Consider the following 72,089-nt stretch of genomic DNA (forward strand, 5'->3'; position numbering starts at 1 on the left):
CTTTTGGCAGTCTAGTTTCCAAACTTATTTTATTTGGCTACCAGTTTTGGCGATTTACTACGCCATCTTTAGGCCCCTGTCCAACGTGTAGCAAGATTCCACCTCGGTTCTGGTCAATATAGGAGCCAGCATTCAAATACTGGTATTAGTAGATTTCTGCTTGCTATAGTAGATCACTTCAACCATTATCTACCAACTGTTGTTGATTTATCTAACAGTCGGCAGATGAAGGTCAAAGCGATCGCTATAGCAAGCAGAAATTTACTAATACCAGTAGTTGAATGCTGGCCCCCATTTGACCAGAACTGAGGTGGAATCTTCCTGCGAGTCAGTCAGGTGCCTGAAGATGGCATTGTAAATCGCCGGAACTAGTAGCCAAATAAAACAAGTTAGGAAACTAGACGGTTGAAAGATGGTGTGCTGCCTCTGTAGCCGAGACATCAGTGTAGATGGCTGCCATGTGGAGGGCCTGGATTTGATTTCGATTTAACCAAGGATTTTTCCCCAGGATAGGATTGGATGCATTCAGCTTTTTGATATTTATTGAGGTGCTGCTCAACAGTTGAAAGATGTGTGCTGCCTCTGTAGCCGAGACATCAGTGTAGATGGCTGCCATGTGGAGGGCCTGGGTTTGATTTCGATTTAACCAAGGATTTTTCCTCAGGATAGGATTGGGATGCATTCAGCTTTTTGATATTTATTGAGGTGCTGCTCAACGGCTGAAAGATGTGTGCTGCCTCTGTAGCCGAGACATCAGTGTAGATGGCTGCCATGTGGAGGGCCTGGATTTGATTTCGATTTAACCAAGGATTTTTCCTCAGGATAGGATTGGGATGCATTCAGCTTTTTGATATTTATTGAGGTGCTGCTCAACAGAGATCAGTTACTCCGAGATCTACACGTTGACAATGGCAGGGAGAGTGGTGTGCTGATCTTGTGCCCCTCCATAGCACATCCGCATCGCGTCATATGGTACAGGATGATGCAGTGTCCGGTTGACAGCACGAGTGCTTCAGGGCCTGATTGCAGAGTTTCTTTGACAGTGACACAGACTCTTGTTTCACTGGCAGTGTTTACATATGACTGCAATTTCTCTGGGTTTTGTGAGAGTCTTTCATTAAGATTCCACTGTGAAGGCTTTGCACATTGCCCTTTTGTCTATTCACAGTGCTGTGTTATGTAATAGACTAGTGAAGCACTTGATACATCCTACTAGTTTGGTGGTCGAGCCCATGTCGTGAGTATTGCAAGGTACCTTAACTATAGTTTTGAGTTGAGCAAAGCCTTATTAAATGTTGTGCAATTTCATTATTAATTACAATAATAATATTTTGGTTTTTACAATACAGCTATTTTCATGTAAAATTAATGTCTTATAAATTCTTGTAAAACAACATAGTCCGGAAGTATATTTCATAACCAACTTGACTAAAATAATCAACTTCTGCAAAAGATCATGTGAAAATGTTAGTAATTGAAAATATGTAATTAGTAACAAATTTAATGTTATTTTGAACAACTTGTTTATATTTTGCATTTTTCAAAATTTTATATACAACACTAATTGTCTCTAAAATCTATTTATGCCAAACATTCCTGTTTACTGTAATATTTCAAGTTGTACTCAAACATTTGTGAACACACAACTTTCAATTATAAGTTTACTGAGACACGTGTTTATAAATAATGGACTTAATCATTTCGCATTTTTGTGACTTTATTTATAGTACGGCAGCTGCATCTGCTGAGTTAGCTCAGTTTGAGTACAATTACAGATGTGGAAAGGCCTAGGTTGTGTTTTTACTTAAAAACAAACAGTATTTTGTTTTTCAGTGATGTCCTAGCAAGTTTTGTCATGGACTGGAGTGTAAAAAGGAGGTCCTGTGTGGTTCGGTGTATAAATTAGTGCTGCTGCGAACAATAAGCAGAACAAATGCAAATAGTTGCTAGGTTTGCATCTTCATGTTTTCGTGACATAAAGACTGTTCCATAAAATGTTGGGCATGCAGCTGTATAAATTCAGCTTCTTCTTCTAATATTTCAGCTGAATACTGTCCAGCCATCTTCAGAGTGAGTCGAGGTGACTAATGCTCAGCATTTGCTCCATCCCTTTAAACCCGAGGACCGAACTGCTGCATGGTCAGAGCAAGTGCTGGAGTGTTTGTCACCTCAGCTCACTCTGAAGATGGCTGGAAAGTATTCAGCTGAAATATTAGAAGAAGCTGAATTATATGGCTGCATGCCCGAAATTTTATAGAACAGTTGCTACATTATTAATTAATGTACACAAACCCAAGAGCTAATTGTTCAATATCCTGAGTAAAGTAACTTTAAAAAAAAATATTTTTTTTAGGTACTGTACGTAAAATTCAGTCTCTTCGTGATTCTCATTGGCTTGTTGTTCCAACCAGTTCATTTGCTAATCCAGATATATTTTCTGCTAAGGAAAATAATGGTTTTTATTATGTATAACTATCAGATGATGACATTAGAACTGTAAATTTCAGTAGGAAACAGCCACCATTGTCTTCTGTAATACTGACATTGTTAAATTCATTGATTTAATGAATGTATAATATACTCATTGGATACAGTGGTTAGTGGTTTATAATATTTAGCAATTTATTTCTCCATAAAACGATACAAGACTGGAACAACACTGCTATGTAAACATTCAGTTTTTTTCTTTGGTGTTTCACATTAAATCAATCAGTCAAAGAAATGGTGGAGCATTTTAAATAAATATAATTTATTGTAAATAATGCTTCATTTCCAAGTAAATGTTGTTTGTATATAAAATCCCAAGAAATAAAAATGTATAAAGGTTAATATATTTTCAAGACAGGATACATCAAATGCAGCAGAGCACACCTGAACTAAAAATTAACAACATTGTGCATATTAACTGTGGTGATTAAACATTTTATTATTTACTACATTATACAATATCTGACAGTTTCACTAAGTCACATTGTAATTTCAGCTTCAATCTTTCATACAATGGAACATATTCATCTTCATTATCATTGTTGGCTAATTCTTCTTGTTTCAAATCCACTGTGTTATCTGGACTACATTTTCTGCCTACAATATCTTCAATTATTGATGTGAGATCCATATCTTCATCACCAGAAACCTTACACATGTCACATTCATCTGACAGAATGGAACAGTTGCAAAGCAGTGAACTGCTTTCACTTTCTTCACTACTTTTATATTTCTGTGTACATTCTGATTTGACAAGAGATTGAATGCCCTTTTTTAATACTTTCATTCTAAGATCAGTTTTGTTACTTGCCCGTTTGGGAGTACTCTGATAGGTTGGGGTTAATGCTCTTTTGTATTGTTCAGCAGACACTCCAGAATTAATATCTGTTTCTAAGTTGTCAACAGTACTGATTGACAACCGGCTGAAGAACTTCTCAATATTATGGTATCCTTCTACAACAGTTTTCTTCGTAGCATTTTTCCGTTGGCAAGCTTTATCATTAACATGCTGACAACCTCCATTCTCCTTAGATTCACAGAGACAAGGCACAGACACTGTTTTCACGGAAGGCTTTTGTTTTCTTTTGGTCTTCTCTTTTCCTGATAATAATGAATAACATATTAGCAAAATCTTATTTATGATGCACTTCTCATTTAATTACAATTTTGTTTTGTTTGAAACTGTGTCTAATAACAAACTACATTTAAAATTCAGCACATTACTTAAAAAATAATAAAAATAAATAAATAAATAAAAAATAGTCTGTGATTTTGTGTGTCTATATGAATGGCCATAAAACCATATATGTAACAATACTTATCAAATGAAAAACAGTGGAAGTATTAGTTTAAATAATAGAGAAATCATCACATTTTAAGTAATTACTCCTTTTGTGGGATTTTCATCCACAACTTCATACATGGAGGTCTCTGAGGAAGTGATTGTTGCTAATCTTGCAGAAAACCAAGATCAATGAATTTGAGACATTATTATTTTTAAAGGAAAGAACCGACCCTAAGCAAATCATAGCTTCTTATCATAGTTTTTCATTTTTCATTGCCAATACAGCAAGGAGAGCACAAAACTTATCAAACTGTAATAGATGGAAACAAATACTGTAAATTTCCCACTGCACACAAAGTTAAGAAATCAAATACGTCAGATTCTATACAAAAACACAATGTAACTTTTTGAAAATGTTCTTGGTACCTTTTTTAGATTTTTCTTTTTCAGCCAAGAATTCTTGTACTACTTCAGGGTATGCTGTCTGAACTAGGTGTTGTGGTTCCACAGTCGTTAACAATTTGTCAATAGTAATGCCATCATCCATTTCAATGGTATTCATAAAACCTTCCTCATCATTCCAAAGTATCTCATAACTACAAATACCTTTAACAATCCTTTTCTTTGTTATTATTTTTGGAGAGATTTTCAAAAACCCTTTTGTAGCCTCTATTTTCTTAATTTTACCTTCACTCAAATGCACAAGATGCCATCGTGTTACCAGTGGCATGAATTTTTCAATAGCATAGCATTCTGACCATTTCAGCAACTTTCCTGTGTACTTCTGGAAAAGAAATAAGCAAAAGTATGTCAATTGCTCCAGCCAGAAAGGGCTTCAGTCAAAACATTTGCAAAATGAGATTTTGATGGATATCTTATCTTTATGGATACTTCCGTCATTCTGAGCAAAAAATTATTCAGTCCAGTGCTTAGAAATATACAAACTGAAACTTCTTGTTTAGATTTCTATGCAGGAAGGAATTCAATCCAGGACTAAAGTTCTTCTTGCTAAGAAACTGCATTTAAGAAGGGAAGTAGGACACTTCACAGGGAAATGCTGTTAACTTCAATGTGCAAAATATACTGGGGGGGGGGGGGGGGGGGGGGAATAAAAAGCACCAGGGAACAAGTAATGTAATTTTCTGAATACATTTGTCCAGGTAACATATTTAAGTGATTAACATTGCAAGATCACAGATTAATATAAGCACGAGATAAGCCATTGCAAATTCAAAATGCTGGTACATTAATAACCAGTGTAAGTGCCAAAATGTTGAATGCAAGCATGCAATTGTGCATGCATTGTGTTGTACAGCTGCTGGATGTCACTTCGTAGGATGGAGTTCCATGCCTGTTGCACTTGGTCAGTCAGCACAGGGAAGTTAATGCTCATTGTAAATGATGGTGCAGTTGTCATCCGATGATGACATGTAGAAATGGAGGCAGTTCTGGTGATTGAGCAGGCCAAGGCTACATGATGACACACTGTAGAGCATATTCAGTTAACAACAGTGGCATGTGGATGAGCATTATCCTGTTTGAATATAATCCTGGAATGCTGTTCATGAATGGCAGCACAACAGGTCGAATCACCAGACTCGTGTATTAATTTTCAGTCAGAGTGCATGTGATAACCACAAGAGTGCTCCTGCTCTCATACAAAATCACACTCCAGGCCATAGCACCAGATGCAGATCCAGTGTGTCTAGGCTGCAGAAAGGATGGTTGCCAGATGCTCACCTGGCCTCCTCCTAACCAGCACACAGCTATTAATGGCAACAAAGCAGAACTAGTTTTCATCAGAAAACACAACAGACCTCGACTCCAACCTCCAATGAGCTCTTGCTTGACACCACTGAAGCCACAAACTGTGCTGGTTTGGGGCCAGTGGAATGCCCGCTACAGGTGTCTGGCTCAGAGATGTCCTTGAAGTAATTGATTTGCACAGTTCATGGCGTCAATGGGGTTCCAACTACTGCTCAAATTCTGCTCCAGAAGCAGTACGATGTGCCACAGCCATATGCCGAACACGGCAATCTTCCCTCTCTGTAGTGCCATGTGACCATCCAGAGCCTGGTCTTCTTGTTACTGTACCTTCCCATGACCACTGCCGCCAGAAATCATGTTCAGTGGCTACATCCCTGCCAAGTCTTTCTACAGTATTGTGGAAGGAAAATCCAGCTTCTCATAGCTCTACTAAGCGACCTTGTTCAAACTCAGTGAGCTGTTGATAATGGCATTCTCACTGTCTTAAAAATATTCTTCAGTAACACCAACTCACTACATCCAGTCTCAAAGGTAACAAATGCTCAAGACTGTTAAAGTGCTTATTTAAAGCCAAACTGATTTGCGTCCTTGTAGTGTGCCACTCTCATCCAACATGGGCCAAAGTTCAACGCTGTCATCTTTTGGATGTAGAAACATGCCTACCACCTTAAGTTTTCCTTGCCCAACTCCTCCTTTGTTGCAATTTTTTTCCATTAGTGTATATAGGCTAACTTGTACAATTTGTTTATTGGAAAGAAACAGCTGGTATTGTAGGCCTAAACATTTCTTTGGTAGATAATATTTCCACTTTATCAGGACAAGAAGAAAGTAGATTAGAGAAGAAAAGAGAAAGTAAACCTTTAACATGGGAGAGGAATATTTCAAAAACAGCAAAGCTAAAATGCCAAGTACATGTTCACTATAAAGGACAATACATACCAGCTAAAATTATAGGATATGACTGCAGGAAATTTTTAACTATAATGTATGTAACTAACAGTTTCTTGAACACTATTACTAGTGTCTGTAATAAACAATACACTTTATTATGATAGTGTTAACTGCTTGGATATGTTTCTACAGGGGATTCTTTTATGTTTACAGGTGCAAGAGGTTCCAGTGTTTGATGTGAGATCCATATCTTCAGTGCTTTAGTGCTGATGATAAGGAGCTATTTCAGTACACCTTCAAAACCTCCCCTTTTTGTATAAACAAGATATTTATATCCAGTCACTTACAAACATACATGACATCCTAGAAAAGAGGATTCAGCTTGGCAAGTTGATAAAGTTTTTACTTACCATGCAGTTGTGAGCAACAACAAAAGGAAGGCATGTTACAAAGCAATTCTGCCTCTTCTAGTTACAACTGACAAGAGAGTGAAACAACTGAGAAAGTTGTCTATATTAGATCAGAGTCCAATCAAGCAATGGAAACTTCAGGTCGAAATATCAGCATTGTAGGAACAGACAAACTGCTGCTTACTGTAATGACTGCCAACTCCAGCATCTCAGGCCAAAATACAACTATCATGTAGGATGCAAGCGGCAATTTGGAGGCGCGGGGAAGGGGAAGGGATAGTAATGTATGGGTGGGGTGAGAGATGAACACTGCCTAGTGGAGTGTACAGGGTCTAGACTGCCAACAGGTGCAACATCAGGAGATTGTGGGGCAGAGAAGTAGGGAAAAAAAGGGGAGGAGCGGGGAACAATGGGCGGGTGCATTGGCAGGGGGCTGCAGACAGAGTGGGAGATGAGAATGGGGAGGAGGCGATAGGACAGAGGGGGTTGAAAATGTTGGGTGGAGGATGTGGGGACAGTATATTATTGTATGTTGAGGCCAGGATAGTTACAGGAACTGAGAATGTGTTGTAAGGATAACTCCCATCTGTGCAATTCAGAAAATCTGGTGGTGGAGAGGAGGATTCAGAAAGCTCGGGTAGTGAAGCAGCCACTGAAATCAAGTGTGCATTGTGTTCAGCTGCATGTTGTGCTACAGGGTGGTCACAGTTTGGCGGTGGCCGTTCATTCTCGTGGACAACTGGCTGGTAGTCGTACCAATACAAAAGGCTGTGCAATGATTGCAGCATAGCTGGTAAATGACATGGCTGCTTTCACGTGTGGACCGACCTCTGATGGGGTAGGATAAACCTGTGACATGACTGGAATAGGAAGTGCTGGATGGGTGGATTGGGCAGGTGCTAAAAAGGCACTACTATCCCTTCTCCTTCCCTGCCCCTTCCAGATAGCTGCTTGCATACCACGTGATGCTGGAGCTGGTGGTCATGTATGTGTGAAGTGTACTTGCTTGTGTGTCTCTCTTTTAGTGAAGAAGGCTGTGGCCAAAAGCTTTACATAAGTGTCTTTTAATCATGCACGTCTGCAACTTGATGTGTGCTGTTTAAGGTAAGTAGCTATCTGATTTTTCCTACATTATAAGATCAGAGCCCCAATGATGAAATAGGGAAAACTCCCAGTGTAAACACTTTGTCACCCATAATCAGAAAACTTGTCAGAGAACAATTAAATAGCTACCCAGTAAAAGAAAGCCATTTCTCTGGGAGGACAATTAAGTATTTACATACAAGACTCAATAGAAAGTTGATTCATAAAATGTTCAAGGAAAAGCATATTAACGTCAAATGTAGCTATCAGATTTTTGCTTTGTTTTTGAATGAGAACTACTACTTGTCACTTGGGTGACTTCAGGTGATGCATGCTGCTTGTGCGATGAATTAAAAGTTAATATTTGAAATCTCCATATTAATGATGTGGCAAAAAAGCTGTGTAGTGACTGTGGTGACAGTGCCTAAGAGCAAGGCTAAAAATTCTGTGAGAAATGAAGTTGAAACTCTAATGAAAGATCAACCCCATGTATAATCTCTGGCAATAGATTTTATACAGAACATTCAGTTACCAGTTATCCCAGTCTAGAAAACATTTTGCTTGCCCTAGCTGACTACTAATGAGTTTTGTATTCATGATATTGGGGAAAATAAAGTTAGAATATTGTTTATCACAAGGGATTTGCCACGAAAGGATGTAATGAGGTGTATTCTTTCTTGCATAATTACCTGCATATCATTCCAGCTGAAATTAAATGGCTACATTTGTTTTCAGAAAACTGTGCAGAGCAGAATAAGAATTTTTAACAGACATTGACTGATCTTTAAAAAATGAGCAATTCTTTCGTATCAGAGGACGTTCTTTTCTGCCCTGTGACAGGGCAATCAAATACAACCAATTACACTCTGCGCATGAAATAACCGAACTGATCATAGAAAGAAACACATCTGCAAAATCTGAAATATGTGAAATGAAAACAGAAGATGATTTGGATTTCAAGAACTGGTGGCTACTGATTTATAAAAGACATTGCATATCAGAAGAATCTGTACTGAAGTCTGTATCATGAGACCAAAAAAGTACATTTTGGCATCAACACAATGATGCAGTTTCCATACAGTAGTAAACTCTGTGGATGTCTAAGAACATCCCATTTTTTGATGGTATCATGAAACAGACATTCTGTCTTTCTCATCCTGGGCCTGTTTCAAATTCTACTTTTCCACCAAACTGGGCATATTCCATGGGGAAAGTTCCAGCAAAAGCAACAAAAATAAAGAACATTACTAGAGTACTCACTTCTATACCTAATAAACATCAAGAACTCTACCACAAAACTACATGTTGGCCCACAAGTGAAGTTGTTAACCCACAAGAGCAAGACGAGTCTAAAGAAACTCGAAATGGTGTATAGAATTTTTTTTCTTCTCAGTTATTTTCGTAATAAATATTGGTCGAAAACCAATTGTTTTACTTTATTAATACTCACAATCCTTTTGCATTCCTAAACTATAAGCATATCTTCAAAGTAATAAATGAATCATTTCCTTTTCCCCAAGAAAATGTAAAAGTGAAATGTAAAAATATTTTGGTCCATGCCAAAAGGATTTTAGTCCAACACAAAAAAACTTCCTTTTGTAATTTAAAACACTTCAAATTCATTGAAATTCTCTAAGGACTTTTGCACTCAATCAATAAACAACAGTGATTTTTTTCCTTTAGCTTTGAACTCATACAATAGTGTCCAGAATGTTTTTTTTTTGTTTGTTTTTGCTTTTGTTTTATTAAAACTGGGAATAATGGACTGAAGCCCTTTCAGCATGGAGTGATTCATTTAACATCATTAAGACAACAATGCAGCTTTGTATGTGTCTGTGGGACACCGTTACAAATAGCATCGCCCAACATCGTTCCCAGGCGGAGGCGTGGGACATCTATGACTGAGACATGCAGTGTGCTGTACAGTGCATTACTGATATGTTCCCTTGTCCTGCTTACATTGGGGGCTTCTGTGAACACTGGGATAACTATGAAATTTCATCTTGAGGCACCTTATTGCTTATTAACAACATAGCCACTGAACATAAAACCTGGCTCGTTCGCACTTCCACATGGCTGTACTGCTCTGATTTCATCAGGGCCTGCCACTGCTCAGTGTTTGCATTGTATTCAACAACAAAGTGCATAAAACCAAATTAATGTACTTACACTCTAAACCTACACAGATAAGTTTCGGTGACACAGCATATTCAGTATTCAGGGAGACGCATATCACGCCAGCCTTATCTTCCGCATCTACCACGCTGCGATCGCTGTCATTCTACACAATCACTTTGCATGTACAACTGCTGTGCAATGTCAACATCATGTTCAGGGCTACAACCCTATTGTGGATGTCAGTGGTGGCACTTGTCATACCTTATTATACGGCTTTCCCAGTGCGTCTGTTATCAGACCCACACACACACACACACACAAATGGGAAACTGAAAAATGCCTGGACTAAGGAGATGCAAACGTTATTCAGACACTCTAAGGAGTGTGTCATGAAGGCTGTTTCCCTAGCACCTAGCACACCCTATACCAGATGAACAGGTTACCATCACTACGGATGCAAGTGATTCAGTCATCAAGGTAGTCCTTCAGCAAGAGATGGCAGGTGACATTCAACCCCTCCATTTCTTTTCCAAGAAATTCACAGCCTCACAAATGAAATGGTCCGTATTTGACCATGACTTGGTCACAATATACAAGACTATGTGCCATTTCTGGGAGGATACTGAGGGTTATCAAGGTATCATAAATAATGAATACAGCCAACTGGCAGATGCCATGTCACCCATCAATGACTGTCAGTCCACTACAATTCCACCATCTCTGTCTCTTTCCCCCATATTCCACCAACCTCTTATCATCTGCACAGCATGGAAAACACTGTTGCCAATTATCTCTCACACATGCACATGACTTCCCTCACTCTCAATTGCAGCAAACTGGCTGAGGAGTGGAACATCTATGACACACTATAGTTCGTTCTAAGACAGACCATGTACTGTTCACTTTGTGTGTGTGTGTGTGTTTTGGGATCTTATGGGCGCCCAACGGCGAAGTTATCAGCGTCCTAACATTTATTAAAACAATGTGGATAAGAATGAAAACTGTCATACACGCATGCACTCGAAATGACCACACTGCATGTGGATCCCAAATGGCATCGTGGCTTGTGGACAGTTGGAAAAAGAGGCACTCCAGACGTGGATGAACAACAGTATAGTGTGCGGGTGAAGTTGGAGCTGTGAGGAACTTACATGCTTTGCTCACCATGAGAAGCTGGCACTGGATCGTAAGTGGCAGTTCCCCCGCCTCAGCACTGAGGCTGGGTATGGGACTGGTCCGATAAGTGCCCATGGCCAGCCAAATCCCTTCATGGTGGCCAGCATCAATGATCCGCAAATAAGAGGGCCTCGCTGACCCATACACTGTGCATCCGTAGTCCAGCCATGAACACAGAGAAGTCTGATAAAACTGGAGGAGATGCACCCTGTCTGCTCTCTAAGATCTGTGACTAAGACACTTGAGGAGTTCAGTTCCTTCAGGGTTCGGGCTTCCAAGTCCCGCAGGTGTGACAACCATGACAATCTGGGGTCAAAAATCAGGCCCAGAAACCACACTGTGTCTCTAAAATGTAGGATGGTGTCCCCCATCTTCAAGGCAGTCAAATTAAAAAGACAACAAGAACTATCAAAATAAACACACACACACACACACACACACACACACACACACACACACACACACATTGATCCACAGAAAACTGCAAACCCGTCTTTGTAGCCCACTCCTCTAACCACCGCACTCTAAGTTGCAACTGGCGGCTCTTGCAACACTGGGGGAGGAGCAGAAAACAGCGAAATCGACCACAAATAAGGAGCACTGTACAGGACTCCTTACCAAAGGCATGACACTGCTGATGGCTGTTGCAAAGAGGGTAACAATTAAAACACTGCCCTGACGAACAGTGTTCTCCTGCTCAAATTGATCAGAGAGCGTGGCAACAACTCGGGTCCGAAGAAACCGCTGAGACAGGAAAGACCAAATGAAAACAGGGAGGTGGCCACGAAAGCCCCACTGATGCACTTGTGTAAGTATACAGTGTCTCCAAGTAGTATCGTGTGCCTTACTTATATTGAAGAAAATGCCAATACAGTGATGCTAATGGAGGAAAGCCTGCTGAATAGCTGCCTCTACGAGGGTCAGGTTGTCGACAGTGGATCGATATCGGCGGAATCCACACTGAGAATGGCTAAGGAGTTGCCTGGTCTCTAAAAGCCAGACCAGACCATGGTTAACCGTTCACTCCATGTTCTTTCCTGTACAGCTAGTGAGGGCAATGCTCCAATAACTACTTGGATATGTGCGGTCCTTTCCTGGTTTGAGGAGAGGGATCAGAATTGCCTCCCTCAAAGAGTTGGGGAAGTTGCCTGTCTGCCATATTAGATTAAAACATTTGAGGAAGATTTCCTGGGATGCCGCTGACAAATGTCGAAGCTTGCAGTACCGGATGTGGTCATGACCGGGTGCAGTGTCAGAAGTCTCAGCCAGTGCCGATTCGAGCTCCCACATGGAGAAAGGGCAGTTGTAGGCCTCAGAACCATTTGACCTAAGTCCAACTTTTCCCTCTCTACAGTTGCACGGTAGTGATGAAACACTGGATCCAGGCTTGCAGTGGCAGTAGTTTGTGCAAAATGCTCAGTCAGTGTCTGAGCCATGTGTCTGGGAGTCGTTTGGAGGCAACCCTGTTTCAGCACTGCAGCTATTGGTAAATGGATGTGTATACCAGAAATCCTCCAGATGGCTTCCCATACTTTTGTGGAATGGTTGATCAAATCCAGGAACTCCTGCCATGACCGTTTCTTGCTCTCGTTAATGACACAGCAAGCCTTGGCTCTAGCGATTCGAAAGGCAGTGAGGATTGTCCACTCTGGGGTGGCACTTAAACCGTCGAAGAGCTGCATGCCTGTCCCGGATGACTGAGTGGCACTCTTCTGTCGACCAAGGTAGAGGTCGCTCCTTAAGAGGGCTGAAAGACATTGGTATGGACAGGTCAGCAGCATGATGGATCACACGTATGATGTGATCCACCCATTCCTGGACGCTGTTATGGTGTTCAAAGACAGCCAACTGACTGAACAGCAGCCAGTTAGCCCTGTCAAATCATCCATGTTAGCGGCTTCTGTTCCAGCAACACACCATTCAGGACGTGAATGCGGATGGGGCAGCGATCGCTGGAATGAAGGTCATGAATAGAGATGGTGAGGGCTGGAGAGCAGAGAGGTAGGTCGATGGCTGAGGATGACCCAGTAGCAGCACAGAAATGAGTCGCAGTACCAGTGTTGAGGATGCACAACACTTGAGATGTCAGGAGGCTCTCCAAAACTCGACCCCGAGGGCAAGTAGAGGTTGAGACCCATGGGACATGATGGGCATTTAAGTCTCCCAGGAGGAGGTATGTTGGTTACTGATTTTTAAAAGTACTACAGTGATCAAGTTAAAAATCTGGTAACCATGTCATAAATTTTTTATGTCCAGAAAACACAAAATAAAATAAATATAATACTTACAATAAATTTAATTAAGTCTGGCTGTCTCCATGAAGTGTCTATCGGCAAAGATGATTTTGCTTGATTTTCTTGTAGATATTCATCAAGGACTGCTTCCGAAGGAAAATATGGGTCTGCTACTGCCTTTTTTCGTAACAATAGTTCAGATACAAATATTCTGAAAATAAGATACCTTATTATGTCTCTGGTAAAAGTAATTAGTGACAAGAAAGTAAAACACATGACAAGCAACACAGTAATACATGATCTGAAAGCAATGTGTGATATATCCTGTAGTGGTAATGTTACGTGATACAGTCCTTACTTATACCTTTTGAAAAGAAATCATCAGTGCTTGCAGCAAAAGTATTCTTAACAAAGAGATATTTCAGCTGAGGAATTTTTTTATTCTTACAAGGGAACCTCCCCATCACACCCCCCTCAGATTTAGTTATAAGTTGGCACAGTCGATAGGCCTTGAAAAACTGAACACAGATCAATCGAGAAAACAGGAAGAAGTTGTGTGGAACTATGAAAAAAATAAGCAAAATATACAAACTGAGAAGAACATGCGCAAGATAGGCAACATCAAGGAGATTGTGAGCTCAGGAGTGCCGTGGTCCCGTGGTTAGCGTGAATGGCTGCGAAACGAGAGGTCCTTGGTTCAAGTCTTCCCTCAACTGAAAATTTTACAGTCTTTATTTTCGCAAAGTTATGATCCGTCCGTTCGTTCATTGATGTCTCTGTTCACTGTAATAAGTTTAGTGTCTGTGTTTTGCGACCGCACCGCAAAACCGTGCGATTAGTAGACGAAAGGACGCGCCTCTCCAATGGGAACCGAAAACATTTGATCGCAAGGTCATAGGTCAACCGATTCCTCCACAGGAAAACACGTCTGATATATTCTATACGACACTGGTGACGGCATGTGCGTCACATGACAGGAATATGTTGTCGACCCACCTAACTTGTACACTTAGCGAATGGGTAAAAAGATTCTTCTACCTTGCCCGATTTAGGTTTTCTTGTGGATGTGATAATCACTCCCAAAAAAGTGATGAAAACATAAGAGTTTGTCACATAAGCTGAAAATAAAAAAATAAACATTTCACTCGAGGGAAGACATGAACCTAGGACCTCTCGTTCTGTAGCTGCTCTCGCAAACCACGTGACCACGGCGCTCCTTAACTATCACTGTCCTTGATGTTGTCTATCTTTGCATGGACTACTCAGTTTGTATATTTTACTTATTTTTTTCATAGTTCCACACAACTTCTTCCTGTTTTCTCAATTGATCTGTGTTCAGTTTTTCAAGGCCTATCCACTGTGCCAACTTATAACTAAATCTAAGGGGGGTGCGATGGGGATGTTTCCTTGTTAGCTGTTTAGATGGCTCTGCATATCTTTGCATTCCTATGCAATAACATGCAGAAAGCAGACAGCAATACAGTCACATAGTACTGACAGTATTGGCCAGGTTTATGGAAGATATACAAGACAACACCTCTCAAGGTTTCTCTTGGTATCCAGCTGCACTCTACAAGAAGTCTAAGGGTGTTACTTGTATTGGTATACAATCTTTCAAGGACATTAAAATAATAAGAAATACTGAACAGTGGAAAGTCCAGATTTGAATATCAATGATATCATGAAAAGGATAGGTTGCTATTCACAATAAAGATGGCATGCTGAGTTGTAGACAGGCATGACAAAAGACTGTTACATGTAAGCTTTTGGCCAAAGCTTTAAAAAAAAAGGGGGGGGGGTACACACCCACACATTCTCACAAGCATGCACATCTTGCACACATAAATGCTACCTCCAGCTGTAGTGCCAGAATGCATTGAATGGGAACATTACGGATTTGGATGGGAAGGGGGATGGGATAGCAGGGGAAGAGAAATCAGCACTGCCTGACAGAGTATGCAGGGACTAGATGTGACAGTACAGGGCTTCTAGGTGCAGCATTAAGAGGCTGTGGGGGTGGGAGAGGGGGGGAAAACAGGGAGAGGAAAGGGAAAGACTGGTGAGTGTGCCAGCAAACAGCAGTGCATAGTGAGGGTGAGGGGAGGCAAATTGTGAATATGTGACAGGGCAGACAGGGTAGGGCAAGGGCACAGTAGATTGAGGAGCAAAGAATGTGTTGTATGAATAATTCCCATCTGCACAGTTCAGCACAGCTTGTGGTGGACGGGAGGATCCAGATGGCCTGGGTTGTGAAATAGCAATTGAAATCAAGCATGTTATGTTCAGCTGCATGTTGTGCCATGGGGTTGACGACTTTGTTCTTAACAACAGTTTGGTGGTAGCTATTCATCCTAGTTGTTGGTAGCCACATCAATATAAAAAGATGAGCAATGATTGCAGCACAGTTGATATGACATAGCTGCTTTCACAGGTGGGCTGGCCTCTGATGGGGTAGGATAAGCCTGTGACAGGACTGGAATAGGAAGTGCTCGTGGGTGGATTGGGCAGGTCTTGCACCTGGGTCTTACGGAGGGATATGATTGGTGTTTGAATTGGGAGTGGCATAGGGATGAACCAGCATGTTGTGGAGGTTGGATGGGTGGTGAAACCCCACTTTAGGAGGGGTAGGAAGGACCTTGGGTAGGATATTCCTAATTTCAGGATATGATTATAGATAATCAAAGCCTTGACACAGAATGTGGTTCAATTTTTCCACTCTGGGGTGGTAGTGGGTGACAAAAGGGGCAATCCTTTACATCTTGTTCTTGAGGGTAGTGGGAGGATTGGGGGTGTGTGGGGATGTAGCATGGGAAATCTGTTTGCAGACTAGGTCAGGGGGTAGTGCCTGTCTGTGAAGACCTTTGTGAGATCTTCAGCATACTTTGCAAAGGAGATCCTTCCAATAGATACAACGTACCCAGGCTGTATGGGAGGAATTGTTTGATATGGGAGAGATTTTTTGGTGTGGGAAGGATGACAGCTATTGAAATGCAGGTACTGTTGGTGGCTGGAGTGTTTATTTGGAAGGAGATGTGGATGGAGCCACCAGAGAGGAGAGGCAGTCAACGTCAAGGAAGCTGGCACACTGAGCTGATGAGGACCAAGTGAAGTGGATGGGAAAGAAGGTGTTTAGGTTGTGAAGGAATGAGGATAGGGTGTCCTGGCCGTACGTGCAGATCATGAAGATACCATCACTGAATCTGAACCAGACCAGGGGTTTGGGAGGCTAGAAATGTTTCCTCTACCAGTTCATAAACAAGGTGGCATAGGAAGGTGCTATGCGGGTGCCCATGACTGTGCCACAGATTTGTTTGTATATCTTTCCTTCAAAGGAGAAGTAGTTTTGTGTTAGGATACAGTTAGTAAGGTATATGAGGATTGAGGCTGTGAGTCTGAAAAGATACTGGGAGAGGTAGTATTCAATAGCACCAAGAATATGAGCATGAGGGTCATTCACGTATAGGAAGGTGGCAACAGTGAAGAGTAGGGAGGCAGGTGGTAAAGCGGTGGGGATAGTGGAGAGTCAGTGACTGAAGTGGTTGCTAGATTTCGGGCAGCGGCGGGGGTGGAAGTGTTGGTCAATGAGGCCAAATTCTTTGAATGGAAGCACAATAACCAACTAAAATGGGATTGTTGGGTTTGTGAATTTTGGGGAGCATGCAGGTGGCAGCTGTGCAGGGTGTCATAGGAATGAGGAAGGAAATGGATTCAGGGGAGAGGTTCTGAGAAGGGGCTGAGCAGGATTGGAGTTTATGTTAAACTTCTGGATGGGATCATTCTGGCAGAGTTTATAGGAAGAGGAGTCAAACAACAGGTGTACGCTTTCTGCGAGGTAGTCACTGTGATTCATAATGACAGTGGTGGAACCTTTGTCTCCAGGTAGGCTGATTATGTGAGAATCTGCAATTCAATGTGTTATGTTTGTAGTGTTGGCAGAAGAGCCAACACCGTGTTGCTAGAGGAGGCCGAAATGCACGCATTTAATTACACGCAGACTGGCGTGAGGTCTGTAACAGGTCAGAGAAATAAGACTAGCAAAACAGGAGGTACTGGTAGAATACTTAACTTTAATCCACAATCGGTGTACATCTCTCTTGACTGTACATAATTTCCATTTCAATACACACTGGTAATGGCGCCTTGCTAGATCGTAGCAAATGACGTAGCTGAAGGCTATGCTATCGTCTCGGCAAATGAGAGCGTATTTGTCAGTGATCCATCTCTGGCAAACTCTGCTGTACAACTGGGGCGAGTGCTAGTAAGTCTCTCTAGACCTGCTGTGTGGTGGCGCTCGGTCTGCAATCACTGACAGTGGCGACACGCGGGTCCGACGTATACTAACGGACCGCGGCCGATTTAAAGGCTACCACCTAGCAAGTGTGGTGTCTGGCGGTGACACCACAATGTTCATGGTGATTATCAATCTACCCTTTTTATAATATTGTTGATATAACAAATGCTGAATAATTTATAATAACTTTCAATTTACATCCAAGTCTGACTGCTCTATAGAACTGTCACCGGTAACATGAGAGTATTTTTCCGGTATCTTACTTGACACAACCACTGCTTTAGAAAAAAATTAAAGAAACAAGAATTTGAAGCATTCAACTTTTCATTCCTTATAACACCTTTTTACCTGTCAGTAAGTGGAAGACGGTCAGGATCCTGAACACAGCCAATACTTGGAGCCCCAGGACATTTAGGGCAACCAGATTTTTCATGTCTTTGTTGCCGTCCGCTATGTCCACATCGGGCACATTCAGCACCACTTGTTACAGCCTCATGTGCTGCATCAAATCGTGCCAAGCAAGGATCTGCTCGCCAACCTTGTATCCTGGTGTTTTACAAAAGAAAATGATTATACTTTATAAAATCAAAGCTTCTCATATTACACACAAATTGAGGTTAAACATTTTGTAAATGTCAGCTCATACATAAAGGAAGTCGAAGGCCTGTAGTTACTTTCGCAGGTTATGCAAGAAAATAAATGGCTGTAACAAAATAGCAGATTGACATGGGAAAAGAGAAGGATGCAAGTTTTGAATAACTAAAAGTGTGGACCTGTTGAAATTTAATATTGTAGTGGACTAGTAAGCAGTGTTTCAAACAAAAGATGAAAATTTGAGAGAGATAGAGATAGAGAGAGAGAGAGAGAGAGAGAGAGAGAGAGAGAGAGTTCTAATCCCTTCTTTTGTATCTAAAGTAGTGTGACTCCGTATAAGTTATCACCACTTAAAATTTATGATGTTTCTGCATCTACATACTTGTGTTTATACCACGCCAATTAGGTTATCTATGAGGGTTATGTATTTTGAAAATTTTTATTAGGAAGCAAAATAATGAGGAGACAAGGAAAGTTTCAAAACACAACATGCATTTCCTCACTTCCTATAGTTAAAATGCAAGTGAAATGAAAATTGGACAGAGAAATCAAAACAAGTTTGGACAATGCACAAACAGTCAATCACACTTCAGAAAAATAAATGCTGTTTTAATGGAAACAAGAATAGTGATACAGAGCAGGTCTCCTAAGCCCAACTGTAGGCAGAAATGCAACGTATGAAGGAAGTAATGTTACCACAACCACCACCAGCAACAAAACATGCTGCCTTTTTCTAGATCACGTAAGAAGTATTAGACGGAAGTTTATGGGCAGTTTTTAACAGAAAATATTTGTAACACAGAACTAGGTCCAGAGAATAATCAGTTATTCTATTACTTAAAGCATCATTACAAACTAACTGTAAAGAACTATGAGAAATGTAAATCTGAGGGGAAAAAAACCCACCTAGTTCAACGACATGATAATGTTGTATGATTACACAACACTTAATAGTGCTGTGACAAGAATTATTAAGATTATTAATCAAATATATGCTGCCTCTAAAAATGATGCTTCTGTACCTAGAAATCAAACCTGTATCAGGGACCTGATCCAAGAAATTAACAACTGCTTGTCTTCCAATTCCACGAATACCTCCAGGTGTGTAATCACATCCACACAGCAAAGCCAAAGCTATTAACTTCTCCCGTCCAAGTTGTAGTTTCTGCTTAGCTTCATTCAAATTATAAACATCTACACTGAAACCTGCACTGCCATCAGTTCCTGAAGGGCTGATTGTAAAGTTACGATATACTATTTGAGCTCCATACAGAAAGCAGTCTCCATCTTGTGAAACACAACCATCCACAAGCTGAAAAGAGAGAAAAAATATGCTGGTGGATTCTTACAAGTACTACACATTAAAAATGTTGTACTGCATGTTACAAAAATACACAGATGGACATTTGGTTTTTACAGTAATATCTGGTTTATAAATAAAGAATGACATCTCTTCTAATAAAACATCAGATGATAGAAACATATACCAATTTAACTTCAAGTTTTAGAAAAATGACAGGCAGTCACAAAGATATAAGAAACAGGGTGGTAAGTCTTATCAGTACAGAATTATGTCTTTACAGTAACAAGCAACAGCCCAGTATAAACCCTGAAAAGGCAACCATAAAATGGAGCTATCTGAATTTGGTACAATGTTGATGGAAGTGCTACCCTGAAATTATGACTGACAAGGAAACAGGGCCAATAAACATCTTCCTGGAATATTGAACTCTACTAAATAATAAATAAAAATACACAGAAATCCACATACAAGATTACAAGAAAAAAGTTAGAGATACAGAGAACACCGTGGACCAAAAACTTCAAAGAAATCGAGTGACTTCGATGGGGACCAAACCCAACTATGTTAGAAACTGCACAAAAAGGATACAAATTTCATGAATTGTAAATTTAGTTAAACTTACTTTACATCTACACCACCACAGTGTGTGCAGAGGGAAGTATATTTTTGGTTAGGGCATGTACTGTATACCAGAATTTTCCCACCATTCCTATTCCATTTGCGAATGGTCTGGAAGAAGAAAGACAATTGGTACTCTGTACTACTTTATGTCCACACAAATTTCTCTAGTTATCATTCTGAGATACATAAGCTAGACCACAAAATGTGGTTTTTGACTAATTTTACAATGTGAATATTTTAAATTTATAGAGAGAGTTCTATGCTTTCCCCATAGCATCTCTCACTGGCATTTTGCTGGTGGGTTTTTGGACACCCTTCACACTGACTAAACAAATCTTTGACAGAATGTACAGCACTTCTTTGAATCTTCTCTGCACGTCCCATGAAGCCTACCTGATGAAGATCCCAGACCAACTAGCTATTGTCAAGAACTGGTCGAACGAGGTTCTTTTTCTGTAGATAAGTGATTGTTCTGCTTTAAATGACTCTGGACATATGATGCTAAATACTTAACAGCTGTGATTAATTTCTGTAATGATAATCAAACAATATTCATTATTTTTGCATATTTATGTTCTATTAGATTATGTTGACAGCACACTAGCAGCAAGAGCTGATCCTCGTGTCTTCCTGTACTCCACAATAATGTGGTCTCCCACTATATGAGCACATAACCTGAAAATAATCTCAGCGAACTATTAACATTGCCTGGCAACTATGTTATTGCGGTCAAGAACAGTAATTGTCCTGTCTCACTTTCTTGACTGTCTCTCATGACCTCAATGTCAACGGGAAGAGGTACAAGTCAATTAATAAGTCACATAATCAGTTTACCTTACACTATATTTAAATTATGCACTCATATTTAGTCGGCAGATAGCAGCATATATGGCTTTTCATAGATCATTGCATAGCAGCCACTGCGAGATAGCAGGTGAGCTGCACGATTGTACACCAAACAAATTAAAAACTAAACTCTGCCCGAAGAGGCCATGAAAGCTCAATGGTAATGACTGGCCACCGTGTTGTCCTCAGTGCACAGGTGTCACTGGATGCAGATATTGAGAGGCGTGTGGTCAGCACACCGTGCTCCCATCCATATATCAGTTTGCACGACCAGATCCGCTACTTCTTAATCAAGTAGCTCCTCAGTTTGCCGCACGAGAACTGAGTGCAACCCACTTGCCAACAGCACTTGGTAGACCAGATGGTCACTCATCCAAGAGCTAACCCAGAAGGACATATTGCAGTTTTTGTGGGTCAAAGAACTGCCCACCGAGACAGTGCATTGCAAAATGCATCCCATGTATGGTAACGACTGTTTATAATGGAAAACAGTGTTCAACTGGACCCAGGAGTTTAATAAGGGAAGGCAAACCATCAGAGGTCAGAAGTATCCTGGTCATCCTGAAGTGGTGCCCACAAACCACAGTTCAGTAGATGGCATAGATCATTCGTAACAACTGGAATGTGATGATGGATGACTTAGCACATGTTATGCATGAGCACTTGAAGTTCCGTAAAATTTGTGCACAGTATGTGCCCAGCGTGTTGATTGAGGAACACAAAAAATGAGTCTGCTTTGTAGCACCTTGCTCAGTACTCTGAGAAAGGAGAGTACTTCATGGTACGAAATGTTACAAGGGTCAAGTCTTGGGTTTGCCACTTTCAACCGGATACCAAATGATCTTCCATGGAATGGAAATATCCAACCTCCCAAACAAAAAATTCCAAGACCATTCCATCAGCCCACAAGGTTATGCTCACCGTATTTTGGGACATGTAAAGCATAATCCTGATGAAATTCCAGCCTCACAGTGAGGCCGTGAATGCTGCAGCATACTGACCATCCTGGAGGATCTCTGACAGGCCAGGAGACCTGGTCTCCTGACAAAGGGAGTGCTTCCCCTGGACGACAATGCCAGCCCCCACACAATGAGAAACTCGGGAGCTTTTACAAACATTTCATTGGAACACTTTGAACATCTGACCCACAGTCCCCAGAGCCTTTCATCTTTTAATGACCCTAAAATCTCGTTCGAGAGGCCAACGTTTTGAAAATGATACCATAGCCAAAGAGGTTATGTATTGGCTGTGCCAGCAATCAACATGCTTCTTTGCTGCTGGCTATCAAGTACTTGTAATGATATGGGATAAGTGTCTGAATATAGAAGATGTATATGTAGAAGACAATTTATCTTAGTATTAATTTTCTAATATTCTGTTTTGGTGGTATTATGATCAATAGCTATCTAGACAGACTGATTTTATGCGTTACCAAAACAACTTCGAGCTTTCTGATAACTCAGCAGGTAATATCTTGCTTTCAGTCATCTGCTTGCTTCTGCATGGCTGTCTTTACACTTCTTTGGACTTTATTCAGCATTTGTTTGTCACAAAGTACTCAGTTTTGGTTTAGTCTGCTACGCAGCACTATCAGCTTTTTTGATAACTTCCTAATATTGCTATTGAAAATATCCAGGCCTATGCTAGTGCCTGCAGGTGGCTATGGGGTGTGGGGCGTTGGGCAGCACAACTTCACACTAATGAATCAAGCAGCAGAGGCTCAGGACCAACTAACTCAGACAGCCCAGCTGAGGACTGCAACACACAGCTGAGGACTGCAACACACAGGCTGCAGGCTTCACTGTGATGGGGCTGAGGAGAGGCTTGGGCAGAGAGAGAAGTTTCATCGCCATGTGTTTCCACACTGTGGTCCACTCCCCAACCTGTTGGGAAGCATGGGTGTAGGCTGTACTGGGGCACAAATGGTGCAGTGGAATGGCATGGCTATTGGTGGTCCTGGTGTCTGGGTCAAGGGTCACAGGCAATATTGGGAGGTGCTGACTGTGACTGAGGTCATGGCTGGACCTGGTTGTAGTGATGTGACAGAAGGTCATACTCGGGCATTATGTCACAAAGCTGAAAACCCCTCTCTATCCATTTATCCCCCCCCTCCCCTACATACACACACACACACACACACACACACACACACACACACACACATATATATATATTTTATCTGTGGTATTCAGCCATGTGGCTTGAGATCTTAAATCTCTTACCACATAAACAAAACTATTGGCTCACTGTGGTGTTACTTTTCATGACCTGGTTGACACAATAAACAGCACAAATAAGAGACAAATTGAACATCATACTTTTAAAACTATGTCAGGTCAACTAACTACAAGATGTTTCTGAAAACTTTTACTTCACATCCTCGCCCATAGTAGTAGTGGGGAATCTTTCTCCCACAGTATTTTTATACCTATAATTTATGAACCTACAATATCTGGTTGAAACTGTTCCAAGTACCTGAGTTGTACTTCAGTGTCACCCCCTTTTCATTCCCACCTTTATGTCATTTAGATTCCTTTATGTCATTTAGATTGTTCTTAACCCCACAATGCTTCTTTTCAGATAGTATGTAGCCAGAGTGAATTAGTATGTAATCAATAAACCAGAGTCTTCACACAATTGAGCTCCATGTATAAAACAGCTTCAAACTTATTACTTTGTTAAATATTTAAATTTAAGCACATAAACAAGAAAAACTTTGGAAAAGTTTTGGAATTATGTTTGAAGTTTGTTGGAAGTTGCCACGTGACCTAACACTCAAATATTGGATGAAGACAGGCTACGTATTTGCACGTGGTGTGTTACATTTCTTTTTCACCCCCCCCTCCTCCCTTCTACATCTACATCTACATCTACATTGATACTCCGCAAGCCACCCAACGGTGTGTGGCGGAGGGCACTTTACGTGCCACTGTCATTACCTCCCTTTCCTGTTCCAGTCGCGTATGGTTCGCGGGAAGAACGACTGTCTGAAAGCCTCCGTGCGCGCTCTAATCTCTCTAATTTTACATTCGTGATCTCCTCGGGAAGTATAAGTAGGGGGAAGCAATATATTCGATACCTCATCCAGAAACGCACCCTCTCGAAACCTGGCGAGCAAGCTACACCGCGATGCAGAGCGCCTCTCTTGCAGAGTCTGCCACTTGAGTTTATTAAACATCTCCGTAACGCTATCACGGTTACCAAATAACCCAGTGACGAAACGCGCCGCTCTTCTTTGGATCTTCTCTATCTCCTCCGTCAACCCGACCTGGTACGGATCCCACACTGATGAGCAACACTCAAGTATAGGTCGAACGAGTGTTTTGTAAGCCACCTCCTTTGTTGATGGACTACATTTTCTAAGCACTCTCCCAATGAATCTCAACCTGGTACCCGCCTTACCAACAATTAGTTTTATATGATCATTCCACTTCAAATCGTTCCGTACGCATACTCCCAGATATTTTACAGAAGTAACTGCTACCAGTGTTTGTTCCGCTATCATATAATCATACAATAAAGGATCCTTCTTTCTATGTATTCGCAATATATTACATTTGTCTATGTTAAGGGTCAGTTGCCACTCCCTGCACCAAGTGCCTATCCGCTGCAGATCTTCCTGTATTTCGCTACAATTTTCTAATGCAGCAACTTCTCTGTATACTACAGCATCATCCGCGAAAAGCCGCATGGAACTTCCGACACTATCTACTAAGTCATTTATATATATTGTGAAAAGCAATGGTCCCATAACACTCCCCTGTGGCACGCCAGAGGTTACTTTAACGTCTGTAGACGTCTCTCCATTGATAACAACATGCTGTGTTCTGTTTGCTAAAAACTCTTCAATCCAGCCACACAGCTGGTCTGATATTCCGTAGGCTCTTACTTTGTTTATCAGGCGACAGTGCGGAACTGTATCGAACGCCTTCCGGAAGTCAAGAAAAATAGCATCTACCTGGGAGCCTGTATCTAATATTTTCTGGGTCTCATGAACAAATAAGGCGAGTTGGGTCTCACACGATCGCTGTTTCCGGAATCCATGTTGATTCCTACATAGTAGATTCTGGGTTTCCAGAAATGACATGATACGCGAGCAAAAAAACATGTTCTAAAATTCTACAAGAGATCGACGTAAGAGATATAGGTCTATAGTTTTGCGCATCTGCTCGACGACCCTTCTTGAAGACTGGGACTATCTGTGCTCTTTTCCAATCATTTGGAACCCTCCGTTCCTCTAGAGACTTGCGGTACACGGCTGTTAGAAGGGGGGCAAGTTCTTTCGCGTACTCTGTGTAGAATCGAATTGGTATCCCGTCAGGTCCAGTGGACTTTCCTCTATTGAGTGATTCCAGTTGCTTTTCTATTCCTTGGACACTTATTTCGATGTCAGCCATTTTTTCGTTTGTGCGAGGATTTAGAGAAGGAACTGCAGTGCGGTCTTCCTCTGTGAAACAGCTTTGGAAAAAGGTGTTTAGTATTTCAGCTTTACGCGTGTCATCCTCTGTTTCAATGCCATCATCATCCCGTAGTGTCTGGATATGCTGTTTCGAGCCACTTACTGATTTAACGTAAGACCAGAACTTCCTAGGATTTTCTGTCAAGTCGGTACATAGAATTTTACTTTCGAATTCAATGAACGCTTCACGCATAGCCCTCCTTACGCTAACTTTGACATCGTTTAGCTTCAGTTTGTCTGAGAGGTTTTGGCTGCGTTTAAACTTGGAGTGGAGCTCTCTTTGCTTTCGCAGTAGTTTCCTAACTTTGTTGTTGTACCACGGTGGGTTTTTCCCGTCCCTCACAGTTTTACTCGGCACGTACCTGTCTAAAACGCATTTTACGATTGCCTTGAACTTTTTCCATAAACACTCAACATTGTCAGTGTCGGAACAGAAATTTTCGTTTTGATCTGTTAGGTAGTCTGAAATCTGCCTTCTATTACTCTTGCTAAACAGATAAACCTTCCTCCCTTTTTTTATATTCCTATTAACTTCCATATTCAGGGATGCTGCAACGGCCTTATGATCACTGATTCCCTGTTCTGTACATACAGATTCGAAAAGTTCGGGTCTGTTTGTTATCAGTAGGTCCAAGATGTTATCTCCACGAGTCGGTTCTCTGTTTAATTGCTCGAGGTAATTTTCGGATAGTGCACTCACCTTGCGGGAGGTAGGAGGTTGTTACACCCACACAGTCTTTCCTTGCAGACAGTAAGTGATTTATGCAGAACATTTGGTTGAAATTGATTCAGTAGTTTAGGAAAAGATACTGAATGTACCTGCTGTACTTTTTTTATAAGATACATTTATTAAAAATAATTCCTGCTTACCCCAATTTCATTGAGGTGGGCACACATAGCTTCAGCTTCTCCTTTACTTCGAATGCAAGTCAGTCCCATAATTGTAAGAAGTTCCTCACACTGTAACAGACAGACTACATACCATACATATACAACTCACTACAAAAATAGGTAAGTACATTTATTAAATGCTATTATGTTTACAACTTTTTTGTAGTTCTCTGCTGTAGTGCAGAGCCAATTGAAATATGTTGTGCAGTCTCCTACTCCATATTACAATTACTGAATAACAGTTCTATGTTTATCAAATTAATGAATAAAAAGGAGGGAACTGTCAACACTTAAGTAATAAGAGGCAGAGCACTAGGTTGGTTTGTACAAGGGTGTTGTAAGAAATTGTTGTGAACTTCCTGAAGGCATTTTTTTGGTAGTTTTTGAAAACAATGAAAAAGAATAATGCATAAACAAAATCTGCATGAAGTACATAACTTTATTAATAAACACACATTATCACACTTCATGCAGTATGTGTCGGAAAAGACATTCTTAAAATTTTATTGACTACTGCTTGTTTTCTCCACTTACAGCAGAACCAGTGAAATTATCAAGTCATCGTAGACAAGCTGTACATTAGCATAACACCACAATCAAACTAAAATGCTGGTAGCAACTAAATATATGAAAAAGAAAATGACATGAAGTTAGCAAAGCACTGCCCAAAATCACCAGCAACAGTTCTGCCTACAACCAAATTAACTGTCACCACAAAATGTGTTTTAATCTAGTTCTAACATTTAGATACAGGCAGCAACAAGCATATGTAAATACTTTTTTTATTTTCTTTGCAAGAATGATTTTGTAGCATAAAATGTATACTAAGATGATTCAATTTACATTAACTGTGACTGTCACTTTATATAAATTATTTTTAATGTTATTACACTGTATTATAATTATGTAATTTATATTTCTAAATTGGGAAGTAAAATAAAATTACTGGTATGTGACATATTCCAAAGTCTAATCTTCACGATATACTAAACTTGTATTATCTTGTTTATTTTCTAGATTATTTGTTTGTTTGATTTTTTTAATCATGTGAGAGATAGAAATTTTCAGGTTTTCATATTCAGAAGGGCTTTAAGAGAGGGAGACCCTGGCAAAACAGAAATTTACGATTCCACCCATCCCCCTCTGACCCATTACATCATCAAAATGGCGGACAGCCCTATTTCAAGCATTTACAACATGGCAACTAGGATGTAACTCATTACACCTGCGAACAAACATAAATAACATGCAAAATATTTGTGATAACGGAAGTGTCCGATTCCACCCGTCTGCTTTGACTCATGTCACCAATATGGCTGAAATGACCATTCACAACAACTACCATATCGTGCCTATGATGTCATTACATACACATCACAACAAACGTATATAGATCAAAAAACGATCGAACACATATTCATCAAAAAATATAATGAAACTAAAGGAACTAGCGGGGGAAATTGGGGGTTTTTGGGTGGGGACAAACTAAAAATAAACACACGCCACTAAACAAAATGAGAAAAACAATAAAACAACCACGACCTTCCCAAAATCAACTAAAAACAATGATCACTTCCCTTGACCCATATATGTGAACAGAAACTACAGATACCAAATCATAAAACCCAAAACTAGCACCACCTCCACAATAGTTGTTACCTAAAAAAAAAAAAAACCACCCACAAGAGCCAAATTGGAATCGTTCACTTCCCTTGACCTATATAGGTCAACAGCAACTTACAATACCAAACCACCCACAGCTACAACCACACATTGGAATCTAACACTTCCATTCAAACCTAAAACAAAAAACCAGAATCACACCCTACAACTAAAGAACAACAACAACAAAACAAATCCTCCACAACAAAATCAAAAAGAAACCTACCTCCCCAAACCTACCCCCCCCCCCCTCCCCCAAACCTAACTAACCCACAACCTTCGGCCTATACATCTTACTGACAGCCCTTAAAAAAACCCTGAGGGACTCTCCCACCAACAGTACTCATCTAAATGAACCTGAAGGTTAGAAGAACACCTCTTCCCCCTCCCAATAACAGACTTAACAGCCCCCCAAACCCATCTACAGTATTAGTATAGGCACCACTCTCATAATTCTTAAACTCGACACTGTGGTTAACTACTAAATGCTGGTACCCCTGGTGACCAAACCCCCCATAAGAAGAAAACACGTCCGAAACTATAGTGCTACCCAGTTCTACATACTCCTCAATCAAACCCACTAACTCCCTTTTCGTACGACCCTCAACAAAGCTAGAAACACATTCTGAACACTTGCCCCTCGCATACTTTCTCCTCCCAAACTGCGACTCATCAACCTCTACAACCCCAGGCCCACCCAACTTACCCCTGTATTTAATATACAGGGCTATTACAAATGATTGAAGCGATTTCATAAATTCACTGTAGCTCCATTCATTGACATATGGTCACGACACACTACAGATACGTAGAAAAACCTCAAAGTTTTGTTCGGCTGAAGCCGCACTTCAGGTTTCTGCTGCCAGAGCGCTCGAGAGCGCAGTGAGACAAAATGGCGACAGGAGCCAAGAAAGTGTATGTCGTGCTTGAAATGCATTCACATCAGTCAGTCTTAACAGTGCAATGACACTTCAGGACGAAGTTCAACAAAGATCAACCAACTGCTAACTCCATTCGGTGATGGTATGCGCAGTTTAAAGCTTCTGGATGCCTCTGTAAGGGGAAATCAACGTGTCGGCCTGCAGTGAGCGAAGAAACTGTTGAACGCGTGCGGGCAAGTTTCACGCGTAGCCCGCGGAAGTCGACGAATAAAGCAAGCAGGGAGCTAAACGTACCACAGCCGACGGTTTGGAAAATCTTACGGAAAAGGCTAAAGCAGAAGCCTTACTGTTTACAATTGCTACAAGCCCTGACACCTGATGACAAAGTCAAACGCTTTGAATTTTCGGTGTGGTTGCAACAGCTCATGGAAGAGGATGCATTCAGTGTGAAACTTGTTTTCAGTGATGAAGCAACATTTTTTCTTAATGGCGAAGTGAACAGACACAATGTGCGGATCTGGGCGGTAGAGAATCCTCACGAATTCGTGCAGCAAATTCGCAATTCACCAAAAGTTAACGTGTTTTGTGCAATCTCACGGTTTAAAGTTTATGGCCCCTTTTTCTTCTGCGAAAAAAAAAAAAAAAAAAAACGTTACAGGACACGTGTATCCGGACATACTGGAAAATTGGCTCATGCCACAACTGGAGACCGACAGCGCTGACTTCATCTTTCAACAGGATGGTGCTCCACCGCACTTCCATCATGATGTTCGGCATTTCTTAAACAGGAGATTGGAAAACCGATGGATCGGTCGTGGTGGAGATCATGATCAGCAATTCATGTCATGGCCTCCACGCTCTCCCGACTTAACCCCATGCAATTTCTTTCTGTGGGGTTATGTGAAAGATTCAGTGTTTAAACCTCCTCTACCAAGAAACGAGCCAGAACTGCAAGCTCGCATCAACGATGCTTTCGAACTCAATGATGGGGACATGGTGCGCCGAGTGTGGGAGGAACTTGATTATCGGCTTGATGTCTGCCGAATCACTAAAGGGGCATATATCGAACATTTGTGAATGCCTAAAAAAACTTTTTGAGTTTTTGTATGTGTGGGCAAAGCATTGTGAAAATATCTTAAATAATAAAGTTATTGTAGAGCTGTGAAATCGCTTCAATCATTTGTAATAACCCTGTATTCAGAACAAACCTCACGACGAAAGGAATACCATTCAAGCACTGTCCTCTCACTAACACCACCTCATGAGCACTAAAACTGTGAGAGGATTGATTAAAAAAAATGATAACTCATCAAAACAATTTCACGCATGCCCAACCTAGACTTCTCGAACCAGGAACCTCGCCGTATAGAGCGCATTAGGTTATCCCTACAACATCTCCATATGTAGCCGTCCATGGTCCGGAACGTCAGACCTTCGGTAAACCTCATGTATTCTCCACACACCGAACACCTCACCACTTTCGCCAAGAGACCAAACAGCTGCAAGAACTTTATAAATGACAACACACTGTCACACATAAGCCCCCACAAACGGAAACTGTTTATCTTCTGTGTCATATCCATAAGTAACAGAGAGATAACAATAATTATCTATAGAATTCACACACGACCAACTGAAAAAGACACTACAATAACTTAGCAACAATAAAAATTAAACCGTCAAGCCACTGCAAAATATTCCACTAGACAAACAGTCAGCACCACAACAAAATCCATCAACATGTACAACTCAAATGAACTTAATACGGCACTTAACACGCAACCCACAAACACCACCAGAGAGCACCACCGACCACAACAAAACGCCACCTACAGAGACACCACAAGTGCAAACTAAATCTACAACGCAACACATCACGCAACCCACAAACGCACCACCAGAGAGCACCACTGACCGCATCAACACTACACCTACAAACACGCAACAGTCACGAACTAAACTTCGCACCGTCGTGACGTCACACACCACAACAGCCTAACGTCACGGGTCAAAACCAACAGGTGGAATCGGACGCTTCCATTGACCCGAATATTTAACACCAACAAAAGAATGAAACTAAAGGGGCAACCACAGGAAGTAAGGGGTTTTCAGCGGGGACAGACTAAATATTAAATAAGAATAACACCACCATTCCCAAACAAATATTGACCCAAAACTCAAAATTCAATACAGTCAAAAATACAAACACAAAAACCATTGGAACTGTAAATGTCACTTGACTAATATAGCTGAAACGAAGAGCAGCAACCCACACAAAACTCAAAAATTCAGAATCAAAAATTTTACTTGACCTCACGCGAAACTGTCAATACCATGATCCCACCCACAACTCCAAAGTCTGAAGCTCCAAATTTTACCTGACATATATGGCAACTAAAACAAAGCCAGAAGTACCAAAAACCAACGAACTCAATTCTATTGTCCATCAGCATTCCTCTCTCTCCCCCCAACACACACTTAAAAAACAAAACAAAACTACCCACACTCAGCCACCATAAAACTGGTACAAACTTGTCCAGAAACAACCTGACACACTCAACTTTCAATGCAATATACCTAACAAACAACTTTGACACACTAACATCCAGCAAATGAGAATGCCACCAAATACTACAACACACCATCTACAAACATGATCTGACACAAAAATACAACACAACCATGTCACACAACACTTATGTCATGGGTCAAAGCAGGCAAATGAAAAGAATTGTAATAAGTAGAAAATACGTGCAATATGGCCTCAGTTGCCTAAGACTGCAGTCGTGTGTGTGTGTTCCATTTCTAGTCTAATTTTGACAAAGGTCTTACTATCCAAAAGCTATATTTATGAGTCTTTTTGTTGTGTCTATCTGCGACTCAGCATCTCTGCTATATGGTGAGTAGCAACCTTCGCTTTCACAATATTGTTAGAAAATATACTTAACCATACCACCACTTTGTACCGTGTTCACTTTATAGTGTATTTATATTATTACTTATGTCTTCAACTTTTAGTCTTATTTCTTAACTGTCATAAGTATAAACCAGTTGTATTGCCCACTGCTTGTCCAATTTCTCATGTGCAAGCAGTTTACTAAAAATGAATTATTGTACCAAGCTAATAACAAAAACTGTGCAGTAAATAATGGTTAAATCCCAATTATCAGGCCCTGGTGGTTTGTGCCCCCCCCCCTTTTTTTTCTCTCATCTATTATTTCTGAAAGTCATCTACGAAATTATTCTGATGTGGACTACTTATGATGGCAGAAGTGTTACACATCTGGATACTAGAGAGAAGCTTTGCAACTGGCTAACGAATGTAAAATGACACAGAAATTACTCGTATTTTACTGCAAGCTCACATGTTTCAGCACACCCTGAAAGTGTGACCGTTTGCCACTCCGTCGCCGTTGACTTTGCTGAGACGCTTCTCCTTTCGTATGACCATGAATATTCGCCACCCTGCGAGCCATTGTATACTTCTTTATAGCTGGAGCTTGGCCCTCAAGTACAAACACAGGCTTGACGCCCATAAGCAACAGGCAGCTTGTACGAAAGAAGAGATTCCTAAAAATAAAAACGTTAACATAAACACCGCCACTTAATTTCACAGAAGCGTATATTACAGAGAGAAAATAAAATGAAGAAATATGACAAATACAGCACGAAACAACGGAGGAATAAAATACTGTCGTACCTCAGATACAAACGTTTTTGTGGGCAAAATTCCTGGATGTTTTTCGTGTCGCAGACCCAGCAACTCAAATCAACTGCAACAGTTTTATTTTGTAACTCCCATAAAGTTTTCCTTTCGCGTATGGGATTCAGGAGATGCCACAGTTCCGCAACGCCCATTTTACAAAAAAATATTCAAAAGCTTCCAAAGAATGGCAGTGGATATTATTTGTATAATCACATCTGTTACAAGATTACTACTGCAAAAAAATAAATAAAAAAAAGTACTCATTAATTTACTGAGCATGCACTACACATATTCTCTTTCAAATCATCGACTTCGCACGCTATAATCCGCTACTGACACTTGCAACCGATTTCAAAATAACCTCTCATGTTTGAAAACAACACTGTAGGCAACATAACACTGCAAACAGTTTTCCTGTCGCATCAAGCGTTTGGCTTATAACTAAGGAGAATACATAGTTTCTGGTGAATAAATAAATGTTATTCATTTGTTTCGTACCGTAAGAACTAGAGAGATTTTAATTTTAGGGACGCTATGTGCCAGTAAATTTACTTGTAATTTAAATCAAGATACGTCTGAGTCTAAAGGATTGTATGTAAGTAATTTCGCCAGACTAAATGCATGACTCGAAAATACGACAGGGGCATGGACTGTGAAGTATGTAATTGTAGATGTCAGAACGACTGATTTTGTTCATACTCTGAGGGAAGGTCTACCAAAATTGAATGAGCCACCCCACAAACGGTACCGTACCTATATGTCAAACCCATTTTCAATAATAAAATTTTTCTGTTGAAAAAATCAATGTTGGTGAATGCGACAACTCATGATAAAGTAACTTCATGTCACCGTCAATGTTTTTGGGCAAGAAAATTTTTACGTCGACGCTAGTGATGGGGCTGTGTCATCGTCTGCTAACATCGAAAGTTAATCTATTTTCGCCGCTCTCACTTACGTCATTGTACCCCATTTTTTGCTTTTGCATCTTCTGAGACTATATATTATTATTTTAATTTGTTTTCGTGAAAATTTGCAAATGTTTCATGACAACTTGGATATTTCTTTAATTGCTTGTTCTTATATAAGAGAGGCCAAATGTCAGAAAGCGAAAACTGAATTAGATTTTACAATAATTGAACAGAGCTGAACATACACTGCGTATAGATAAGAACATAAATTTATGAAGCAATTCTCATTGAATAACATTTTTTTAAGTCAAAAAGTTAGGTCTATTGAAACAAAGATATAAAATCGTCCATGACGTTATTTATTATGCAGGAAAAGAAAAACAATAGGTAAGATAAACAGACTATGTACATCAGGGGTTGTTAACCTTTTCGGCAGGTGGGCTAAATATTTGAGAGAGGATTTCCCAGCGGCCGCATAACCAATTTCTGTTTGTGAGCCAAAACAAGCAAGAAATATTAATATATTTTTTAAAGAAAATGAAACAAATCTGAGGAAAGAAGATTTAGTATGCAATTTAATGAAATACAATGCTAGTGGGATATCTGGCATTGGCTGACTGAACTAAGTGAGTCAATGTTAATGTCAACTGAAGTTGTTGCTACACGCAAAGAATTTTCCGGCTGAACATCAGTAATTCGTGTTCTCATTTGTAATTAGATGTAATTCCTCTGACTATATAGCTGTTCATGCATGTAAGTATTTCCAAATAATGAAATCATTTTAAAGTATGTCGTAAAACGCTGGATATTTCTTCTTGTCCAAATATGTTTTATAGAACTCTTCCAAACCAACCTGATTAAATTTCTCTTTTAACTGTGCATCACATTGCGTTTCACAGCATTCCATTTGTAAATGTCCTGGTAATGAACTCATGTTTATGGAGAATGGCACAGCATATACAGAAAAAAGCAGATTATGTTTCCTAAAATCTTGAAATCGGTTTTCAAATTGGTATTTCAAATCAGATATCAAAGAAGCGTATTTAATCGCTGCCACCTGTGTGATGTCCTTCGCTTTGACTGTGTAGGAAAATGTGTGAGGTTTTTTGTTCATAACTGTTGTTGCCAAGGCCCAAGCTTCATTTGGAATGCAGAAATAAGATCATGCGTGACATTAATCATCCGATGTGTTCCTTCTAGTCGAATATTAACATAATTTAGGTGGCTAGTTATATCGACCAAGAACACAAAGTCAGAAAGCCATTTTTTATCTTCGAACTCCAGTAGTTTCTTTTACTTGCTTTCAAAGAATGATTGTATTTCTTGCTTCAAATCAAACACTCTTTTCAACATTTTATCGCGGGTGAGCCATTTTACTTCTGTATAATACGAAATGTTATAATGCTCTGAATACAAAGATTTCGGAAATTCCTGGAACTGACGCTGATTCAGTGATTTCGACCTAATAAAGTTATCTGTTTTGATAACTACCTTCATGACATGGTCCATTTTGAGGGACTTGGCACATAAATTCTCTTGATGACTAATGGAATGAAAATTTAGAATTGACGTATTGCCAACTTTGCAGTCCTTGTTTTTAAATAGCCGCAATAGGTTGTTAAGTTTTAACAAAACGCGACTTAATGTCGATATAACAGCTTCCAACAAATATCGTGACTTATTGGTATCCTTAAGTGGGTACACTGCTGCTAATTCTTCTGAATTATTGAAATGGGCATCAAAACCTCTGATATCAATCACTGCTTGGGCGGTATCCACCCTACTTGTACATTCATCCAAAGTCAGAGAATAAAATATAAACTCAGATGTGCGATTTTTTAAATTATCTGTAATTTGTCTTCCAATGTCATCCATACATGTAGTAATAGTTTGATAAGACAGGCTTATTTTTGAGAACTCCTTTTTCTTTTCTGAACACACAGTTTCAATGATGGTCTCTAAGCATTCTGTAACCATTTTGCCATCTGAATATGGCTCTGACCTTTTTCCCAGAATTAGAGCTGCGGCATAACTCGCTTTCACATAGCATATTGACTCTGAATTCGTCGTTATAAATATCTGCTGTTGAGCAGAAAGTTTCCTTCTCTTAAATCATTTACTGGGTCTTGTCAAAGCTGTTCCTTGTACTTATCAAACATAACTGTATATTTAGTTTAGTGATGCCATTTGATTGTATTCTTTTGGAACCGAGATAGATTCATCGCACATCAGACATATGGGTTTTCAGAATGAGATTTTCACTCTGCAGCAGAGTGTGCGCTGATATGAAACTTCCTGGCAGATTAAAACTGTGTGCCCGACCGAGACTCGAACTCGAACCTTTGCCTTTCGTGGCCAAGTGCTCTACCAACTGAGCTACCAAAGCACGAATCACGCCCGGTACCCAAAGCTTTACTTCTGCCAGTATCTCGTCTCCTACCTACCAGACTTTACAGAAGTTCTTCTGCGAACCTTGCAGAACTAGTACTCCTGAAAGAAAGGATATAGCGGAGACATGGCTTATCCACAGCCTGGGGGATGTTTCCAGAATGAGATTTTCACTCTGCAGCGGAGGGTGCGCTGATATGAAACTTCCTGGCAGATTAAAACTGTGTGCCCGACCGAGACTCGAACTCGGGACCTTTGCCTTTCGCGGCCAAGTGCTCTACCAACTGAGCTACCGAAGCACGACTCACGCCCGGTACCCACAGCTTTACTTCTGCCAGTATCTCGTCTCCTACCTTCCAAACTTTACAGAAGTTGTTTTATATTGCACAAAAAAGAGTTAACAGTCCACTTATCTTGAAAAGTTCTCAATGCCTCTGTAAGTTTGCTCTTGTTAGGTTATATTTGTTTATTATCTGACGCAATATCAAGTTTATGTCTTGAACTGAATCATATATTTTTTATCACAAGTTGGAAACTGACAAAGAGACCACACGATAAATGGAGTTATGAATTTTTTGTATACATGTTAAGTGAAGTTCAGAATCAATTATCAGTTACCTAATGTAGTGCAATGCAACACTCAATAATTCCCAACAAAATCTACTTTTAATTTTCCTGAAGTCGTTTAGCACCAGAAAGCAAGTTGACAATGTTTTGATGGGCTGTGTGGCTCTGTGGTAGAATGCCCAACTCCCAAATGCGTGGTATTGAGGCAGAAACTGTTGCTAATGTCGATTTGTATACCCAATCACGAGAATTGAATACAAAAAATTTAGTATTTCATCTGAGTTTAGGTTATAGCCTGATTATCTGTTTTGGGTATGCGTGGATACACTCAGTCTCAAATTAAGAGCTGTTCCGAGATGTGAAGGTGGAGAAGGAGCAAATAGGGACTCCAAAGAGAGAGTAATGGGGAGGTCTGGTCCAAGAACGAAATAGCTTTGTCAATGGAAACAATACTACTAGGAGAAGTAGTGATGGAAGTCTCAGACACTGACCTAAACGCCAAATGAGTGAAGAGCCTCTTGGGGACTCCATCAGACAGGAGACAGTCTACACTCTATAAAGGGTCCAAACAGATCGCCAGTACAGGCACAGGGAGAGTTCCTTTAACCTACTAGATCAATGCTGAGAGTAGGCTCATCTTTTACATCCAGTTTTGATATCGGTACTTTCGAAAATATAATTATGACAAATTTGTTGCTACATAGTACTGGGAATGAGAATCTAAGAAAGGAAATTAAAGTACAAAGTACTGAATTAGAGAAGCTATGGAAAAAGTCTGAGGTGCAAAACGCCAAATTGGATGCATATATAGATGAAAGTAAAGATGCCGTAGAAAAAATTAGGAAGAGGATAAGCAAAGTTTGGATGAAGTTAGTAACAGTGAAGTGGTGGAGTACAGGCATGTTACTATGTTTTAGCTCAAAATACAGCCTAGAATTCAACCATATAAAGAAGTGACACAGGACAGTAGCTCTGTGAATTAGTTCTGTTAGCTCTTTTGTAAATGTGTGTGACTCATGCTCTTCGTCAGTAACTTCTGTAACTGTTCACTGTTCTGTGCTCAAGGGATTTACAGTAAACTGACGTTAAAATTGGAGCTAACATACTTGTGAATTCTGAATGGAATCTATTAGAACCCCTATGACCCATGGTGTCTTATAGAATTTTAGTGATTTTTGCTGAATTTCTACATGATATCTGTATTATTCGCCTTTGGAGTGGCACAAATGAAATGAAATGATCATATTGCATTTGTTGGCCAACATATTATAAGTCTTTGTAGTTGACACCACTTCGGCGACTTGCGTGTCAATGATGAGGAAATGATGATGAAGGACACCCAACACGCAGTTCCCTTCCAAGAATCGAACCTGGGCCTCCTTGCACAGTAGGTGGTAACGCTACCGCTGTGCTATGGAGGCAGACTGGACAGAGGTTGAGTGATGGCAATATTCCATATTTCTTGTCTGTGAAGGAGCAATTTAAGTCTGTTCAACATTTCAGATTTCATGTTGCTGTTGTGGTCTTTGAGTCTATATCAACAAGTGTCTAAGTGTGCTAAGCATTAAATTTTGTGCCAATCATGGTCTTCATGTATGACTAACCTTTTAGAGTTTTGAGAGGGATCATGCAATAGGATAATCCCACTGCAGCTAATGATGTCTTATGGCATTATCCTTCTCATCTCTAATAGTACTTTAAGTAATGTCTGCTTATCTCTGTTTCTTGATTTACTTTTTATATTTTGCATAGTAGGTATCATTTCTTAAGAAGTGCTATGATATTGTCTTTCATCGACTGTGATTTCTGACATTTCAACTATCCTACTATGAATTATTCCTGTAGAACGGTATCAACTATTCATTTGAGCCATTCTTTCGTCAAGTCTTACTCACATAAATTAAATGATCCCAGTTTCTGCCTGAGTAATGAAGAATTTATTATCCAATTTTCTGACTTTTTAGAACTTTCCACTAATTTTGTAGCTCTTTGTACCATGGTGATTATTTTTCCAAAAAATATTTCACCACTACTCTTCCCAATCTCAACGTTAATATCCTCAAATTGGTGATGGTTATTTTTTACTAATGATGATTACTTTTCTAATAGTGTTTCACCACTACTCCTCCCAAATTCTCAAACTGGTCATATCTACCTTTTTATCACAAATATGGGGGATAATAATTGTTCACATCCACGACATTCCTTAAGTAACACGTATCCTCTGCATACAGCTAAAGAACAGGAACTTTGAGGCAAATGTCTAGGGCCAAGAAGCAGGCAGTTAGATAATCTCAAAGATCTCCTGGCTAAAATGAATTTATCAAGAAATTACCATGGACTCATATGGTTTGTTCCAGGACCCTCCAGCTATAAGCTTTGGTTCTCTTATCAAGACCTGTCAAATCAATATTGAAGGCAAAAGTGAATCAAAATGCTCAGTCTTACAGGAGATTTTATCAAAATATAATGTGGACATTGTTGCTGTTCAAGAAACTCATACTCAAATGGGGATCAAATGAAGCAGAGAGGAAAAATTCTTGGCTTTGACTTAGACGGCGCAATTTACCATCATACATATGAACTGGCAACTTATGTCCAATCATCAATCAAGAGTTCACATCTTTGCTCTGACCTGATCTCAATGACATCCAATACAAATCCAGTACAAATTGGAGAACAACAGTAATTAATGTTGTACAAACCTCCATCTATCTCTTGGCCTCCACAGTTCAGCATCCCACCATATATCTCAGAGATTTTAAGAGTGACCATACTTATGCAAGTATAATAAAATGATGAAATGGTGAAGTCATTGTAAACTGATAGAAGACAATAACTTATATTTGGTGTTTAATGTAAAGGATAAAGCAAATCTGTATCAGCAGCATGGAGGCAGGAGTGTAATCTCGATCTATGCATTGTAACAACTAATGAGAATAAATTTCCTCTGCAGAGTTTCTGGTTTCTGTTAGAACACTCATCACAGCCAACACTACCCAGTCTTGATTGAAGTTGTCACAAGTGTCCCCCTAGTATCACCTTTTCCATGACCTTACCTTTAGAAAAGCAAAGTGTGACGTATTTGCTAAAAACCTTGGCAAAAGTCTTGGTTTAATTTCCCCAAAAGTAAATAACAATGAGACGCCAGTTGGAGCTATGACAAGTGCAGCAAACAAGGCAATCCCTAGAGACTAACACAAGGTAAGTGTTACTGGTTGGACTGAAACTAGTGAGAAACATTGTGATAGATTTCTAAAACGTGGTGATCCAATAATAACCTACTCCATAATCTCAAAGACAGACATGCTAAGTGGACAGAGACTGCTGAGTCAAATTTCAAACATCAGGTAAAGAAGCATGGTCATTATCGAATAAGTTGGGTGTAAACAAAATAAAAGTAAGGGACAACACTCATACATCAGCTAATAGATTTCTGTCACATTTATTGTCTATATCCTGAGCACCAAGTGATAAAACTGATATAAGTTACATCAGACGCAAATTTACATAGTTAAAAAAGACCACTAATGAACAGTTCCAGTTTTCAAGAACTTTCTCTGTAGCTGAAATTTCTGCTGCTCTTAAAACTTTAAAACCGGGAAAGGTACCAGGAACTGATGGAAACCATCCTGAATTTCTTCTGCATTGTCGGAACTATGTAAAAAGATGGCTGGCTGATTTTTTTCTCTGACGGTACGATATCTGGTTCAACTTTCCAAAAATTGAAGCAATAAAAAATCATAGCAATACCCAAACCTGGCAAGTCATCATACCAACTGAAGAACTGTCCCCCAATCGGACTATTGAGCACTATTTATCAGTTCCTTGAAAGAATTATATACAATCAGATTAGTCCATGGATCTTTCAGCACATTCCTGTTGAGCAGGCTGGATTCCGACCAGGACAGAGCTGCACTGATCAAGACTTATCATCAACAATGTTTGTTGAACCATAAATCATCAGTGATTGTCGTTGATTTTAGTGCAGCATATGAGACAGTTTGGAGGCATGGGCTGCTTTATCAATTATTATTACTTATTCCACACAGACAGACAAGAAAGCTAACTGACAACACGCTAGCAAAACTAATTGACAACATGCTAACTATAAGGACATTTACTGTACCAAAGGGAAAGAAATTAGCCTGTGCAAAAGCAGTGAGTAATGTGTTAGCACAAGGATTTAACCTCACTCCTCTCTTGTTTGACTTATATGTATCTGATAATCCTCCAACGTCCAGAAAGTTTGACTATGCAGATGACTGGGCAATAGTTACCCAGCACAAAACCTCCAAAACAAATGAAGAAATCGTAACTTCTGATACAAACGTGTTAAACCAATATTTCCATAAATGGAGGTTGTAGCCTAATCAGATGAAACAGAAGATGCATGTTTTCATTTGTCCACTAAATGGCACACAGAGCCCTTGACGTCTGTTTTGACAGAAACAAACTTCAAACTTGCATACAAAATACCTTGGGATAATTTATTTTAAGGAGCACTTGTTACTAACAACTGCTAAGCACTAAATCATAAATAACATTCTCCATAAACTCTGAAGCACCAGCTGTGGATCGTCAGCAAACACTCTTTGAGTATCAGCCCTCAGGTTGATATAGTCCACAATAGAGTGTCGTTTGTCTGTCTGACTTAACAATACATTCATGGAAAAGATAGACATGTAACTTAATGAAGCCATGTGCATTTTTATTGGTTCAGTATGAGCTACTCCCACATACTGATCACCTATCTTCAATCACACTCCTCTTCTTGGTATCAGATGGAGGAGTGCGCAATTATGAGAATATGCAGCCTTCCAGAATTGAATGAACCATTCCCTGTGAAGTGAAAAAAGCTTAAGATCAAGACTTCCGATTCTTATCACAGCCAGGAACCTCACTGCAAATGAATTCAATGCCATCGATGGATGGAAACGCTGTTGGCAACAAAACTGTCCGCCACAAGGCCTACAAGTGCCTTTTATCCAGTAGAAACTCCCTGAAATTTACACTTTATAAAAATGCATTCTAAGGATTCCAGCCCAGAACTTTTATTTATGAACATTAGATTTGTTTTACCGTTCTAGCCAACACTGCTGTGGGTGATACTACCTGTGTATATCACAACTGTGATGGACTCTCACTTACCACAAATACTGCAGTTGAACAACATTTCAGCAGTTAATAGGCATTATATCCCATTTTATTGTACTGAGAGTCAAGTACTAATCTTCTCTTCAAAAGACGATATTCAGTAACTGTTTATGTATTTCACAACTATTTTCTGACAATGGCATTTCTCTGTACAACAGGTAGATCTGTGAGAGCTATCATCTTGAGCTGTTGTTGGCAGCACCACTAAGGCAGTAGGTACTGTCTCACTGGATTTACCCTTAGCAGTTTTGTATAATTGTATCCGACATGCCCTATATAAAATATACAACCTACCACAAAATTTAGAAATAGAAGAAAAAATTAAAACTATTAGTGTAAAAGAATAACAAATGCTATAATAAAATAAGAAACCTAATTGCAATTACAGTCGTAAATATATATATTAATACCAACAGGTACATTTTTACGAATGACCACTAGATGGCACTGTTGACATGTACACTAGTATTGTTTTAAATTTTGTCATTTGTTATTACCAAATCAGTGGTAGCTCAGAAACTGGTTGAACTGTTTATTTAAAGTGAGCACTTAAACAAAGCATTGTGAAGAAATTACGAATTTCATATGGATGATTTGTTACAATCTTCCTAAAGCTGTAACTAAATAATAATGCCTCTAATCACATCATTAAACTTTTGGTATTCAGTCACTTTCAGGAAGGATAAACTACCTGTAAAGTTTTTGCATGTGTTTTTTATAAGAAAATGATCTAAACTTCTGCCAAGAAAACGAAGAATATATATATATATATAAAACAGGAGACAAAACTTAGATATATTCATGTTTGTATTCGTTTGAGTCAAAAACTACAGCAATAAACTGTGTACCAAGGAGAACTGAAACCAACAAAACTGATCAGTTAATGAAATACTTACAATGTAATGGTAGCTTCTGCCATTGGTTACGCTGGTATGTCATGACTTCTGCTTGAGGAATGATACAAAGTTAATTCATCGATGAAATCAGAAAAAATAAACTGACATGACATCATTCTTCAGCACAATAATGCTGTCTCACAGTATATCAAACAGTTGCTTATTTTACTGAGAAAAAACATCGATTCAAATCTAATTGCACAGTTCACCCAATTTGTCGCTTAACTGCTACTTTTTGTTCTCTTACATAAAAAAGTGCACGGATAGCAATTTTTGTCACCTCAAGAACTTGTTGATTAGGTACCAATACCAGAGCAGGAAAAGTGTTTTCATAACTGTTTAGTTAATGCAAAAGTGTATGGATTTTAAAGACAAATATTTTGAGGAACAGGAAAAATATTTGTATGCTACTGTTCCAATAATGTTTATTTTTCATTGTTTCTGTAAAAACATAAAAGCTGGGTCTTACATTATTTTTGTATCATGCTACTTCACTCCGACTAATTCGATTCTTCCACTTCACTCATACCATTTAACTTACAATACTTCACCACTTTTCCTCCATTAAACTTAGAACAGGAGCTTGCCTTGCTCTTAATACTCCTGAGACAACCAAATCAAACAAATAGCAGAACAGACATTCTTATAAAAATCCTGTAAATGCACTGCAAACGCTCTATAATGATATAGTAGACTGATGTCACAGCAACTGACAGGTGTGCTCTTCAGTTTTATAAAAAATATTAGATAATATCATTTTTGATTGGTTTTCAAATAAAAGAAACTTTTGTTTCTTATTTATTCCCTTACACAATATATTGAGGACAATTATAGGCTTGTATAATATGCCTTCTCAATAACTTATTGAAAAAATTACTTCTTTTTATTGTTTCATAATTATGAATCTGCTGAAGCACTGAAAAATTACTGTGCAATTTCAGGAAAGTTGTATATATGATACAGTTAAGATTTTAATTATTTAAAATGTGTCATTTGCGATTCCTTGTTGAAAGTCCTTTATATTATTTTTATTGCTGGGATTTGAAACTTAAATAATTGTTTTGCAAAATCTGAATTCATAAGAAGAGCTTTCCATATCTCAGAAAACTATAAATATTTAAATGATAATGTTCAACTGTTATCTGGATTTTGAATTATTCTTGAAACTTTATTTACTCTATCTTTTTTTGTTTTTTATCTTAGAATATTTATTACCAACTGTTCAGTATGTTTTCATATTTTCAGCTTCAACAACACACAACAAACAGTTAACACAGAGAGAAGTGCAGGTTTAAGTGAAAATACAAAACACTTATGTACTGGTATATATATATATATATATATATATATATATATATATATATATATACACATGCTTCATTCTATTGGTATATTATGACATCCATGGTCATATACAAACACTTTAATTTGGAACGACTTAGGGCTTCTCAAAGCAATGTAGAGAACTACTTTATTTATTTAAGTATACACTCCTGGAAATGGAAAAAAGAACACATTGACACCGGTGTGTCAGACCCACCATATTTGCTCCGGACACTGCGAGAGGGCTGTACAAGCAATGATCACATGCACGGCACAGAGGACACACCAGGAACCGCGGTGTTGCCCGTCGAATGGCGCTAGCTGCGCAGCATTTGTGCACCGCCGCCGTCAGTGTCAGCCAGTTTGCCGTGGCATACGGAGCTCCATCGCAGTCTTTAACACTGGTAGCATGCCGCGACAGCGTGGACGTGAACCGTATGTGCAGTTGACGGACTTTGAGCGAGGGCGTATAGTGGGCATGCGGGAGGCCGGGTGGACGTACCGCCGAATTGCTCAACACGTGGGGCATAAGGTCTCCACAGTACATCGATGTTGTTGCCAGTGGTCGGCGGAAGGTGCACGTGCCCGTCGACCTGGGACCGGACCGCAGCGACGCACGGATGCACGCCAAGACCGTAGGATCCTACGAAGTGCCGTAGGGGACCGCACCGCCACTTCCCAGCAAATTAGGGACACTGTTGCTCCTGGGGTATCGGCGAGGACCATTCGCAACCGTCTCCATGAAGCTGGGCAACGGTCCCGCACACAGTTAGGCCGTCTTCCGCTGACGCCCCAACATCGCGCAGCCCGCCTCCAGTGGTGTCGCGACAGGCGTGAATGGAGGGACGAATGGAGACGTGTCGTCTTCAGCGATGAGAGTCGCTTCTGCCTTGGTGCCAATGATGGTCGTATGCGTGTTTGGCACCGTGCAGGTGAGCGCCACAATCAGGACTGCATACGACCAAGGCACACAGGGCCAACACCCGGCATCATGGTGTGGGGAGCGATCTCCTACACTGGCTGTACACCACTGGTGATCGTCGAGGGGACACTGAATGGTGCACGGTACATGCAAACCGTCATCGAACCCATCGTTCTACCATTCCTAGACCGGCAAGGGAACTTGCTGTTCCAACAGGACAATGCACGTCCGCATGTATCCCGTGCCACCCAACGTGCTCTAGAAGGTGTAAGTCAACTACCCTGGCCAGCAAGATCTCCGGATCTGTCCCCCATTGAGCATGTTTGGGACTGGATGAAGCGTCGTCTCACGCGGTCTGCACGTCCAGCACGAACGCTGGTCCAACTGAGGCGCCAGGTGGAAATGGCATGGCAAGCCGTTCCACAGGACTACATCCAGCATCTCTACGATCGTCTCCATGGGAGAATAGCAGCTTGCATTGCTGCGAAAGGTGGATATACACTGTACTAGTGCCGACATTGTGCATGCTCTGTTGCCTGTATCTATGTGCCTGTGGTTCTGTCAGTGTGATCATGTGATGTATCTGACCCCAGGAATGTGTCAATAAAGTTTCCCCTTCCTGGGACAATGAGTTCATGGTGTTCTTATTTCAATTTCCAGGAGTGTATATTAACTTTTTTAAATACTTGTTGTACGTTCTGCTGATAAAAAGGATACAAATGGAATTAATAGAAGAGTCTAAGAAAGCATTTATATAAAATTTTTGTTTCTTTTGGCAGACTATTGCTGTTCATCTTTAGACAGCGTCTTTACTGAGCAGTGTAGCACTTACTGTTGTGTATACCACTAATTCCCAAACTGACATCTGTAACCTGAAGCTAAGCGATCAGTATGCTGCCAGAAGACGTAAAGAGGGCCGAGCTGATGTGACAGAAATCTCCACCCTGGCATTAAAGTGAGTTTGATTGCTACAAGTCTAGCCCCCCTGCCTGCTGGTGGGGCTAGAACGTTGTTGATGCAGCATTGTCCGAGAGCCAGACTGCAACAGCGATTATCTGGGCTACACCTGCCTAGTTCTAACACTTTCATGGTCTGCATAATCAAAACTGATGTCTTGAAACAATAGGGCTTGGTCGAGGGGCCATAAATACCACCTTGTCCAGACCTCGTGCAGGTCAACCAGCTTCAATTACTACCAAACACTGCCTCTGTCGTCTGCAGTACAACGGGCTGTGCTGATTATAGGTGTTGCTGGCAGTTGAGCTGGAGCCTTCCAGCTGGTGGCCAACTGCTGACTGAGTTCTGGGCACCTACCCATGGATTCTTGGTTCGCTATCTGCACTCAAATATCCTTCACTGCGCCCAACCCAGGCCCGTGACTGGTCGTGCACTTGCACTGCACGGCACGGAGCTGCCAGATATTTAGCTAAGCAAGAACTGCCAGCCAGAGCTAGAGTGCGCCACTTGAGCACTGCCTACAGTGAGATGCCACCTTCCACTATTGTATTAACTCAGACAACTACACTTTTTGCTGTTCTCTCACTGCCTCTGCGACTATCACGGTCGACCAACTGGTTTGACACAGTTGCCAGTCAACCACCCTGCACCCACATCATGGTCCATCGCATGGTCAACAACACTCGAGTCCAAATGAGTCCTGCTGTGGCTATAGGTTCTTCATTACAGCTTTATTAAAGCAACACAAAACAGGTGTAACAAATTATTTGCCACAAGACAACTTACGATTATGATCTTTATGCAGCAGCAAACATATAATGTTTTTCATACCTGCTTCAGTAAAGAATTTAGTCTCATTGAATACTTGGAGTCAGTGTTATGTATTCCAGGTTTTCATATAATTGCCTATATTTTGTTCCAGGAAATTGATCACATGTAATAGGTCACACTTTTTCTCTTTTGTGGCACTGAATGGTCCTATGTAAAGTAGAGTCAAAGTTAAAGGCCATAGGAAATGTTGTTCTTCCCACCTACAGTCAAAACAATGACATATGAATCGTTTTTTAGAAGGACATATGTCATGCTGCGTAAATTTTTCGGGAAACACTGAAAACTGTGTTATGGTTAAATTGAGAAATACGTATGCATTTTGGTGTTTTTTTGTGACTTGTAAGATATAGTTTGAGATTATATCAAACAGATCTTTACTTTAACTAATTATGCAATTCTTTATTGAACTACAAACTTTATTGAGTTATACCCTTTCGGAAATATACAACCTAAATTAAGCAAGTGAGACCAGAACTAACGGAAATTTGATTTGTTTTTTGAATTTTATGTAAAGCTGTTTCAAAAACATACAAAATATTATTTTCTAAATCACAATAAATAGTAAATAATATAACACTAATATTGGTCTCAACTATGTTAAATATTTTCATTATACTTATTCTCAATTATTTTTGTCTTCAGTAGGCCAAGAAACTATTTCTGTATAGAAATCCTTCTGTTCAGGAGGAATGTAGGTTTCGAGTTTCATCAGGTCTTCAATCTTTTACTGTAAATTTTTCTGTGTGTTCACCCTTTTTATTGGAGGTCTTGGGGGGCCACGGCTGTTCACTGTTGTAGGAAAATGAAACGCCTACAAGCATCCTTATGATCTTCTTTCTTGTGTAGCTATCAGATTTGGCGCTTCAGTACACCATCTTCAGGCCTTAGTTGATGCTGAAGGGGTTATCACGATCCATATTTACGCTGCATTAGAGGCCAACATAACTGATCAACTAATGGTTGGAGCGCTGATATCACAGTTGCAGATAGTCTGCATAAACCAGTTATGTTAGCCTCTGATGCAGGATATATATGGATCGTGATAACCCCTTCAGTATCAACTAAGGCCTGAAGATGGCACGCTGAAGTGCCGAAACTGGTAGCTACACAATAAATAAGATCGTAAGGATGGCTGAAGGCGATTCATTTTCTAACTTTAATGTAAATGTTTCCAGAAGGGTGTGATGGTAATGATCTCTACATCTACATCTACATGCTCACTCTGCAATTCACACTTAAGTGCCTAGCAGAGGGGTCATCGAACCATTTTCAAACTACTTCTCTATCATTCCAACCCCGAATGGCGCGTGGGGAAAAGGAACACCTAAATCTTTCCTTTCGAGCTCTGATTTCTCTTATTTTATTATGATGATCATTTCTACCTACGTAGGTGCGTGTCAACAAAATATTTTCGCATTCGGAAGAGAAAGTTGGTGATTGAAATATCGTAAATAGATCTCGCCGCTTAGGAGACCGCCTTTGTTTCAATGACTGCCATCCCAACTCGCGTATCATATCAGTGACACTCTCACACCTATTGCGCGGTAATACGAAACGAGCTGCCCTTCTTTGCACTTCTTCGATGACCTCTGTGTAATGTAGGCTGCAAACAATCTAAGGGGGCTGCTCAGATTATCACCTAGATCATTTATGTACATCAGGAACAGCAGAGGGCCTATGACACTACCCTGCGTAACGCCAGGTATCACTTCTGTTCTACTTGATGATTTACCGTCTATCACTACGAACTGTGACCTCTCTGAGAGGAAATCACGAATCCAGTCACACAGCTGAGACGATACCCCACATGCACGCAATTTGATTAATAGTGGCTTGTGAGGAACGGTATCAAATGCCTTCTGGAAATCTAGGAATATGGAATCGATCTGAGATCCCTTGCCGACAACACTCATTACTTCATGGGAATAAAGAGCTAGCTGCATTGCACAAGAACGATATTTTCTGAATCCGTGTTGGTTATGCATCAATAAGTCATTTTCTTCACGGTGATTAATAATGTTCGAGTACAGTATATTCTCCAAAATCCTAGTGCAAATTGAGGTCAGTGATATGGGTCTGCCAGCCGTAGTGGCCGAGCAGTTCTAGGCGCTGCAGTCTGGAACCGCGCGACCGCTACAGTCGCAGGTTCGAATCCTGCCTCGGGTATGGCTGTGTGTGATGTACTTAGGTTAGTTAGGTTTAAGTAGTTCTAAGTTCTAGGAGACTGATGACTTCAGAAGTTAAGTCCCATAGTGCTCAGAGCCATTTGAACCATTTGATATGGGTCTGTAATTCAATGGTTTCTCCTATTTCCTTTCTTGAATATTGGTGTGACCTGTGCTACTTTCCAGTCTTTAGGAACAGACCTTTCGTCAAGTGAGCGGTTGTATATGATTGCTAAGAAAGGTACTATTGTGTCTGCATACTCTGAAAGGAACCTGATTGGTATACCATCTGGACCGGAAGACTTGCCTTTCTTAAGTGATATGAGTTGTTTCGCAACACCTAAGATACCTAATTTTATGTCATTCATGCTAACATCTGTTCTGCTTCCGAATTCTGGAATATTTACTTCGTGTTCTTTCGTGAAGAAAATACGGAAAACTATTTAGTATGGCGGTACTGGTTGTCCTTTAACCAAGCCTCTTGAAGAATTTATGACACATGAGACCGTTTATTGTAGGACGTCCCTCTATTTAACCCCTCCTTTCATGGAAATTGACAAAGTGTTAAACATTAATGACTGAATATGTAATTTTTTTCGTTTATGGGTTTGCTCTTTGTGTCATCAGAAGTAAACACACTTTCTGCGTTACAATTTCCACCAGCTTTAAAAAATCCCGAAAATCTCTGGTTGACACGACAGAGTATATATATTTGTGCTCTATGGTTGCTACTTCTTTCACAACAAACCTACAGTATAGGACTCAGAATAGTATGACGAGTAACCTTATGGACTGAGTAGATTCTATAATTCTTTTTAAGATGTTTGGTGATGATTCCACAATATCGGTAACAGGGTATAAAACTATGACCTCTCATAGGGAAAAAATGGTTGTATTTTTTTAAATCGACCTGTGTTTGTGAGTGAGAGAAGATGGCGGGAAAGTATCTGAGTTTTATTTTTGCTTGCGCAGTTACCAGTAAATAAACGGAGGTCTGTTTTATTTTGTGCCACCTGTTTTATAGCATTTGATAAGAAAGAACAAACCTAATCCAGGGAATTTCTATAATCTCGTTCGTGGTAAACGTACAAAGTGATGTACTCTTTTTCTCTGTTACAGATGCAGTAAGATTTTTTAAATAGAAAGGCACCTGCACTGGAATCATTCTACTTGTAGCCAACTGCGATGAGGAAAACATGCCTTGCTTTCTGCCTCTCTAATGCTAATTCAGGCTTCTTTGCATAATACAACTTCCCACTCCTGTGTTTACGTTTTAAAAGCTCAGATATAGATGTCCTTAAGCTACGATCTAATTTTGATGACAATTTCTTCACTGGTACAACATACATATGCTTGAAGTTTACCAAACCGGTGTCCAAAATTCTTGTTAAAATCATTCCAGTACTTGTAATATGAAACAGTTCTGAATTCAGGATACTTAGCCCTGAGTAATTGCTAGATTGATTTTGTTGATAACCGAGGACTCAAATAGCACATTTTTTACCCAGGTTAATGTGATTCATGCAATGGGACAGATCTAATAAGATCGTGATTAGCCTCATGAATTTCAGTTGCAAGAGGTCTGCTAACACCCCTATCTCTTTTATATGAATGCGTGTTGTCTGTTCTTTTGGACATGTCTGGAAGAACAGACACCATACATTCGTATAATTGATTCGCCTCGATGGGGAATGAATCCACAACCTTCAGTGTGGATGCTGAATGTCACTCGACCTCCAGCAGGAATCTAAAATCAGCGAGCTTGGAAGACAAGGGCGGGGAGTGGGGACAGGTGGCCCTAGGTGGGAATGTGAGTCGGCCGGGGAGTTTGCCGAAATACTCCAAATGGACACTGTGTGCGGATGGCGTAGTGGTTAAAGCAACTGGTGCGTCCCAGTCCAGCGCTCCTTTGCACCTTTTGCCGCCGATTTGGCATAAATTCTCGATGCAGTTATCATCAATTCCTTCTCTTTCCTTTCCTCCCTTCCCTTTCATCCTCAATATGCTTAAGTTCTAACTCTTTTATCGTCTAGAGGAAATCCAACCATTTTTGGGTCTCTTATTCTTCTGACTCGTTTTTTACTCACGGAAAAAAATTGAAAGAAATACTTTCATGCACACCTTCTTTCGACCACTTCCTGCAAGTATGAGGTAAGAGAAAACAACACTTCTCACTACTTTGGGATTATTTTTATCCCCTGTTCTTCGCTGTTTAATTTTATCTACATCAATCAAGGTTTTTACATAGAAATACTGGAAATTCTTACCAGGAATACTGCAAAATTTTGAAAACACATTCGAACACTAGTATTCCAACAAATTCTCAAACACTTTCTTGTAAATCTAATGAAAGAAAGAAAACTAAAGAAACAAATGAGTAACCATTGCTGCAGTAAGCACAAACAGTACGTGTTGGTTCTCAAGGAGAGAGAGCCAACCATTTGAAACAATTTCATTACCACTTTCCCACGGTGAAAACCTACATATTGACGAATTTTATCACATGGTCGGTCTCTAAAGGGAAGTGCGAAGATTTTAGATCAGGCTTTACCGAATGAGTGAAATAAGTTTACAGTTATCAGTCACAATTTATTTTATTCTCACTATGTGTTTCAGAGGTTTAAACTTTCATCTTCAGCCAGATTTATGAGAATTTACACAACATAGGTGTTTTGGGAAACCTGTGCACTGTATGGTAACAAAAGACAAAAAAAGAAAACCGTTTTAATACATTACTTATTGTTTCTTTGGAGGTATTTCGTGGCAGAGACGAACAAAAAAAGTAAAGCAACCAGAAGAAGTGATCGAATGTCACTGTAAATGCGCACACGTAAACACACTCCGGTGGGTATGTAAATGATTAGAGTTGCAATTCTCTGTCACAGGTATAACGGCCACCAGAGTGCATTAGTGTTGTCTGTGTGTAGTGTTGTTACCGGACCTGGATAGGGTATATAAGGGGCGTGAGCAGCACCAGATGTTGGTAGTACTGTCACCGTTGGAGGGTGGTACAGGACTCCAAGCCCCACCGCCACACCTCCAAAGTGTATCAGAGTGACGCAGCGTCACTGCCCTGTGAATGAATTTACTGCCTAACTAACACATTAGACAGCCAACGACCGGTGATGCTGTATTGTAACGTACGACATATGAAAAAAAAGACAGATGTTGAGTGATAACTGTGAAGGACATGAAGATGCCGCATACTCGCGTGACACCGCAATATCAGCGCCTGTCAGAGTTTAAAAGGGGTATAACTGTGGGTCGCCATTTGGCTAGCATATCGAGTCGTGCAATAACCAAATTTAACGAGCATTTGGATGTGACAGTGGCCTGATGCTGGACTGCATGGAAACGTTGGGGTAGGCATACTATCGTCGAGGTTTTGGTCTATCACGTCTGACCACCAAAAGGGAGGATAGCTGTATTGTGCACGAAGCATATCGAAAGCTCTTGACATCTACACCTGCCATCGGAGAACAAGTAATGGACAGCCTGTAACATTCTATGTCGTCTCACACCATTTGTCGGAGACAAGCGGCAATCGCACTAGCGATTACCGCCCATGCATAGGCTGCCATTAATAGCAGAACGCAAACGTCTGCAGTCGTAGTGGTGCCGCGAATGGGAAGCATGGATTGCTGACGAATGACGTCACATTGTGTTCAGTCATGAATAAAGATTCTGCACTACACAAGGTGACTGTCGTCGGCGAATATGGAGGCGACTCTTCCAATGTCTTATGGCAGTGCTACTCCTGGCGTCGTTTTGTGGGGAGTCATGATGGCTAGTGGTGAGTGAGGGAACTCTGACGCTACCAGTTATGACACAGACATCCTGTGTCCTTATGTGTTTTCTGTCATCTAACGGTATTGTGCTGCCATTTCTCAAGAGGACAATGCTCCTTCTCACATTGCATACGTCTCTATGAACTGTCTGCCTTACGTTGGCCGGCTGCTGTCGTCAAGCGGTTCTAGTGTCTTCAGTCCGGAACCACGAGGGTGCTACGGTAGCAGGATTGAATCCTGTCTCGGGCATGGATGTGTGTGATGTCCTTAGATTAGTTAGGTTTTAGTAGTTCTTAGTCTAGGGGTCTGATGACCTAAGATGTTAAGTCCCATAGTGCTTAGAGCCATTTGAACCATTTTGAATCTTGACGTTGAGGTAGTCCTGTGGCCAGCAAGCTTCCCACATCTGTCCCCAGTAGAACATGTTTGGGGCCAGCTCAGACGTCACCCAGTGGCAGTATGTGGTATGTGGATATCTAGGACCAGTTACAACACTGAAGTGCCATCTTGCCTCAGGACTTTAAGACATCCTACTCGACATAGTTAGCACGTGCATCCGAATCCAAGAGGTTAGCAAAGATGATGCAGGAAGAATACCTGGATAGTAAATGAGTATGAAGTTTATCATAACACACAGAAACCATCTTCTCCAACGAGAGTCTGTTTGGAACATAACAACTGAAAACAAGTAACTTCTTGAATATTGAAAAAACAGTATAAATACCTGAAAGCCTGAAAATGTCACCGTAAATTGTAAGTTTAAAGTCCAGTGCCCATACACTATGAGTGCCACTATCAAAGTCTGGAAGGGATGTGCAAAAGTTAAAGTCCTGAGAGGACGAACAAAAGACAAATTCCTGAAGAGGCACACAAGGGTTAAGCCAGAGCATTACCAATTGTTGCTCACAGTATCAGAGGCTACGGTTGTGGAAATGCTTTTGCGATTGTCACCTGACTCTGTCAACTCACTTGGAGTGAACTGCCCGAGCGCAGCCTGGGTGCTGGCCTAAATACAGCCTGGACACAACTACTTTCGGTCACGTGACCTGCGGAGGAGATAAGATCCATGGGCCTAGTGACCTCTGGACCTGTGGTGACCAGGTGGTGTGTGACCATCAGTTGTCTGTTGTCTGAAGAGCTGGCTACGGCGAGGTCCGTTCCCACATCACCTCTATGTGTTGTTGGTTGATGGCTGGGTAAGTGCAAGACCACGACACAGCATTCTGATAAGTGAGCACATACTACCAAATTGTTCGTAAATTGGATTCGGTTTTGTAATCGCTGCAATAACACTACCTGCACTATCAACCTGTAATGATTCATTTCGCTTCCTCCTCTCTTTCTGGGTACTTCACTTTATCGTCAAGCAGCGTATAAGAGTGAAAGTGAAAATATCCCCAGTGGCCATAGGCTGGAGGTGGTGGCTGTAAACAGGTGAAACCTGCAATCCACGTTAAAACTTGGCTTAAGCTCTCGGGATTCTGACGGTGACCGCACTCAAGCGTTCGAGCTTTCAGTGATACGAGGGGAGCAATTCCAGAGCACTGAGTGAGGCCGCCCTCTGGCGTATATTGCTGCAAATTGCTGGCCGCGGTGTTGTGGGGCGCCTGGGTTAATTGCAGTGTTTACTCGGCGCCAGAGTTACGTGGCGCGGCGCGCGCCTTAATGGCGAGCTGCCGAACTGTGCCTAGTATAGTGTGGCCCTGTAATCAGCTGGAGTGAGCGACCAGCACGCGCAGGACGTAGCGGGTGCTGCAAACAGCTTCAGCTGCAATATCCAGCAGATACCTTAGTAAGAGATGCTTCTGTACAACAGTGTCTGACCATATGCAAACAGTTTCGATTACAGTAGATGTTATTCGAACTACGCATTAGTGATTGCTAAATGCGAGATTATGAGGGACTGTCCATCGTACAAGTCATTGCGATTCACTCAGAATTCACTTTTTAACCGCCAGTATTTGCGAGATTGGTGTTATTTACGATATGGGCATTAAAGAGCAGTCCAAGATATAATTATCTGCCTAACTTTTCGTCTTCCAATGCTGGAGATATCATCAGAGGTTTTAAAGACTCAAGAAGCTGTTACAGTCCCACAAAAGCTCAGCAAGCCGAACTGTTTATATATATCCAGGCAATGGTCGGTTCGTGACGTCATCAGACTGCCGCCAAAGATGGTGCAGTCGCATCGACATACGCTATCGAGCTTGTTGTGGGTTAGAGCTACTGCTGTTCGTTTTATTTAACACTAAGGCCCACAACTCTAGTTTCAATCCTGCTTACTTTCTGTTGAAATTGTTTCTATGCTTCAGTAATTCTATAGTCCGGTGTATGTCTTAGCGCAAGTAATTATAGATCTCGCTAAAATCACAGTGTGCAAGAAATGATTTTGGTGGTTTCCCGGTCATAGTGAGTGATCCGCTGCAGCTGATTTATCTGTCTTTGACCAGACGATAACTGCTCTTGTGTTTAACCAAGGAAATCGCCAAACAGCCGCGCAAATTGAGTAGCTATTTTACTTTATTTTCGCTACGAGTTTCGGCAATTCAGTGTGCCATCTTCAGGCCTCTGCATAATAAAAAGAGTATACATGTAGTGTGTATCAAAATGTACTACAGCAAGCTTTACAGAAAGTAACGGGTAATAATAAAAGTCCTTAAAAACTGCAAAATGCAAGTAGCATCATTAAGACAAATCACTGTGAACATAAAGCACAACAAAATATAATATGTTTGCATACTGCTTAGCACTGAAACTATTTTAACATCACAAAGTTATAAGAGAACATACCAAACATCAAACATAGTGTTCCTTAAGGCGGATGTTAATGTTCTTTCCGCAGTTCTCATGTACACTTCGTCGCCAGTGCAAGGGATTATACATTGAAGAGCCAAAGAAACTGGTACATCTGCCTAATATTGTGTAGGGCCCCCGCGAGCACGCGGAAGTGCCGCAACACGACGTAGCATAAACTGGACGAAACTGCATGAATACTGTAGGGCTGTCCATAAATCCGTAAGAGTACGAGAGTGTGGAGCTCTCTTTTGAACAACACGTTGCAAGGCATCCCAGATATAATGTTCATGTCTGGCGAGTTTGGTGGCCAGCGGGCGTGTTTAAACTCAGAAGAGTATTCCTGGAGCCACTCTGTAGCAATTCTGGACGTGTGAGGCGTCGCATTGGCCTGTTGGGATGCATACTGAACATGAATGGATGCAGGTGATCAGACAGGATGCTTACGTACGTGTCACCTATCAGAGCAGTATCTAGACGTACCAGGGGACCCATACCACACCAACTGCACACGTCCCACACCATTACAGAAGCATCCACCAGCTTGAACAGTTCCATGCTGACATGCAGGGTCCATAGATTCGTGAGGTTGTCTCCATACCCGTACACGTCTAAGCGCTCGATACAATTTGAAACGAGACGCGCCCGACGAGGCAACATGTTTCCAGTCATCAACAAACAGCCCAATGTCAGGCCCGGCCGAGGCGTAAAGCTTTGTGTCGTCCAGTCATCAAGGGTACACGAGTGGGCCTTCGGCTCCGAAAACACATATCGATGATGTTTCATTGAATGGTTCGCACACTGACACTTGTTGATGGACCAGCATTGAAATCTGTAGCAATCTGTGGAAGGGTTGCACTTCTGTCACGTTGAACGATTCTCTTCAGTCATCGTTGGTCCCGTTTTTGCAGGATCTTTTCCCAGCCGCAGCGATGTCGGAGATTTGGTGTTTTACTGGATTCCTGGTATTCACGGTACACTCGTGAAATGGTCGCAGGGGAAAATCCCCACTTCATCGCTACCTTATAGATGCTGTGTCCCATCGCTCGTGCGCCGACTATAAAACCACATTCAAACTCACTCACGTCTTGATAACCTGCCATTGGAACAGCAGTAACCGATCTAACAACTGAGCCAGACACTTGTTGTCTTATATAGGCGTTGCCGACATCAGCGCCGTATTCTGCCTGTTTACATATCTCTGTAATTGAATACGCATGCCTATACCAGTTTCTTTGGCGCTTCGGCTTCCAAGAACTGAGAACACTCACAACAGTACCTCACTACATTTTCTCTCTCATGCGTTTCTTGTGTAAAAACCATTCCATTCAGCATGTATCATAACTATGACACTAGGGTAAAAAATGATCTACATCTTGAGCAAAAGAATCTAAGTATGATGCAAAAAGGAGTACACTACTCTTGCACAAAAATATTTAATGCTCTCCCTCAGGCAATAAAAATGTCAGTTACTGCTCCACCTACTTTTAAAGATCAACTTAAACAGTATCTTCTAAGTAAAACCATTTGCTCACTGGACGAATTTATGTATGAGAATATGTGAATTGATTTTGATCTATTGTAAGTCTGTTCAATGTAATTTGTAACTTTTTACAAAAAACAATTCTTGTTAACATTTCTTCTATGTAATATATTATTCATTGTACAACCTATTATTATAAATAAATGTCTCAAATCTATGTAAATGACACGTTATACACCCAAGCGATTTATCGCTAATGGGTCTACAGAACACGGATGAAATTAATAAATAAATATATTCTTGCTGTGGCAAGCGGCTGGCGTAGTCCCTTTGCAGCGTCTCAGATATTAAACACTGTATCAGTACCGTGTTTTCGGAGTATTTTTCTGATGTGATCCATGACAGTTTTTGCAAATGGAAGGAAAACTTTCCCTGTGGTTAGTTCTTTTTTCATTAGAAGTTCTAGACCTTTTAGAATGTGTACCCTATAGATATCTGTCAGAGAAGTTGTTTCTTTTGGAGGTCGGTTGTAAAAGATCGAGCTTGTCTTCCAAGTATTATAGGGCACAGGTTGTTTTAGCCTGGTTGCCAATGTATAGATGACTCCTATTTTCTGCTCGGGAAAATGTTTGGAATTTCTGTGAAAGTAAGTATCTGCGCGAGTGGGCTTTCTGTAGACATTATGCCCTAAATTTCTGTCAGGTTTTATAACTACTTGTATATCCAACGATGAAATTTGATCTTCGCTCTGTTCCCGGTGATGTATTTTATGTTAGAATTAATATTATTCAGACGATTTAGAAAATCAGAACGTTCTTTTTCGCCATCAGGCCACACGTATAATGGAAGTATCATTCACGTACCCTCATGTTGGCTTTGTTACGTGACTAAGGTATTAGTTATATGGCGTCATGGGGAAAAAGAACACACTGAATAATGTTAATTGTAATATAAAGTTCACTACGGAAAAAGAGAAAGTAGATCAAATTTCATTTTTGGATGTACAGGTACTTAGGAAACCTGACGGAACTATAGGTCAGAAACTCTACAAAAAGCCCTGTCATACGGATAGATCCTTCACAGAAATTCCAATTTTCATCTCAAGCAGAAATGTGCTCAGAACATTAGTGGACTGGGCTAAAGGAATCTATGAACCACAATAGTTAGAAGACGAGCTCGATCATTTAAGAACGGCCTTCAGAAGAAACGGCTACTCCGATGTGACGATAAATAGAGTACTGCATCCTAAAAGGTCTAGAGCTTTTAATGAAAAAAGCAATAAGAGGAAAATTTTTCCTTCCATTTGTAAAAACTATCACAGATCGCATCAGAAAAGTACTCAGAAAATACCGTATTAATACAGTGTTTAAACCAACAAGAAATGTGCCTGAATATTTGAACACTTCAAAGGCACCACGCTCGCTGCCTTGCCAAGGGGGGAGTGTACATAATCTCATGCACTTGTGCAAATGTACATAGGAACTACAAAAATAGTTATTGTCGCCTGGGCAAGACCGATTAATCAGCAGTAGCAGCTCAGGCAGTAGGACCGGGAAACGACTAAATTCGTTTCTCTGACTCTGTGGTTTTGACTAGATCTAATAATTACTGGGCTAGGATGTACAGAGATGCTACAGAAATACAAAAGCACAAAAACGATTTCAACAGGAAAGAACCATCAACAGAACAGGCTCTGCTAACAATATACTGCGCCTTCCACATCGCTGGCAACGGGCTTTAAACAACGCTGGTGACTGCTTTGAAGGACAGTAACAGGTGTAAACATGTAACTCTTCTGTATCGGTTGTGAATAAATAGTTGCCACTATTTAAGTTCCAACCATCGTTTATGTAAAGAGCTCATGCGGCCAGAGGTACAACTTCTGGCTGCCTTTGTGGACGGTTTATCATCCCAGTCCGTAAACCTTGCAGAGTATCACGTATTACGGACTACTGGCCATTAACTTTGTTGAACTGTAATTTGAAAATCTTCACAAGCCTATTGGCAGCCTGGATTCGGCATAGGACATCTCGTGTCCTACGTACGACATCTCGTGTCCTATCAATGCATCGGGCTTCGGCGGGTGGGACGCATAATATCTGTGCCGCCCTGTGCCACTGCAGGGACCTGATTGCCATCGCTAAGGTGCGTCGTGTACCGGGAGCACTGGCTGCGATAGACTCTAGTCAAACATTTGATCGCGTCAATAATATCTACTTAACTTCTGACGTTCAGAATATGCGTTACCCGGGCACTCTCATAGAGGTGGTGCACCGTCTCCCACGTGGCGCAACATCGAAAGTGCTTGTCAACGGTAGGCTATCCAACACCTTCCAGATTTGCTGCTCTGTTAGACAGGGATATCTCTTATCTATGATATTGTGCGCTTTAGCATTAGAACTGTCGTTGTGCCATCTGCAACACCGCATCAGGGGACTATCTCTTGCTGGTATAGATTTTAGGTGCACTGTGTATGCAGATGATCAGATGGAAATTTGGATTCAAATGGTTCAAATGGCTCTGAGCACTATGGGACTTAACAGCTGTGGTCATCAGTCCCCTAGAACTTAGAACTACTTAAACCTAACTAACCTAAGGACATCACACACATCCATGTCCGAGGCAGGATTCGAACCTGCGACCGTAGCTGTCGCGCGGTTCCAGACTGAAGCGCCTAGAACTGCACGGCCACACCGGCCGGCGGAAATTTGGAGTGTGTGTGTGTGTGTGTTTAAGGTTTACGGGCGCTAAACAGCGGGGTCATCAGCGCTCAAACGCATAAAAACAGGAACACATGCAGTGAAGGGACGAAGACGGACAGCGAACAAGGAGAACGGCTGAAAGACACAGACCCGACGCAGTTCCAAATCCTCACATACAGAGGCAAAACAAGAGGAGAAGGAGTGCACTAAAAAGGAAAGGAAACACAAGGAAGGGAGGACAGAAACCGAAGGGAAACAAGGAGGTATTCGTGACTGGCGGACCTCTTACCTAAAATCTGGGTGAGCCAGCCATCCAGCAGCTCATTAAAACCCTCTCCCTAAAATCCGAGGCAACAAATTGGACAGGACACAAAACCGTAAAACCTTAACCACAGACGTTGCGTCGTCTTTCAAAATAGAGGGCAAATCCGGTGGCAAAGAAACCACCGCCCTCTGGTCAGAGAATAAAAGACAGTCAAGTAAAATATGGCGGACAGTAATCTGGACGCCACAAGCACTGCAGATTGGGGGATCCTCCCGCCGGAGTAAAAAACCATGTGTGAAGGGACTGCATGACTGGTAGGACGTACGCCATGGCCGCGTGGTGGCCTTGACCAGACGCAGCTTATTTTCACCGACTGCCAGCCACTCCTCTTCCCACTGACGCATAACGCGAAAACGCAGGAGGGAGGTAACAGCATGGAGGGGGACGGCACATTCAACAACGTGAGGGAGGGAACATGCATCTTTGGCAGCCACATCCGCCAGTTCGTTTCCCCTAATACCCACGTGCCTCGGCACCCAGCAGAAGGAAACCTCCTTCCCCTGCCGCTGCAGGTGGAGTAGGGCATCATGGATGTTCTGGACGACCGCATCCGCTGGGTACAAGTGTTGCATGGTCTGAAGGGCACTCAGGGAGTCAGAACAGATGAGGAACTTACGACTGGGAACACATCTCATCTGCTCCAATGCCCGCAAGATCGCAAACAATTCGGCATCAAAGATGGTAAACGCCGCAGGAAGCCGTAACTTGACGAGTCGATCACGGAAAACAACAGCACAACCAACAGAGTCCCCCTGTTTAGAGCCATCCGTAAATACTGGTACATGGTCGGGATGCTGGTTTAAAATATCATAAAATAAGGAGGTAAAAACAAACGCAGGAGTGCAGCTCCTCGGGTACTCTGACAAGTCTAAAAGGACGCTGGGCGGAAATTTGGAAATTTGTGGTAAGGTCTTAGGGACCAAAGCGCTGAGGTCATCGGTCCCTAGGCTTGCACACTACTTAACCTAACTTAGACTAACGTACGCTAAAGACATCACACAACCCATGCCCGAGGGAGGACTCGAACCACCGACGGTGGGAGCCGCACAGACCGTGGCAAGGCGCCGAGACCGCGGGCTACCCCGCGCGGCTTGATCTGATGTTAATCCTTCATGACCAACACAATGTCTACAGAGCCATGATTTGCTTAACCACATTTTGGTGAAGCTTCGGGGAGCCGTATAAGTGAACGTAAATCAGTAGCCTTGAATATTGGCACGGGGATGACAACTCTTAGCGTCGCCTCACTAAGACTGGCCGATAAAATCCACTTTCTTGATATAGGCAGCTCTTAATTATCGAATCCTCTTGCAACATATCCGTCTTGGAGTTGTGAATCATTGTCTCCGTGCCTTGGGCCTTCAGCAGTGAACCGGGGGCATTCGGTTCATTTGTCAGTGCTGGAATGATATTTAAGGTTCGTTATGACTCCCTACTCGACCTAAAGAACGCTGCGGACTCGACCTTGTCAATTTTCCTGATCGAGCGCTGTCTCTATACAATGATATGCCCCTCAAGCTTTGGCGACGATGACCGACCAGCCTCACGGGCTTACTTGTAGTGTCGGTAGCTGGACCGACACCGTGGAGTTGAATGCTGAAAAGGAACTATAGACTAACGCTGTGGCCGATAGTGCACGCACAGCATAAAGCAAACGGGCGTGAAGTCTGGAACATGAGAACTTATGAATGAATAAGAAGAAAAGTATGTAGATGCTTTTTACTTATCTTTTCTTTATTCCTTGGAATACATCTCTCTTGAATACTCGTAAGCTATAGGCACTGATACAAATGGCTCCTTGCTAGTTCGTTGCCATTAACTTAGCTGATGGCTATTCTGTCTCTCGGCTAATGAGAGAGAAAGGCTTCGTACAACTGGGCGATAGCTAGGTTCGCGTACAACTGGGCGGTAGCTTGGTTCTCGTACAACTGGGGTCGAGTCCACTCTCGTATCACGAGACCTGCCTTGGTGGTGGCGCTAGGTCTGCGATCACAGTGGCGACACGCGGGTCCGACATGTACTACATGGACCGCGGCCGATTTAAACTACCACCTAGCAAGTGTGGTGTCTGGCGGTGACACCACATTCCTCCCCCGCAAATCGGCGAACGGTCGTGTAATAAGGCTTCCGCCCGCCGTGGGGAGGACCACATGTTGACGTATGCGATGAGGTGGGGAGCCTAACAACAGGCGAGGCTGTGCCACCCGCACCCGGCCATCCGGTCCGAGGGGAGCTAGGAAACGCCTGCAAAACTAGTCCAGGGTGCACGTCAACATGTGGTGTATGCGCCCGTAAAGAAACATGAGGGGCCGAAGTGTCGACCTCCATTGCGTCGGGGTAGCCGACGCGCGATGACGTCATGTGGTCCGGAGCGGGCGGGCGTTCCATGGCGGAGGACAGCTGGTCACAGGAAGCGATCGGCGGCGCGTGACCCTGGGAGGCGCTTGGCGGCTGCAACGAAGCGTCGAATGCGGTCGGCGGCGGCGGCGGCTGCTGCTGCTGCTGCTGCTGCGGCGGCGGCGGCGCGCCGCCATGGGGCAAAATGGAAGGCATCGTCGGTAACACCTGGGGATGAGGCGAGCCAGTAGATGGGTCCCCAGGGCGCTGACCGGACGGCACCGTCGCTGAAAGCAGACGGGGAGCGGCAGAACCCGAGCGACGACAGAGGCGCAGCTGATTGAGATGCCGACGCACCTCACCAGAGGCCCCCAAAACCAAATACATCGCGCGGCCGAGGCAGCGAAGAATGCGCCCTGCGAGCCAACGCCGTGAACCTCGATAGTTGCGATAAAATACTACGTCGCCTGGAGCAAAAGCAGGAGTCTGCCGCTGCGCAGGAACCTGATGCGGCGGATGCAGCAAAGACATCAAGGTGCGATGAGGACGACCGTGGAGCAACTCAGCCGGCGAGCGACCATCTCGGGGCTGAGAGCGATACGAAGACAAAAAGAGCAACAATGCGTCCTCCCGAGAATGCGACTCTTTCAATTTCAACATCTGTGACTTGAAAGTCCGGACCAATCGTTCAGCGGCACCGTTGGACTGAGGCGAAAACGGCGCGGATGTCAGATGTTGAATACCATTGGCCTGGCAGAAAGACTGGAATTCTGCGGACATGAATTGTGGGCCATTGTCGGAAACAATAGTCTGCGGAAGACCTTCAATGCAAAAGATAGCAGACAACGCTTGGATGGTGGCGGAGGACGTCGTGGAAGACATCCGGACAACAAAAGGAAAATTACTGAAGGCGTCGACCAGAACCAACCATCGAGCATTCCAGAATGGACCAGCAAAATCAATGTGCAAGCGTTGCCAAGGGGAAGTGGCTTTTGGCCACGCAAAGACTTTCCGCGGCGGTGCGGATTGTTGTTCGGCACACGCCGGGCACGAAGAACACATATTCGTAATCGCAGCATCGATTCCGAACCAAGTACAGTGCTGACGAGCAAGTTGTTTCGTTCGCACTATACCCCAATGTCCTTGGTGAAGAAGCCGTAAAACAGAGGACTGTAACGAACGTGGGACCACGACTCTGGACTGATCATTATCAGAACGCAACAACAAAACACCACGTCGAACAAAAAGTCTCTCCTTGTGAGCAAAAAATCGGCGAACCACCGGATCCTCGATCCGAGACTTTGACAAAGGCCATTGCGTAGCAACAAAACGTAAAACAGTAGCAAGGACAGGGTCAGCAGCTGTGGCTGTAGCTACACGACGAAAATCAATCGGAAACGATTCGACCACTTCATCGGTTTCCGAATCAATGAACATGCAAGCAAGTTCGGAAGAATCGAATGCTTTATCCTCAGCAACAGGCAAACGGGACAACGCATCGGCGTTTCCGTGCTTAGCAGTGGACCGATACAAGATATCGTAGCGGTACTGCGAGAGGAAAATAGACCAGCGAATGAATTTCTGCGCTGTACGTGGAGGTACAGGCTTGGTCGGATGAAAAAGCGATGTCAAAGGTTTGTGGTCTGTGATGATGGTAAAGTGACGACCATACAAGAAATCATGGAACTTAGTAACACCAAACACGAGAGCCAAAGCTTCTTTCTCTATCTGTGAATAATTTCTTTGCGCAGACGAGAGCAATTTGGACGCAAAGGCAATAGGGCGATCATGGGAGCCAACTTTGTGCGCAAGCACAGCACCGATCCCGAAATCCGATGCATCTACCATCAACAAAAGGGGTTTCTGGGGATCGAAAGGCGTAAGGCAAGTATTAGAAAGCAACGCCGATTTCAACTGGCGAAAGGCGCGTTCACATTCCGTCGTCCAGACGAACGGAACACCTTTACGGCGTAAGCGATGAAGCGGAGCTGAAATGGAAGAGGCATTGCGCACATATTTATGGTAATAATTAATTTTACCCAACACACTCTGTAGCTGTTTCAGATTTTTAGGGGACGGCAAGTCTTGTATGGCACGGAGGTGCTCTGGACTCGGATGTATGCCGTGGGCATTAATGACATGTCCCAGGTATGGTAAGTCACGAGCAAAAAACACACATTTGTCCTTCCTTAAGCGAAGACCATTTTGCCGCAAGACCTGAAATAATGTTCGTAAATTCGCAAGATGATCTTCTTCTGTCTGTCCGGAGATCACTATATCGTCCAGATAGTTTGCTGCAGTAGGGACCGACGCACAAATAGTTTGTAAATATTGCTGAAACAAGGCAGGGGCGGATGCACACCCGAATGGCAGTCTTTTGAAGCGGTACAATCCAAGATGCGTGTTAACCACCAATACGCGCTGGGATTCGTCGTCCACCGGTATTTGCAAGTACGCATCGGCTAGGTCCAACTTTGAAAAATATTTTCCCGGGCACAGTTTAGCAAAAAGATCTTCCGGGCGGGGCAAAGGAAAAGTAGCAGTCACTAGCTGTGGATTCACTGTGGCCTTGAAGTCCACGCAAAGTCTCAATTTTCCGGAAGGTTTTGGCAAAATGACTAAGGGTGAGGCCCAGAGAGAAGCTTGCACACGTTCAATTACACCCTGTGATTCGAGATCGTGTAACGTTCTTGCGACCTCATCACGCAATGCGTGGGGAACATTGCGCGCCCTGAAAAATTTCGGTTGCGCGTTTACCTTCAGTTCTAAATGTGCTTCATAGTTTTTAGCGCAACCTAAGCCCGGTGCGAAAATGTCTGCAAATTCGTCACACAACCGAGAAACACTGTCTGTAGGCACAGTCTGATTCACCGATAGGACCTGATTTACAATAGACATGTTAAACAACTTAAATAAGTCTAGCCCAAACAAGTTCACTGCAGAAGAAGAACGAAGAACGTAAAATGACACAAGTTTTGTTTGTCCCTTGTATGTTGCAAGAAGGCTGCACTGTCCTAACACAGGAATTTTCTGTCCGGAATATGTAGTTAGCTTAACATTTGCGGCACGCAACGGAGGTGCGCCCAGTTGTTTGTACGTGTCGTGATTGAGCAATGAAACTGCAGCTCCGGTATCGAGCTGGAATGGTATCACTTTGCCTTCAAAGTCTAAGTCCACAAAAAGTTTATTGTCCTGCTGACGACAAGAGCGACTGTTTTGTGCAATTGGAACAGACACTGGTACAGAATCACTTGCTAATTGACGTGATTTCCGGCGACGTCGACGCACAGTTTTTGTGGGACGATCACAGTCACTGTTAGAGAAAGTGTCACTGGACGAAGTGGAATTAACGACATGAATGTCCATAGGCGAAGGTCCACGAGCCTGAGTGTCCTTGGTTCGATTCCGGCGCGAAGCAAAGGGCCTGGAATGATTGTGATTGTCTGATCTGAGCTTTTTCTGGCAAACACTTTGAACATGTCCTTTCTTATTGCAGAAAAAGCAAATAGCTTGGCGTGACGGGCAATGTTCACGCGAATGTCTAGTAGCACACCGCGGGCATGATTTCACTGCATTTGTGGGCTGGCGCGGCACACCTGGCTTAGCACGCGGCGGTCGCTGTGTGTCCGTGCGCGAGGCCCGGTTACCGGGCCGCACAGCGCGTCCAGCGGGCCGGTTAATGTTACACACGGCTGGCGAAGTTTCAAAAGATTCCTGAGCACAGTCAAGTGTGTCTTGTCTATCCAATATGTCTATCACTTGTTGAAGGGAGGGATTAACTAGTTTCAAAATTTGCTCCCGTATGCGAACATCAGAAACGTTCTGTGCAATTGCATCACGCACCATTGTATCTGAATAAGAAAGACCACAGTCACATTCAAAGGCACAGTCCCTAGTAAGTCCTTGCAATGTTGCTACCCACTCCCTATTAGTTTGACCGGCCGTACGTTTTGTACGAAAAAACGTATACCGTTTTGCAACCACATTAACTGTTTCTTTGAAATAGACATCTAATGCAGACAAAATTTCCTCGTAGGACAGAGTTGCTACGTCGCGGCGGGGAAACAATTTCACTATCACACGGTATGTGGACACACCGACACAAGAAAGCAAAAACGGCTGCCGCTCATTACCTTGAATTCTGTAGGCAGCAAGGTGGAAGGCGAACTGACGAGACCACTCTTGCCAGGTCTCGTGGTTCGGGTCGTAGTGCCTAAAAGGCGGTGCAACGGCAGGTTGTGGCTGCGGTAGCGGTGAAGCGGCTGCGGCCGCATCGGTGTGCAGCGCACGTTGACCCTGGACGAGCTGTCCAAGGGTATCCAGTAACGCCTGCGTCTGCTGAGTCTGCAAGCGATAAAATTCGGACAGTACATCTGGAGAATGTGGCGAAGCCATGACACAAATAAATGTAAGCAATCAGAAATAAATGGAAGCAATCAGAAAAAGGTCCTTTTCCCTCGTCGCCAATAATTGTAGTGTCGGTAGCTGGACCGACACCGTGGAGTTGAATGCTGAAAAGGAACTATAGACTAACGCTGTGGCCGATAGTGCACGCACAGCATAAAGCAAACGGGCGTGAAGTCTGGAACATGAGAACTTATGAATGAATAAGAAGAAAAGTATGTAGATGCTTTTTACTTATCTTTTCTTTATTCCTTGGAATACATCTCTCTTGAATACTCGTAAGCTATAGGCACTGATACAAATGGCTCCTTGCTAGTTCGTTGCCATTAACTTAGCTGATGGCTATTCTGTCTCTCGGCTAATGAGAGAGAAAGGCTTCGTACAACTGGGCGATAGCTAGGTTCGCGTACAACTGGGCGGTAGCTTGGTTCTCGTACAACTGGGGTCGAGTCCACTCTCGTATCACGAGACCTGCCTTGGTGGTGGCGCTAGGTCTGCGATCACAGTGGCGACACGCGGGTCCGACATGTACTACATGGACCGCGGCCGATTTAAACTACCACCTAGCAAGTGTGGTGTCTGGCGGTGACACCACATTACTGATGGAGGCTCTGGCACCATACTTCCTTGACCCTCCTCTGTCGCTTACTGAGATACCGGTGTCATTTTCCTATTTTGAGAGGTTTTATCGGGAGTAAAGCTACCTGCGGGACGTTCTCCCTGTCTCTCGCTTACCAACGATCAGTGACATTTATCGCACCATCCTTCGCCGCCGGTCGCCTAATGTCGTCGAACTGACATATATTACCGTGGGTAATCGTGGGAGGGTGGAAGATAGTATGGCGCTCGGTCAATGCAATAACCCTAGAAACAGGCGTACGTTCGACCTGTTACGTGACGGTGAACAAAACACAGATTTCTCGAGAGAGACTCCATAGTGTCCATTTCGCTGATTCGTCATTATGTGTGAACTGCAGCATTCAGGATACTGACAAACACCGGGTACATTGTGGGCAGGCGAAGGAGATATGGTATTTATGCGTCAAATATTGGATCCCTTTTTAACGGATGTTGCCCACTTATGTTGATGTCCGAAAGAACAGATACCATTGGTGATCTAGCAGCTCTCTAAGAATGAAAATACAGTGAGATCCAGACCAGTAACTGCTTACAGGCGTTGATAAATATCAACAGTGACAGTTGAAAATGTGTGCCACGACCGGGACTCGAACCCGGGATCTCCTGCTTACATGGCAGACGCTATGTAAGCAGACGCCATGTCCGAAAGAACAGACACCATCTTCACACAGGGTGGTCCGTTGATAGTGACCGGACCAAATATCTCACGAAATAAGCATCAAACGAAAAAACTACAAAGAATGAAACTCGTCTAGCTTGATGGAGGAAACCAGAAGGCGCTATGGTTGGCCCGCCAGATGGCGCTGCCATAGTTCAAACGGATATCAACTGCGTTTTTTAAAATAGGAACCCCCATTACATATTCGTGTAGTACGCAAAGAAATATGAATGTTTTATTTGGACCACTTTTTTCGCTTTGTGATAGATGGCGCTGTAATAGTCACAAACGTATAAGTATGTGGTATCACATAACATTCCACCACTACGGACAGTATTTGTTTGGTGATGCATTACCCGTGTTAAAATGGACTGTTTACCAATTGCGGAAAAAGTCGATATCGTGTATGGCTATTGTGATCAAAATGCCCAACGGGCATGTGCTATGTATGCTGCTCGGTATCCTGGATGAATCATCCAAGTGTCTGGACCGTTCACCGGATAGTTACGTTATTTAAGGAAACAGGAAATGTTTAGCTAGATGTGAAACGTCAACCACGACCTGCAACAAATGATGATGCCCAAGTAGGTGTTTTAGTTGCTGTCACGGCTAATGCGCACATCAGTAGCAGACAAATGTGCGACAATCGGGAATCTAAAAAACGTCGCTGTTGAGAATGCTACATCAACATCGATTACACCTGTACCATATTTCTATGCACCAGGAATTGCATGGCGACGACTTTGAACGTCGTGTACAGTTCTGCCACTGGGCACAAGAGAAATTACCGGACGATGACAGATTTTTTGCACGCGTTCTATTTAGCAACGAAGCGTCATTCACCAACAGCGGTAACGTAAACCGGCATAATGTGCACTATTGGACAACGGAAAATCCATGATGGCTGCGACAGGTGGAACATCAGCGACCTTGGCGGGTTAATGTATGGTGCGGCATTATGGGAGGAAGTATAATTGGCCCCCATTTTATCGATGGCAATCTTAATGGTGCAATTTATGCGACTTCCTACGTAATGTTCTACCGATGTTACTACAAGATGTTTCACTGCATGACAGAATGGCGATGAACTTCCAACATTTTGGATGTCCGGCACATAGCTGGCGTTCGGTTGAATCGATATTGAGTAGCATATTTCATGACAGGTGGATTGGTCGTCGAAACACCATACTATGGCCCGCACGTTCACCGTATCTGACGTCTGCGGATTTCTTTCTGTGGGGAAAGTTGAAGGACATTTGCTATCGTGATCCACCGACAACGCCTGAGAACATGCGTCAGCGCATTGTTAATGAATGTGCGAACATTACGGAAGGCGAACTACTCGCTGTTGAGAGGAATGTCGTTACACCTTTTTGCCAAATGCATTGAGGTTGACGGACATCATTTTGAGGATTTATTGCATTAATGTGGTATTTACAGGTAATCACGCTGTAACAAAAACAAAATGTTCAAACGTACTTATGTGCGGTATTTTAATTTAAAAAACCTACCTGTTACCAACTGTTGGTCTAAAATTGTGAGCCATATGTTTGTGACTATTACAGCGCCATCTAGCACAAAGCGAAAAAAGTGGTCCAAATAAAACATTCATATTTCTGTACGTACTACACGAATATGTAATAAAAATGGGGATCCTATTTAAAAAACAAAACAAGAAAAACGCAGTTGACATCCGTTTGACCTATGGCAGCGCCATTTAGCGGTCCTACCATAGCGCCATCAGGTTTCCGCCCTCAAGCTTGACAAGTATTGTTCTTTTTAGGTTTTTCGTTTGACTCTTATTTCGTGAGATATTTGGCCTAGTCACGATCAATGGACCACCCTGTGTAGAAAAAGCTTACCGGCCAATGATCTTCAGTGCAGAATTACTCACATTGCTCAAACTCTTACGGTAATCGGTAGGTTGAGCGCAGCGAGTAATGAGTATAGTGGGCAGAGGCACTACAAATGTAGTGTGTGGACAGTAGGTTGGACCCACCACGCCCCAGCCCCCGCCCCCGCCTTTTGTTTTTCCTCTCATCCCCCCCCGTTTTCTTCCCCCTCATCTGTCCAGATCCTCCCTCCCATCTGCCCTTGCCTCTGGTGCGTCATCTCCGTCCCGACTTTTTAGTGCAGTGTTCCCAGTGATTGTTAAGTGTTGTGCGTCTTTTCCGAAGTGTTGCGAACGGACATCATGCTGTCGCAGGGTGTAATTTTTTATATCTCTTGCGAAAAGAATCCAGACTGTCACCGTGTTTTTTTAATTGTCTGTCTATTTTTTCCCTGTCTACTTCCTGTGTATTTTATTATCATCGCCCACCATTTGTCTTATGTTTTAAGTTTCCACAATTTTCCGCCGTTTTACATTTTACGTCATCATTTTATCGCCAGTTTTTATTATCTTCTTATGGTTTGAAAGTTATGTAGGCTGAAGAGCGGCGTACTAAGCTGCTGCCAGCCCGCCCCCCTTTGGGGGGAATCGAAATGCAATAAAGAGAAAAAAAGTAAGTTGGAAGTGTGGGTCTCACGGGGATCGTGCCAGAGATAAGTCCTTGCAGTTGCACTATCCTCTATATCCTCGGTGGCTCAGTCGGATAGACCGTCTGCCATGTAAGCAGAAGATCTCGGGTTGGAGTCGCCGTCGGGGCACACATTTCCAACTGTCCCCATTGACCACAATCTATTGGTTATGAACTGTAGAAAAAACTGAAGAAACTGCAAAAAGGTGGGAATTTAAGGAGAAGGAACCTGGATGAACTGAAAGAACCAGAGGTTGTACAGCGTTTCAGGAGACCACAAGGGAACAATTGACAGGAATGGGGGAAAGAAATACAGTAGAAGAAGAATGGGTAGCTTTGAGGAATTAAATAGTGAAGGCAGCAGAGGATCAAGTAGGTAAAAAGACGAGGGCTAGTAGAAATCCTTGGGTAACAGAAGAGATACTGAATTTAATTGATGAAAGGAAAAATTACAAAAATGCAGTAAGTGAAGCAGGCAAAAAGGAATGCAAACGTCTCAAAAATGAGATCGACAGGAAGTGCAAAATGGCTGAGGAGGGATGGCTAGAGGACAAATGTAAGGATGTAAGGGCTTATCTCACGAGGGGTAAGATAGATACTGCCTACAGGAAAATTGAAGAGACCTTTTGAGAAAAGAGAACCACTTGCATGAATATCAAGAGCTCAGATGGAAACCCAGTTCTGAGCAAAGAAGGGAAAGCAGAAAGATGGAAGGAGTATATAGAGGGTCTATACAGGGGCGATGTTCTTGAGGACAATATTATGGAAATGGGAGAGGAGGTAGATGAAGATGAAATGGGAAATATGATACTGCGTGAAGAGATTGACAGAGCACTGAAAGATCGAAGTCGAAACAAGGCCCCAGGAGTAGACAACATTCCATTAGAATTACTGACAGCCTTGGGAGAGCCAGTCCTGACAAAACGCTACCATCTGGTGAGCAAGATGTATGAGACAGGCGAAATACCCACAGACTTCAAGAAGAATATAATAATTCCAATCCCAAAGAAAGCATGTGTTGACAGATGTGAAAATTACCGAACTATCAGTTTAATAAGTCACGGCTGCAAAATACTAACACGAATTCTTTACAGACGAATGGAAAAACTAGTAGAAGCTGACCTCGGGGAAGATCAGTTTGGATTCCGTAGAAATATTGGAAGACGTGAGGCAATACTGACCCTACGACTTATCTTAGAAGAAAGATTAAGGAAAGGCAAACCCACGTTTCTAGCATTTGTAGACTTAGAGAAAGCTTTTGACAATGTTGACTGGAATTCTCTCTTTCAAATTCTGAAGGTGGCAGGGGTAAAATACAGGAAGCGAAAGGCTATTTACAATTTGTACGGAAAGCAGATGGCAGTTATAAGAGTCGAGAGACATGAAAGGGAAGCAGTGGTTTGGAAGGGAGTGAGACAGGGTTGTAGTCTCTCACCGTTGTAATTCTGTCAGAGACAGCAAAGGACTTGGAAGAGAAGTTGAACGGAATGGACAGTGTCTTGAAAGGAGTGTATAAGATGAACTTCAATAAAAGCAAAACAAAGATAATGGAATGTAGTCGAATTAAGTCGGATGATGCTGAGGGAATTAGATTAGGAAATGAGACACTTAAAGTAGTAAAG

General features: G+C 41.9%; 1 protein-coding gene across 1 annotated transcript; it reads right to left on the reverse strand.

Moving 5' to 3' along the window:
* Window positions 1-2,791: 2,791 nt before the first annotated feature.
* On the reverse strand, window positions 2,792-33,054 carry LOC124795228 (flap endonuclease GEN). The gene is made up of 8 exons (XM_047259150.1): window positions 32,700-33,054; window positions 32,365-32,569; window positions 26,436-26,525; window positions 19,359-19,648; window positions 18,091-18,288; window positions 13,506-13,662; window positions 4,199-4,556; window positions 2,792-3,588 (listed from the first exon to the last, which is right to left on the reverse strand). Exons 1-8 carry the CDS (start codon window positions 32,855-32,857, stop codon window positions 2,939-2,941), a joined length of 2,106 nt encoding a protein of 701 aa, XP_047115106.1. The 5' UTR covers window positions 32,858-33,054; the 3' UTR covers window positions 2,792-2,938.
* Window positions 33,055-72,089: the final 39,035 nt, after the last annotated feature.

The sequence above is a fragment of the Schistocerca piceifrons genome, chromosome 4 (assembly GCF_021461385.2).
Source record: "Schistocerca piceifrons isolate TAMUIC-IGC-003096 chromosome 4, iqSchPice1.1, whole genome shotgun sequence".
Classification (NCBI taxonomy): domain Eukaryota; kingdom Metazoa; phylum Arthropoda; class Insecta; order Orthoptera; family Acrididae; genus Schistocerca; species Schistocerca piceifrons.

What these genes read in the sequence shown, in the direction of transcription:
- LOC124795228 (XM_047259150.1), bottom strand. Translation starts at nt 32,857, where the DNA reads ATGGGCGTTGCGGAACTGTGGCATCTCCTGAATCCCATACGCGAAAGG. An exon ending in CGTCTTCCACTTACTGACAG is followed by an intron (nt 13,663 to 18,090) that starts GTAAAAAGGTGT and finishes TCTTATTTTCAG; the next exon opens with AATATTTGTATCTGAACTAT. An exon ending in CAGACTTAATTAAATTTATT is followed by an intron (nt 4,557 to 13,505) that starts GTAAGTATTATA and finishes TTTCTTTTCCAG; the next exon opens with AAGTACACAGGAAAGTTGCT.